Here is a 72,089-nt window from a genome sequence, read left to right on the forward strand (position 1 = left end):
TGTCTTGATTCAGCACTTAGGTGTATTGGCAAGGGTCTTCAGGAGAAAGTACACTTTAACACATGGTATTGCTACCAAAACCCTCATGGTTGTGGGTGTCTCAGACTGTAACACTAATGTGGGTGTCTTAGTCTGTGCCACTGATGACAGTGCAACAATGCCCTACAACACCTGCAAGGATCCCCCCAGCCTGCTGGGGACCTCCAGGGCACCTCCCATGCAAAAGCAGGGACTAGCTCCTGAGCCTTATCCCTTCTCTCCTGATTACTTGGGAGGTGACACCATGCTGCTTGCCTGGCGCTCTGACTTGCTGGTACCAAACACCTTTCCCCTCCTTAACTCTTGATCTTACTGCTCAGTTTTAATTAAATCTATCTGAATGTTTATAATTTTTGAAAATTGGTGATTTGCAATGAAAAAGAGAAACCTCAGGTGAATTTGAATCTTATTAATCTTGTGAGATGGCTGATCCATAAAAGGGATAGCAAACAGATGCCTACCATTAAAGATAATTATGCTTGAATTTTTCACATTTTATTTGTTACCTTAAGCAGGTAGTGTACAAATAGCCCATCACATCCTCTGGCCTTCCTTGCTAATTTTAACTCTGTAACTTACAGTATAAACAGTAAATCTAAGCTTTGAGGGAACTGAGTGCAAACAACAGTAATCAGTAAGAAAAGCAGAAGTGGGAAGGTTTTCCAGCTAAACCATCTTCAGAGAGACTTGAAGGGAACTGATTGCGGATAGAAATTGTGCAGCTTCTTGAAGCTTAAGAAGCACCAGGGCAATATATAGGAAGTTCGGAGAGAGAGATGAAAAAAAGGTGAATTTAAAAGATTAGGAAAGCCAACTGAATTTATGAGGAATTTACAGCAAATAAAGCTGGAGATTGAAGCAGAAATGTGACTGTATGGAACAACCAAGGTAAAAACAAAGAAGAGATTAAATAGTATACGTAGCTTCAATATTGTATAAGCCACAACAGTGAGAACTAAAAGCCAGAATATGATGTAAGAAGATATTCATATAATCAATGTGATGTTTCTAAATGGAATCAAAGACCCTGAACAAGAATATTATTTACAGGTAGCTGTGGATTAGATTATTCTGTGTGTGTAAATTATCAGTATGATAGTAATTAGTATTACTGGCCATAGCTGAGCATAAGGAACCCTTATACTGACAAAGAGAGAAAATCCTTATTTGGGAAGACTAGGTGAAAACAAGCCAGGGAGTGATTTAATGTAAGTGTTGGAAAGAGAAAGATTACAATTAACTCAAGTAGGAGATACCACAGCAAAACAGGAGGGATTTCGGTGTCACCAGAAGAGGAGGTGGGCAGGGAGTTGGCTGTTGCTGTGTTTCTATAGAGGATCTGGGCCCAGGGATGACCTCTCCATCTGGGAGCCCTCACAGGCAGCAGTGAAAGCTGGCACTGTCTTTCAAGTCAAACTTTGACTCTTGGCAGGAAAACTGTTATGAATGTACACTAAAGAATGCATCTGTCAGTAGGCATGGACCAAATGCTTTTGTTCTGTTATTTCATCAGGCAATCAGGGCATATGTGTGAATAATCACATATGAGAAATAGGAAAAATAATGCTTATATTCACTTTTCAGACCTCAAAGACAGCTCAAAAGACCAGTGCTTACTAATATTGTCACTTTAGGATAAATAGAGACTTCCTGCTCTGAGAGTCTGGTGTGCAGCCTATCTGGAGAACACCACATATACTGAATTTCTGCTACAAACAAATGTCACTCCTCTACTTAAAATTAGGTAATTTATGGGAGCTTATTTCCTCTTTCCAAGAAAGAAAGAGGTCAGGAAGTGCACCTAACCTTTCATAGTTCTACACATCAATCACTACTGGGACTGTAATATGATTCTCACACCGTGCAGTTTGGTGCTGCCTAAAAATTAATCTTATGTAGAGCTGATGCAAGGCAACTCTACGAGGTAATTTGCTTCCAGTGGAATTTTTGAATATGCTTTAAAGTACTTTAGTGTAAAGCTTTGTAAAATGAATAATCCATCACAAATAATTAGAGCTACCCTTGGAGGACTTGGCTAGTTAGTCAGAAACAGATGTGTCATGCATTTAACTTACTAGTTAGACGTGGCCTGAACAGTCAGCTTTCCTAATAGCCTCTGACTTGCATGGTAGTTAGCAACTCCAGAGGGTGTCAATGGACAGTTTGTTCATGTGAAAAAAGGCCACAAAGAATGGTAAGAATGGAAAACTAAGTAGCAAGTACTTTTCCAGTGGTTAAAGAGAGATGTGACAAGTTATTTACTTTTTTTTTTCCATGTGGCATTCACTATCCAACTGGCAATTGCTAGTTTTCTGACACACGATACCTTTTCTCTGACTATGTTCTGCACTCAGTTTTGTAATTAACTAGAACATCTTGCTCAGCTGCATAGTTGCAATTCCTTCCTGCTGTTAAACTAATTATTTACTTTTTAGTCCAATGGTAAATAATTTCTTTTCCCCTTCACTACTTTTAAGCAAGGTGCTACTTCTCATACATACTGAATATGCCCCTGTCTCACCCTACTGTGATGTGTTTGGCCACACAGTTCATGTTTGGCAATGGAGCCTGGAAGGATTTGAGTTTGACTTTCTTTATGGTATGCTTCTTTCTCACTTACATCTTCAAAAAGTCTCATATTTATTCAGCAGTAACCCTCAAGGATGCTGTGCACCCGTACAGGATGAAACACATGGAATTTAAAGATATGCAGAGAAATTGCAACCAGTAATGAGATCTGACAAAATTAAAAAGAATTATATGAGCAAGGGGGATCAGAACACTGAAGTGAACAGGATTCTTTTTGTAGAAGTTTTGTGCATATCTACCCTCAAGTTTCAAGAGTGTTTCTAGTTCAAGCTATATCAACACAAAGTAGCTAATTCTTCTGCAACAACATAGATGCATGTCATCAATCTCTGGATCACATAACTCTGCTAGGGAGACCTGTTGCTGAAAAAGCTGGGAGAAAATTATACTTGTGATATGGTGAAGTGAGATAGATGATGGCTTTGTCTGTCAGAAACACAAGTAAAAATTGTCTTCAGGTTATGTCATGTCAGTTTTATGATCAGGTTGCTCTATCTAGCAGTATATTTAAAAAACTCCAAAATGTCACTGGGTCAGCAAATATTTAGCTGAAAGAGTACTAATGAACCACCAGTAGAGAAAGCCTGTGGTACAGAAAAATCATAACAAACATGCAAGGCAGAAGCTTTGGATTTTTTTGTTTGTTTGTTTGTTTGTTTGTTTGTTTGTTTGTTTTCTGAAGCATAGTCAAACAAGATCTGCAAAAAGGAGACTGCAAATATAAATTTCCCACTAACGGACTAGTTGTGTGAACATAGGATCTGCTGGCGGAAGGAGAAGTCATTTATTATACTGGTTGTTCAAATCCTCTCACACCCTGTTAAATCCTTTGCCTTAACAAACTGTACTTTTTTGTCCCTTGGACCTTGAAGATATATACGCCAAATTCCTTAGTGAGGAGTGGGAGGTTGCAACTCTTTGTACTAAACTGTGCTTAGAACACATATTTTTTATTCTTAGGCATAATTCTAGGCTCTCTGTCTTGCAAGATGAGTTTAACTGTTTCCCAGACAAAGCAAACAGCGCAGGGGATGGGTGAAATGATCCTGTTGGGATGACACAGGGTGCAAGCATCTCCACTGAGTTAATTTCACCTGGAAGAACTGGTCTGGGTAACACTACTGTGATGCTGGGGGCAACCTAGCCCCAAATTGTGCTCTAGGGCAAGCCCTCTCCTAAAGTGATCAGGATGATAGCAGCTTTAGTTGTGTTAATAGCGGTATGTTGAGAGTGCCGTTTAGCCACTGTTGACCTCTTCATCTCCTCAGCTGCTGCAAAGGCTTGAACTTCTAAATATCCATTAAAAATTCAAAAGAGCATTTTAAATAGTGCCTCTCCCTCCCCAGGAGGCAACAGTTCCAAAAGAATGCTCTGGAATTCAAACCGAGTGCATATGTTGTCCTTGACTGGTGTAATATTTCAGAATGCAGGAAAGTATTTTCTCTTCTGAAGCACATTTTACTTCAACTTCTGTTTCTGGTCAATAAATGTAAAATGCACAAATAAGGAAAATACTAAAGGGTGCTTAAGCACATTTAAGTATTCCAATGAACTAACTTTATTATATTCAAAGGGGAGGATTCTTTCTGTTTTAAAAAAGGCTTTTGCTATTTCTTTTAAATTGCATTCAGCACTCAAGAGATGACTTTTAATAAAATCATGCTGCATGATCCCATTGCATCAAGCCGAGAAATGCTATATCATCTCTAATATACCTAGGGAACCAGCACGAAGAAGAGATTTAGCACAGTAACTTAAGAGTTAGACAACCTCACTTGTCTTCAAGACTTTATCATCCGTACTGGTCTCATTTCTGACAATTTGTTATCACTGTAGACTTACAGAATATTTATTCAACACCACAGTATGTGCTGGGCCAGCTTCCAAGTCATCCATCCCACCAAAATTTATGTATATAATTAAAGTAAGATTGTGTAGTGGGAGTGTATGAGTAGTGTATTTGACATTCCCTTAGAAAAAGTATCAGTATCACCCAAGCAAAAAAGCTAATCCCAAATCCAATCCATACCAATAGACCAACAAAGAAGACAAAGATAATGGGTAAGAAATTTGCCCTAATAGAGCTTGTATAAGTATAGTACTTCAGCCCGATAAAGTCCAAATTGTTTCTTTACTTCCTCTTGAAAATACACACACAGTTCATGCCCTTGGATAGGCCTTGTTATCTGTACTAGATAAAAGGTACTTCTAGTACTAGTAAACTAAATTAAAGGTACTCAGGCTAGAATGCATCCCAATCCTCTTCCTCCTGCCATATTTCTTGTGTTATTAAGTAGGCTCTGGTGCCAGAGGTGCAGTATATTAGGACACAATACTTAGCTTTGTTATTCTGAAAAAATAAGCCTGCTGAACTGACAGTGTGACTTGGTGATGGATTAAAAAAAAAGGAAAGATAGGACCGTTTGTTCATAGATAAGACAATCTTACAGAGACTTCAAGGTTAAATCTCTCACCAGTGCTGCTTTTCAAATCTGGGTGACTTGGACTGCAGGTAAATTTACAGTTCTGTGTAAAATTGTTTAACCTCACTGTGATGGTGCCAGCTCTATAAACTGTACTGGTTGCAGATTTTTACAGCAGTGAATCCTTGTTGCTTGCATGATGAGTGTCTCCACAGGGAACCACACTAGGCATTGTATATTCACAGTTTCTAAATTACCTTGGATATATATATCATAAGAATGAGTGATTTATCATTAAATATAAGGAATGTAAGCTCAGTTTTTTGTGACTTCCTCTTCATTCCCCAGCCAGTGAGGATTCCTACCCGCTGGTTTAAGCTCCTACTTATCAACATCCTCTTGCAGTTCCAGGCTCCAGAATGCAATAATCACACAGAAGAATAAGTTTTATATTATAGGTATAACTTTTTCTTGTAGACAGACATATAAATACTTTCAGAACTTTTGCTCAGGTTCTTCAGATTTCTGATACATGGCTGTCCTCTTTTTGGTACTTTTCAAATACTTTATCATAAGGAAAACATTTATTTGTGCTACTAAAGCTTGAAGATCTGTACTGTACGTGAACCTGTATTGCACTGACAGGACATCTATTTACTTAGACAAAAAGCATTTCAAGACGTAGGTAAGTATGATTGTAACAGGAACAAACAAATATACAAAACCCACTGAGATACTCAAAACTTGTCAGATTATCACTTCTCTTCCAACCAAGTAGAAATAATTTAGATTTTTTTATACCAGAAGATTTTGTTTCAGGAAGAAGACTCTCTGATCTTTACAAACATTCACAGACAGCATGCTAGTTACAAAAATAATTTCTTATGACCTTTTGCATTGATGGAGTAATGGGGAACTAAATCTCTCAAACGGGGCTCTCAGTTACTACACAGATGATGTAGGACTCTTCATTGCAAGCACTGCAATGGTATCTTCACTGGCTCAGATCAGACTCCCAAACTGCAGTTGAGATGAACTCTTACAGCTCTAGTGACTATTAAGTGTCCTGCTCTAGTCCTATTAGCAGGACAACTACTCCAATAATTGCATGTGCTAATTTAAAGTACCTGCAAAACATATTCTATCTTAGCTGTATACAAAAGACCTTACCGTTACAGGAAGAGTTTCTACTGATTAGTCAAAATTCAATTATTCAGATTCTCTTATCTATGCATATTTTGGTCATCTTCTTTCCCTGCAACAGGACCTGCCTTGCCCGAGGAGCCTCCAGAATTACTCCATTTCCCCACCCAGGGTGTCAGCTGACACATCCCAAAGTGCATGTAGCACCTAACTACTGGTCTCAGCCCTGAAGGAGGTGCCAGGGAAAGCCCTGGCATCGCTGGGAATCCAGCACTTGGGGAGATCAAGTGTCAGTCAGGCAGCTACTTTGAGACAAAGCAAGCTAGAAATTCAGTGAAATAATCTGTCACAAATGAGACCGCTCTCTCATCTGTACAGAGAAAAGCTGGGAAGTGTCTGTGAAGCACTCCCAGTATACCCACAGGCATACACAGCCCCTGAATATGCCAGCCACACTCAAATAGAACTACAGAAAGACCTTGAGTTTCCCCCTGATATCATAATTATAGATTAATTTCCACGAGGTTTCTCACACCTTCCTTTGCATGTATGCATTATTTACTTTTAATTCACTTTCTATTTCAGAAGTCCAATTTTCACAGGAGCAGTGATTGTCTATCTCATTGACTCTGTTCCATTTCATCTCACTGAATTGAACTTTTACAGAAAGGCAAAATTATTACAAAGTAAAAATGAACTAATGAGACTACACACATACCCAAACCTAAACTGCATGCTGCATGAAGCATTTTGACACAAATTACACACCAAAATCAGTTGTCTTTACACAGTCTCTAGGGTCTATTCATGTGTCTAAGTGTCCTAGTTAGAACAGCTGGGCCCAGTTCATCACTGGATGGGTGTAGCCCAAAACTGTGTATTCTATGGCCCTCCATGCCATTTCCCAGAAACTGTTGTCGGCGGGGGAGGGGCTGGGGGGGGACGGGAAGGGGGGGTTGGGGGGCTTGCAAGGTGGGGGGGTGTTCCTGTCCCTCTCTGAGGGAAGAACTGAGCATCCTTTTATGGAATTCCTGCCTGAACTGGAGAATATATAAACCTGGAGTTTCAGAACCTTTCCACCACTCGTGGGATCCAGAGGAAGACTGCAGCTCACCACTCTCAACCAGACGGAGACCACCACCCTCAACTGGACTGTAGTCACCACTTTTGACCAGAATGCAACAGCTCTCCCACCAGCAGGTTTTCCCCCCCCCTCCCTTTACTTTGGACTCAGGGTTGGGGGCCCAAGGAACACCACTTTGTTCATGCCCCAGGGTGCTGGGTTATACATTTGGGTTTGTGGGTTAAGACCAATTGTTTGTCTGTATAATTGTACTTATTGTACTATTTTAATAAATTGTTATTCTGATTTATAATCTCTGTTTTAGTTAAGTTCATTTCCCCTGCTGGTTAACTCTTAAACCAGCACACTAAGCAATGATCAGAAATGGTGTGGAAAAGTTTTCCAGCATACAGAAGGTGTAATTTAGCAAGGACTAGTAAAAACAAACAAAACTGACAAACAAAACCACTCAAACTAATAACCAAACCAAACAAAGAACACAACCCAAACCCACTGCCTAAAAGAAACATTGTTTCAGCCCATGTCTGCATGTGATGATATTTGCAGATCGATGCCAGTTATATTTCTATGGATAAAAGTTTAGAAAAAACAGTACAAGTGAGAGAGAACAAATAGATATTTTTTTCTTCAGTTAGATGTTGCCGGTGTATTTTGGTGCTGAAAAAAATCTCCAGAGCAGTTAATTAGGGGTGAGATAAGAAAGGGTTTATTCTGCCAAGGCAAGATGTTCCAAGACGCGCACAGGCCGTGCCTGAGAGGTTACATTTTATAACACCATCCATCCAATCCCAGTTGTGCCTACCCTGTGTCCTTTCCTCTGGTCCGCCCCGGGTCCACCTCTTTGAAATGAGTCTGGGGTGTATTTTGGGACCCCCCCTTCATCATCATCATCATCATCAGAGCACAAAGGGTACATAATTACCTAATTCCTGACCTGTTCTGTGGTTTAGGCCCAGATATGCTGTTCTGTCAACTGTCTAGGCCTTGCCTTGACAAAAGACTAAACACTTCTGCTGTATTCAGAAGTAGGATTGATATGGGAAGTATAGAATGGGGTAAGAGGGTTAAGAAATGTATAAACAAGGGTACTAGAGAGAGGGAAAGGAACAAGGGACAAGGGGGGGGAGGAAGGTTGCTGCTTTTAAAACTTACTTATAAAACTTACAATTCTTACAAATATTAGAAAAATAAAAACCATTGGGGGCTTAAGGCATCAAGATTTAGATAATTATATCAAAAATTCATCTATTGATAAAGATATTTTAGATAAATAAGACAATTTTAGATGAATAAGACATTAAAAGACAACTTTGTAAACCTAATAGCATTTTTCTGTCTTTGAGCCCATGTTCACACACAAGCTTCCACCTGCAGGTGGCCAAACACTTTTGAAACAGTCGTTGAACCTAGTTAAGATTTCTACCTTATTAGGTAGTTTCCTTATTAGTATTCTTTAAAGTAAACCTTTCTATTACCTTTAAGTGTATAACTTTCTTCTTTTATATGCTTTTATTTGTTTGTTTGTTTTCATTCCATGTTCACATGAACGTGCTATGGAAGCATCTATGTAGTGTTATTTTCTTTTACTTAGCCCTTGTATCACACAATTAAGGTATGACATAAAATCCTTTTTCTATGTTTCTCAGAAAGCCTGCTCCCTCTGGGATGGTCACTTTGAACTCTTCCGAACTTACTGCTACTCTCTGAGAATCAATAGATATAAGATTCCTTTTGTTTAGCCTTACATGGGTATTTGTCACAAGGGAGAACACAATAGTTCTCAAAGGCCCTTGACTTTCCTCTAAGGTTTTTCTTCCTCCCTAGTTCATTACATTTGTCAAGCATGCACTTTTTTACAGCGTTTCCTTTCGTGAAGGGGAACCATAGGACAACTGGTAAGCATGAAACAGTTGCATTTCTACTGCCACAGAAAAACCAGGAAGTGAACAAGAGAAAATAAAGAAGGAAGATAACAAATCTACTCAAAATCGTACAGATTTGAAAAGATCCCAGGAGAGCTGGGAGCCAGAATAGGGGCTGGAGATTTACTGGGCAAGAGGCTGTGACTAGTGAGGACCAAAAACTGAACTCACGGCCCAGCCTGGGAGGAAAAAAGGTCACTCAGCCACCTCATTTACAGTCACTTTGTATACAAGAGCCCAGATTTCATCACACTTGACAGCATTCTGATTTTTTTATGGCTTTTTTCTTTATCTGGCAAAGAGCTTTTCACTGTTCCCTTTTCCCTAAGAATGTGGGACCGGGAAAACCTCCTGGAAAACCGGGAGGGGAAGTTTCCCTCTGCTAAAAATGAGTCCCAAAGTCATATTTTCCAAGAAAAGTATGTGTTGAGGGACAATTTTACACACATAATATATTTCTTTCCCCCCGAAACAGTATTTTCTTCCCTACGCCCTTCATTCTCATGATAATGTGGAGGTTTAGAGTTTATATTTTACATTAGTATCAAAATGAAAATATTTCTAAAAACTGAATAGACCATACTGCAAACACTTGAGATTGGGGATTATAGATGTTAACAAAATACGTTTTTTTTGGTCCGTGTCCTTTCAAATATGGAAGACATCTTTTTCACTCAAAGAAGTCAGTAGAGGGATAAGCAGGACTGGCTAAATAAAGGTTAGGATATATAGCAAAATGTAAAGGAACTAACCTTCTATTTGCCAACCGTTTGTCAGTGATAATCATGCTTTTCTTTCCTTGACCTTTCCACTGAGGAGCAGTTTACTCAGAGCATGTAAGAGAGACTAAGATTGGTTTATCTCAAAGCTTTTGAAAGTTTGAAATGAAATGTTCGAAACCACAGCTGAGTATTATTAGCACAACTATAGATAATTAATAGGATCAATTGAGTATGTAAAAAATTTGACTTTTGAGCAACTTTACATGTCCTAACTACAAAGTTGCTTCCCACAGTTCAACAATGAAAAAAGCCAGAATGACTCTACTCTTTTCTAGATACTTTACTTGTTCTTAATATTCCTGCTCATCTTTTCTACGCATATAGCAAATTAGCATGAATCACATTGCTAAGTATTTGCCTGATGTTTATACTGTAAGCAGTGCTGTTGATTAATATTTCTATACTACCCAAAAAAGCCTTTCTGGCCTAACCAAGCTACATGACATTTTTATAGTAGTTAGGGAGTTCACCCATGTGTTCATGTAAATATTTAAACTAACTAGAAACAGGAAGGGGTTTTGCTGTTAGTCAAACACTAAATATATTTCTGACCAATATTTTTTATACATATATATATATATATATATATATATATATATATATAATTCATATATATATATATAAATATATTCCTGTCAAAAAATATCAGTGAGTTTCCACCTTTTCTTTAACTGTATGGTCCTCTGTCCACAGAGAAATTGCATATTTCATTCTTTTTACAGTGATTTCAGGACTTGTCTTGGATGTGTGGATTTTGTTTTCAATATCCTCTGAGTTTTTTAACATAAAATATAATTCAGAGGAGAAAACTGCACTGAAATTATTGAATCAGTGTTATTCTGAGATTTTTCAATGAGAAAACAAGTTTTGAAAACTATAATGGGTTGTCAGAAGAAGAGGAACAATAACAGAAAATACTCATATCTTGTAATAGTTAGCAGGATAGACCTTTCTTCGAACCATGCAAGTGAAGATTACATATTTTAAAACTACATGGAGCAGATTTGAAAATAATTCATTGCCTTGTTTTCTCTGCCTTCTAATAGTAAAAGCATGTTCAAAATTGGAAGGAGGAGAGAAGGAAGAAAGGAAGAGAAAAACAGCTGAGGTATGCAGTAATTAGCAGGCACTTATACTCAAACTTGTTAAAGATATTTTCAGCTATTTCTTGCTGGAGAGTATTGTGCAGAGAATAAATTACTCAGAGAATTTCCTCTTTTCATAGGGAAAATACAAATAGCAACAAACATGCTGATTCCAAAACCTGGGGCACCAAAAATATTCTGAATACTGAAAACTGTAATAAATTATTTAAAGTCATGCACTTCTTACTGAAAAAAAACCCCAACTATCTCTCCCTCTTGAGCAATAGTTATGAGATTCATAAAATATATATTGCAACAGTATGATTTATAATATTAGTAAAATATAGTTGGAGGATTCCTCAGAAAGACACATCTTATTTTTCATGTAGTTGTTCTTTATTCCAAATAATATATTCAGTCCTGCTAATCCGTTCCATCTTTAAACGTAAAACAGGGCATAACATTTTGTTTTTCACAGGATGAGGCATAACTCATGACAGTTTCAATCTGTGTGTAGAAAGACATGAATGCAGGCACCTAATGAATACATGAATATACTTTGCTGTATTTCAAAGAAACAGAACACTATCATTTTCGTTGCTCTTAAAGGCAAAATTTATATTCACACGAATCCTATCTGACATTAGTATCTGTAATAGTGCTACTGTTTCAAGACTTAGAACAATTTGTATACACAAAGTCCATAGTCAACAACAAACATGGGGAAGAGACCCAGCTGATACTTCTAAGAATGCATATTTGCAATACTGCAAATAGCAAGCCTGAAAAGTGTTAGAAAAACTCTCTGGTTAAAGGTGAGTAATCTATGGACAGATAAACAAATGATTCCATACCATAAAATACAGGATGCCAACTGAAAATGCATTACCAGTATTTGTAAGTTTTGGGAGTTGTTCTCATTCTGATTTTTTCTCTTCCTGGGTAAACTCCTTAACTACTATAAAAGTAGAGCTGCAATAATTTCACAAAAATAGTTACTTGAGAATACCTGTAAAAAAGACTAAAACTGTGTTGACCTCTCAAAATCTGAGTGTGGAAGATTTTCCCTACACAAGTGAGGAAAGCCAGAAGTCACATTTGCCTTTGGACTCACCCAGAGATACACCCACTAAGACACATTTCTGGTGCCCCTAGGTATCCTCCCTTCTTGTCTCTGAAAACACTGAATGCCATTTTTAATGCTGGCCAGAAAGGCTGTACCAGGGGAGCGAGAAGGTGGAGCTAAGAGTGATCAAGAGTAATCTGAGAGAGCCTCCAGCTAACTAGGCTTCAAGTGATACTTGTTCCGTGGATGGATTAACCAGATTCTGGCTGCTGTTGTCCTGTGCTGCAAGTAGCTTTCAACACTCCCTCAAAACTCTCCTGCCCAGATTAGGCACATGGAGCTGATGGAGACCAACTGTGATCCCTCAGGAGTGCACAATTTGGCCTTCCAGGTAAGCATAGTTTCCTTTGTTTGTGGGGAAGAGAAAGGACTTAAAACCAATGAACAATGCTTAATTCAGTTCCTGAAAAAAGAAAAAGCAATTTCTACTCTCTACTTGCAGATATTTCACAACACTTTACATGATTTGCTCTGCTATCCTGCCAAAGTACACGACTCTTGTAAAAAAAGCTGGAGCACAATTGACACATTCAGGAGTATGCTCCGCTCACTGCCTTCATGTGCTGCCTGGCATGCAGCTATCTTTGAAAAGTCTCCTGACTCAGTAATATTTCATAGGCTGATGGATCTCACTAGCTTTTCCAACTGCTGTACCCTTTACTTGTTTTTCCTGAGGATAGGTGATTTACTGTTCTGTTGAAGAGAAGGGTCATCATTATGCAACAAGACATATAACTCATCAAAGCAATGTATATTAATAACACGAGAAAAATAATAATTTAATCAGTGGGGCATATCATTCTCCCAGGCATAAAATAAGTGCAATTGTCTTGTTCTGCTCCCAAGAGAGAAGGTAGAGAGCCAACCCAAAAGATTCTGCATTTTATGTGCATAAAGTAATATTAAAAGCCATTTGAAAAATGCAGATTTCAAAAGCAGAAACACACACACACACACACAAAAAAAACAACAAACAAAAACAAACAAAAAACAAACCCAAACCAAAAACCCAATCCCAAGAAAACTGAGTTAGTTATTGTTTCTCAGTGCCCAGCATCCGTGTGCTTTCACTGAAATTAGAGCAGGGAGAAACAAAAATTTACGAAGCCACAGCCAAGCTGTGTCACTGTACTTGTTGCCGAAGGTGCAATAGGTCGGGGGGACACAGTGGCTTTTAAGTATCCTGAAGGGTGCTGTGTTAGCAAAGCAACACCTTGCTCTCCTCTGCAGCCTTTCATCCCTACCCTGCCCCTGAGCTCAGCTAGTAGGAAGTGGGTAGTGGATTGGAATATCAGCCGACACTATTCGAATAACATAGAAAGGTCTTCGTAGAAGCTAGGCATGTGGAATATTGCATAACATCAGGGACATCCAGCCACTCTGTATATTTATTCACTTAGCTATAGAGACAGATAAGCAATAGACTGATGTGAGAGACTGCTGGTCAGGGAATATTTGCGGAATGTAGGCGTGTCAGGGTCAAGTCCTGCTTCAGTCAATAGCTAAGCGGGACAGGTCCAAGAGGAGATAGAGAGATAACTCCCTTAAAACATGATAGCCCACTGGTTAGGTCATTTTCCTGGGTAATCTGAGAAGGTGTCGTGTTTTCACACAAAATGTGTGCCTATGCTAGTGCCATCGGCTTCCAAAGTCTGTGCGTATAAACGCAAAAAGGAGAGGAGCCCTTTCCTAGCTGGAAGCTCGTTGAATGCTCTTGAATAACATAAGCTGAAAATCACCTTTTTCCTCAGCAGTCTCTGTGGAGCATAGTAGAGTGATCTGGGTTAACCTTCTGCCTTGCGCAGCCTAGCTCACCTGGGCCTGGGCCGTGTGCAGGGAATCCAGGTTTTTCCTTTCCTGTCTGTTGTAGAGTTTTGCAAGAGCCTGCAAATCCTCTCTGATTTAAATAATTCAAATGCCAAATCGCTGAGCTATCCAACAATAAAACTTGGTCTGACCCAGGTGTTTTGGTTTTGGTTTTCTGGTTGGTTTAGTTGGTTTGGGTTTTTTTCCTGAAACATCAGAAGGTACTCACAGTTACATTTACACTGTCTATCTCTGACTCAATATGTAAGCTATTCCTTAGAGAAAATAAGACACAGAAGGAAATAAGTAAACTTCTACAAATAGACAAATAAATCACTTCATAGTAGAAGTCAGTGAGAAGTAATCAATCTCATAATTTTTTCCTATTTCTTGTATTTAAATTTTTCTTGCACAAAAAGTGAACACTTGAATTCCTTCAAGATAACAGGGTCTTACAGTATTAAGCAATGAATATCTTACCTAAATCACATCCTCCTTCAAAAGTTGGGGATGATGGCAGGGAAGGGCAATGAATGTGGTCATGCAAAAAGACTTGGTAAATGAACAGCTCAACATGAGGGAACTAAACAACCTTTGAAAGAGTGTTTCACTTACACGGCAATGCTCTTGCTCTTTAATATTTTGCAAGAGGGGAGTTCCAGTCAGGAAAAGTAAAGCAGCATATGAAAGCAGAAGCACTTACTTCATACCAATTTTCATCTTGTAAACATTTAAAATAGATGGATCAATTCCGTAATTCTTCAGTTGTGACCTAAAATATTAATGAAACTGTTATGTAACTATTGCAGCTGAATAGTGCGTTGGACAAAGTGACTTCTAGAGATTTATCCAAATGCAAATTATTCCCTACTTCTGTAGTTCATAGACAGCAACTCCCATGCTTATTGTTTTTCACATGTTCACTGACAAAAGTCCCAAGAAATCTCTACTTTTTCTTGCTCAGCAAGAATTGTAGAAATCTTCAGAGACTATTCCCAGACGCACGTGTGTCAGTTACACAGAACCATACCCCTTTGACTTCACTATGCTGTCCTGTAGTATTTTTAATATATTATTTCTCAATGCTACAGTTAATCACTGCTTTATTTTTTTTTCCCCTTGTATGCAGTGTTCAGTAGACGCTTTTGTTGTCAACTGCAGGGGCAGCTACAGAAAACTCCTGTGACAGCACGGTTAGAAGGCAAACAACAAAAAAAGAAATACCTCCCTCTTAAGGGAATGAAAAGATACTCTTCTCTTAGAAGGAAGAGAACTAATGTATCAAGGCCACAACATACGAATAAACAGCTAATTGTGACTCCTCTCTCCCTCAGACACTCAGGGTTACAGAACCACTTTTACTGAAACAGGGGTTTTTTTATCAGGTTTATAGTCAAAGTGACTTTAAGGAAAATTTGTTACTGAACAGTGTTCCAGTTGTTTCTAAGATCATGTGTCTGCTAAAAGGGAAAATTCAGTTTATTTTTAGTAGTACTACTTATTCCTGCCTATATCATAATTTACTATAATTATGCTTATTTTGTGTTGTTCATTTGGAAGTGATTGTTTTATTATAAGGCTAAATGCAAATAATGAGATAGTTAATGCAATAAAACCCAGTGACATGGCTGTACTGTAACTGCTGCCATAAGAAATCACTGAAATATAAAACAATTCATAACCTGATATTTTGTTTAAGCAGCTTTCTTACAAAACCAAAATAAGAACTAGACATTTAAGGACCATTAAACAGAGATAATGGATCCTCCATAACATTAAGAAACAAGAAAACTCAGCTTCAGAATTTATTTAAAAAAAAAAATTAGAAATAGTGGAACTGGTTATGGCTGTCTCAGTATACTCTGATAAAAGCTATACCTCAGAGGATTAATGCAGTAAAGCTAACTCCTCTCTTTAAAGACACCCTGAGCGTTTTATTCCAAGAGCAATAGAAGTACATATTTTTTAAAAAATACACATGTACTGCATGTGCATAAGGAGTATATATACCGGAGCAAAGGTACTAACAACCAGGAAAGGCCCAAATAGTCCATTTTGCCCTTGGTGAGGAGGAAGGCAGGATCTTTGTTAACTTGTTGAACCAGTTCTGAGACAAAGGGTAGCAGCCTGAGGACATGTGAGTTTAGTCAAGAAAATAGCAGATACCCATTAACTGAGCACCATCCATGGCTGATGCAGCTTTGTGCAACAGTGCAGGGACTGGAAGAGTCAAGCTCTGTACACCGAGTTTTGGACTCCCTGTACTAGTAAAGAAATACACAGAATTGTAGAATCATTTAGATTGTAAAAGACCACTGAGATTATCAAGTCCAACCATTAATCTAGCTCCACCCTTTTCACCACTTAACCACGACCCCAAAGTGCCACATCTACAGGTTTTTGGAACACTTCAGGCCTGGTCATTCCACCACTTCCCTGGGCAACCTGTTCCAGTGCCCAATCACCCTCTCAGCGAAGAAATATTTCCCAGTATTTAATCTAAACCTCTGCTGCTGCAACTTGAGGCCATTTACTGTCATCTATTCACTTGTTCATTTGGAAGTACAGGCATCAGAGCATACATCATTTCTTACCACATATAGAAAGTCTTTCAGCTTCTGATTTGAGCCAACACAATTTCTGGTCTTGTCATGTTCTAGAATGACAGTGAAAGTGTGGATGCTACAAATCTGAAAGGCCTCGGAGACAGTTCACAGAAAATCAAGAATTCACAAAAAAAGAGAACAGGACACACTAATCAGGTATGGTTTTTTCTTTCTTTTTTTTTTTTTTTTTCCAAATAATGTTATGTAAGTTCTCAGACCTAAAATTCAATGTCAGTAATTGGCTGTGATAACACAACCAAGACAAATATTTTAACAAAATTTGAATTTCATTTGAAGTGTATAAACTGACAGAGAAGTGAGTTCTGTTCTCAAAAATACATCTAGGTAAAAACATGTTAAAATATCAGGGTGTATAGGGTTCAGAAAAAATTTATTCTTTTGTTATAATGGCTTCATACAAGATACAAAAGAGGCATGAGAAATGGCAGTCAGAGGGAATACTGTGGACATGGAGTTGACATAGAACCATTTTCTCATGAGAAGGTAGAAAAGGAGAATCTTTAAACAATGGGTTTAGTGATACAATCTTTCAGTCTGACAGAGAATACATATTATTAAATATTTAATAATAAATTCACTAATATTAAATGAACATCCAAAATAGGGGAAATTGCAGACAAACATAAACTTGGGACAATAGCTCCAGTATAAAACTGACCAGAGAAGGAAGAAATAAACACATTACAGATTACTTTAATAATAAAATTCATTTTGGCTTCTTTTAACTGTTTAAACCAAGACAGTGAGTAGCTCACTATGAAAACATGAGAGTCAGGTTAAAAAAACTAGAGTCTAGTATTAACATTTTCACATCCAGTTCAGAAATAAACTTCTATTCTAAATGTTCCATTATGTTGTAATCATATCTACTTGCCAATTTTGGTGATGGTACTTGAATGAGCACATAAGAAATACCTGATGCAGTGGTAGTAATTTCTATCCTCCATTGTTTTTTCTGGCTATAATCAGAGGCAGCAAAAGCATGCTGCCAAAGTAATGCCCGTGATTTCAAAGTTAAAGTAATTCCAGATATACAGTAGTAGAAAGGATCACATGGAGTGTTCTGATATGCAGTCCTGGGAACTAGACTGGGATCTGAGATCTTAGGAGAGAAAGGTTGTAGACGATACCTATAATTTTCTCTTCAAAAAAAAAAAACCAGAAAAAAGGAAATTTTTAAAACAAAAAGAAAAAAAAAGGACTTTCAGAATTGATTGAAACTGTAGAAAACTGGAGAAAATAGTGGCAGTCAATGAAACTTGATTTTTATCAGAAAAACCAATTTCCAACTGAAAGACTCCATCTGAAAGCATTCAGCCTCTACTTGGTGAAAGTTTAGCAGAGATGAGTATACCCACATTGACACTTTCCCAGGCATACTGTGACTGATGCCTAAAAATTTATTTTGAGGGTCTGCAGCGTATGGATTTTGCTCGAGCCTAGCTGGCAGCAGTCTATAAGCTCCACACAGCCCTTGGGTTACCCTCAGTAAGGGCAAACACTCACCAAGAGCCAGATCTGATATTATGTTTGTCCACTAGAAAAAAACAGAAGAAGAAAAGGGATTTGGATCCGTTCTCCATTTTCCTTGTGTATCTGCCTAGTTTCTCACAAAGTCGTCTTTTATTTCAGATTTTCTGAACACCTTTTAATGTCAATGTAGGAAAGTATTTGTGACAGTAAAATAGTGACATAATAATATTCTGAGCATATTTAAATACATTGTAAAAAATGTGAAAATATTTGGATTGATTTTTTTTAATTCAAATACTTGAAAGGAAAAAGAGGTTATATTCTCAAGACAAACCGTATATTTCACAAAGTCAAAGAGCCAGAGCCCAGGTTGTGGGTGATCCAAGTGTAGGGAGTATGCAGTGGTATGGGGGAAAGTGATGGGGGAGCACGGTCTGGCCTTGTCAGCACGTGAAGTAGGGGCACTGGGAATGCTGGTGGGGATGAAGGAAATACCTGGAGGACATGAGCTTCAGGCTGTGACTGGGAGAGTGGACATAGTGCCAAAGAGAGTATAGATGGCTGTAAATGTGAAAGCATGGCTCTTCACCACAGAGGGATGGGACTCTCCTGGTTTATAATGTAGGTTCAAAAGTCTGTGAGAAACACTTCTATGCAACAAACCCCAAACTTAAGCCCAGGAATAAATGATATTTACATACTATCAGCACTCTTTGTCCCTCAGGTGACAAGCCTAACTCCTGCAACCACTGAGAAGAGTTACTGCCAGTTGCTAAAAATAGTAGCAACTTAGTAGGCATTTTTCAGGTTTGCTTTATCTCACAGTCAAGACGAAAGAGAGAAACAGATTGAGTTTAGCAAAAATCAACCATAAGTATCAGTGCAGCTTCACAGAGCTACACAACTCTTCCACACGCACCCCTCCAAAAACTGCAGTCAAGAGGAGCAAGAGACTCCTCTTCGTGTCAGGCTCAGCTTTCCCTAGGGGAATGAACTTCCACATATATACCTCTCCACTCTCTTCAAGTTTCAGATCATTCAAAGTCTGAAGGCATTTGACAGGCTGACAGTGATGAAGTTGTTCAGTTGGGAGAAGAGAAGGCATTGGGAAGATCCCACTGCGGCCTTTCTGCACTTAAACCAGGCTTCTAAAAAAATGAGGGAAAACAACTGTTCATAAGGGTAATGATAGGACAGTGAAGAAGGGTGGGTTTAGATGAGGTATCAGGAAGAAATTATTTACTGTGAGGGTGGTGAGGCACTGGAACAGTTTGCCCAGAGAAGTTGTGGATGCCCCATCCCCAGAGGTGTTCAAGGCCAAGCCGATTGAAACTTTGAGCAATCTGATCTAGTGGAAGGTGCCCTTCCCCATGGCAGGGAGGTTGGAACTAGATGATCTTGTGGTCCCTTCTAACATAGGCTGTTCTAAGACTGTGGTTCAAATCTTTTCCTAGCAACTATCTGAGGGACTTCCGGCAGCCCCTGCAGCAGGAAATCCAGACAGAATGCAGGGGCCAGGGCAAGGTCTGTGGTGGGCCTTGCTTTCCACAGCAGATTGGGGGATGGAATTAGAAACAACAGTGACAGAAAAAGAAAAGGTAAACCTACTTGCAGATTGCCACTGTTCCAAAAGTGGCTGGGGGTACTGTGGGCCACTCCTCTCAAGAGGGTAGAACACGTCCACTCGATCAGGCACCCTGGTGCTGGCCGGGCACTGCGGGGCAAGCAGCTGGTCATGCTGCCCTGCCACAGCATTCAAAGGGGGAGGGACGAGCGTGGCACCCAGGGCCCAGCTGGGTACACTGCTGTCTGAATGCAATGGTCGCCTACCCTGGGCCATCAGCCCCTCCATAGGCCCCACCATGAGCATGGAGGGCTGTAGCTGTAGGACAGGGGCTTTCCCTGTGCTCTGCTGGACAGTGATGGGGGAAGTAACGTAGTGTGGGCTTGGCAGCCCCCATGGGTGTGCCAAGGAGCTTGGGGGTGTTGTGCTGCTCCTGGCCACCTCAAGACAGTCTTCAAACAGGGTGGATGTCAGCCTGTAGTTGCTCAAAAGCTATAATGTGGCCAGGCTTACGTGGATTCAGATAGCAAAAATCTGTTTTCCAGATGAAAGTGCACTATCTGGCCAAATTTTGTGTTTCTGCTACAAAGTCTGTGGATGATAGCTCTCTTTAAAAGATTGTTAGTTATTATCCTTTCAGAGCAGCTTTTCTTAAGAGTAAATCTCTTCGCTTAGTTAAATTTTTTAAACAGTAAGCTTCTCTCAATTTAACCATTATCTCTACACAAAAGTTCCATCCATATTGAAGTTTGGAATGTCTACATGAGGTGCTGGGCAAGCTGGCTAAATAGCAGCTCTGCTGTCCCTACCTCTTGCTGTGCAGCTCTTGCTTTTTGCCTCTCTGCAGTGGTACTCTGTATGAGACCCCACCCTCTTCAGCTCTGAGTAACACTGGTATGTCTTCTCCCTTTTATTTCCCTTTTGAAAATGGTGTGAATGGCTTGAGAACAGTTCACAGCTAAACACTAGGTTTGCCTGATACTGGTCACAGAGTTGGTGGCAGACAAGAGAGCTGGAGCCATGCACACATTGCAGACTAGAAATTTGAAACTGCTTCAGCAGTGTGCCAGTTGAGATGTTTTTTATACCTTGTTTAACAAGCATGCACCCCTCTCGCAACCTCAGCATGGATCTGTTTTCCAGGGGGATGAATGCATCAATATTGAGAATGATCTACTTGAAAACAAATGTGCCTCAGTAGATGATGAGCAACCACGCTTGAAAGGGTATGCATTACAAATGAGTAAGTTTTGCACTCACTTCATCCTGGCCTAAGCAAAAAGCTGCTAGTGTTTCTGCTTCTGGAGTGACAGCTCTAAATTTCACTGCCATACCCCTATGCTGCATAGATGTTTGTATCACCTAGCAATTTGTGTAATACAGGAACACAGCATGTTTAAAATTATTGTACCTTACAACTGACGTGGGTGATTGTGGAATTATCCTTTTAAAGCTTTGCAAATTAAAGGAGCAGTATTTTTAATTTTTGTACAATAACTACTTTTCCAGCATTTCCATAACAGTTTTTTAAAGTAAGGTCTCTTTAAGCCTCTTTCAGAAAGTTAAAGATTCACTATTGTCTTTCAGTTTGCATAGTCATTTACCCTCATGCAAAATAAGAACAGAATAGCTGTGGGAAAAGCCATTTTGATGGAGCAAAATTATTACACTTCCTTTGCACTGTTTCCAAGTGACCACAGAGCAAAAACATACATCTACATTTTACTTGAGGATTAGGTTTTTCGATTTTTTGCCTTTTTTTTTTTTTGAGAAAACAAGAAACCCTCTATAGAAGATACAATGCTTAAAATTATATTTTGATGTAGTTTTCTTGTATTTTTTTTCTGCCATGCTGAATCTTCATTTGTGTTATTATCTTCTTTCAATGACAGATAGTACTGAATAGCCTGTGGTCTGAGACAGCCCCTTTGAAAGATCAGTCTATTGATAACGATTCACTACAAGTGCAAGGTGTTAACATTCACTTCTGGAGTACATGTGCAATAGAAAATAGATTTCTGAGTTGCAAAATGCAAACAAGAATAGTTTGGGCATAAACAAATATTTCATACTAATGTGCTTAAGTGAGATCTGTTTTTTCAACATCTTCGGTTAAGTAAAAGCCATCAGCAATGTGCTGCATTTCAAGACTCTAGTATCAGCTTTTGGGAAATAATATTTCCTTAGTAAATTAACCAGATTTCATAAGGAAGATTCTTTTTCTGTCTTCTTTCAGAAGGGAGCTGCATATTTATGACATATGTCTGGATATTTAAGATCTTTTGGTGCCAAAAGACCACCAAAGTGATAATAGCCTAAATTAATAAAACAAAAAGTAGATATATTAAAGCAAATAAGAGATTACAAGAAATTCTAGTCTGAAAGTAAAGGACTCATAAGTAGCAGTAACAGACAGTAGATATTATTTTTTTTCTCTTGGTTGATAAATGAGCCATAAATTTCATAAAGTAATTGGCTTAGTCATGCATCTATCTCTCATTTCTCCTTTTTTTCTTTTTCTGTTGTGTCTAACCTCTCTGCTGAGATTGGATAGATAACCTAATGTTCTTATAAGTTAAAAAAAAAAGATGCTGTGATTTGTAAAGCAACAGGAATTCTCAGAACTAAACTTGAAACATCAAAAGCAATCACAATTTCTGAGAGATTGTATAACACTTTTACTGCTGAAGGCAAGTGTTCCTGCTCTATTTTTTTGCTGGTATGAATTAAATTAATATTACTTATTTCACCCGAAATTAATTTAAATTTAATCAAATTTTTTTTAAGTGCAGAAAAGAAGGGTATTTTTGAATTTCGGTATGCATCTAACTCCAGCTGCATCTAGTTTCCAAACAAGTAGAGTCTGGATAATTAGTATTTCTAAATATAATGTTGTTTTTATAGAATGAGGGTGTGAGACACTGCTTCAGAGATGACGTTCTAAAGCAGTGCCTCTGAGATGACAAAGGTACAGCTGTGATTTCTTTTTCAGCTTGCACAATATGAGGATGTTTATGTAGCTACAGCTTTCGTAACTGTAATACATCTGTATCATCAGCATACTTATAATTGGAAATCTGTGTTGAATTAACTCCATTAACTGCTATTTCTCTAAATTTCAACCTCCTTCATGAAATCACTCTGTGTTACCTTTATTGAGTTGAGGAAATAAAGAAAGTGAAACACATAATAGTTGGAAGAACTGATACTACAGCAGGATGTTCAAATATAACATAATTTTAACTTCCATGAGCTGATGAGGTGAAAAGTTAATGTAATTCACAACCAAATTTTCAAAAATCCAGAAACATCTATGCCCACTGTAATAAGGTTTTAGGTGGATATTGGTTATTTTACACAAAAAATGCAGCCTTAGGCCTTCACAGTTGTGGCAACCCTACTGCTCCACATAGTAGTGCTGGTCCAGTTGTACTAACAGACTTCATGGGTCTATTAATGGGCCCAGAATCTGTACCTACCTTAACAGACCTCTTCACAGAACTGCTGCACATCAGGGGCTAGTGGAACTGGCCTGCTGACTTTGGTCTATTGTAATTAACGGATTGTCCAGTTAGATTTCTGCCATATTTTCTTTTTTACTTGTCCAACATCAATCCAAAGAAATCTCGCTCAAAGGGCACAATTTTATTTGGCACCTGGGGAGCCAAATTTAACCATTAACAAGTTCCAACTGCAGTAGAGAAATTTTGACCAACTTAACCCAATTTTCTTCTGCAAAAGCTTACATTTTCTGTTCTTCATTATTTTTTCCTATTTTTCTAGGCAATTAGAAAAGAACTATGATAAAATCTGTGAATTTTACAAGAAACATAAAATCAGAATTCGCTATGTGATCTATGGAATTTTAATGACAGGTAGAGTATATATTACACTCAGGGTTGCTGAAGTTTTATTTAAATGCCTGCATGAGATTATAGGCTGTGCTTGTCTTCTATCTGACACAAAAAACTCTTGTCTGTCTTTCAAAACGCATTTCAAAGGAATTAAAAGTGAATTTAGTACCAGAAAAAAACTACAGATCACAAAACTTTCTCTCATTTCGAAACAAAACCCACAAATCTTGCTAAACTGCTCCTTTGGCATGTTTCCACTCTGACTAACAATTATGTTCATGATAGCAGGATAGTTAAGTCTTTATGTCTACTCCACTGCCAGCTGCCTCCAAAATTACAGTTTCAGGAACTTGCCCAAAACTATGAAATCTCATTAAAGAAAAGAGTCAGGCACCAAACAGGACTAAAGTCAGTAGGAGTTTTCTTTTCTGACCCATATCACTCAATATCCACAAAAAAATGTTTTTTCAGAGGAAATGTGTTTATGACAGCATGCACTGAAGAATCATTCAGATATTCTTCTTTCTCTCTTTCCTAATTAGCCAGTAGGTTGGTTTGTTTCACCAAGTTTGTTTTTGTGATTTTCTTACTACTACCACTGAGAACATATAGAACTGAAACACATTGGTGAGGTAAGCACCAGTATACCAGAAAATGGTTATAAAAGCGCTGTTTGCATGCTGTCTTCATAACATCAGCTTTTCTTGCTTTGTCATAGTAGAGGCATATTATGGCTCAAGAGAACAAGTGGTTGCTAAGGATATGTCAGGGTTACATATAGTAATTACACAAAAAAACAACTTACCTTACAAAAATAAGTAGTCTTTCTTCCTTATTTACCATAGACAAAATCAAATTATTATTTACAAAAACTGAATATTTCTTTGGCCAGCATATATCAGCAATGAGACTGCCAAATGACAAATAATTTCACAGCTTTTTTTTAAGAAGTAAGCTTCTCTTTTAAGCTTCACTTTTAAGCCTTAATTCAGGGGGCCATCAAATCAGTCAATTTACATATTTCCAGGGTTTTTTTTCTAGTTTTATGGGATACACTCATTCTCTTATGAAAGAAGGAATGAGACTCATGCTCTTAATTCACAGTTTTTACACAGGAAAAAGAGGTTCCGTGTTTTTCTTTTTATTTAATTTTCTCAAGTGGTTAACATGTTTGATATGAACTTGGCCAAAGCATATAACCTTCTCTAACAGAATGAAAGCCATCTTTCATATCCTGACCATACTACATCACCATTTACAAAAGCAAAATTTGGTAAAGAGTCATAAAAGCACTGAAAAGGTCAACACGGGCCTGACTTTAATCACATCCTATAAATTTAAGATTTGATCCTTATGATTTGTTTTTAAAAAGACCAACCTAACGGATATGTATATTCTTGTTTCTGTGACAGCATACTTGGCAATACTTATTGCAGCCTGCAGCTTGAAATTTCAGAGAGCCTTGCCACTCTTTATCATCACTGTTGTGGTCACATTCTTCATCTGCTGGGATTTTTTAATAGCTAAGTATGAAGACAAAATTACTGTATTCTTTTCCCCTGGAGAAAGATATCTGAAAAAACAGTGGTTTTGGCTGAAATGGTAAATATTAATTACTTTCTATTTTTGTAGAAAAACAATGAATTAGTCAAGTTACTCCTATAGTTCTATTTCAACTTACACCCACAGGGAGATGGGTCAATTATACAAATTTCAATAAGATCACAGAATAATTCATATTTTCCAGTATATAGATATCAGACACACCTTTAAGTTTGAAATGCAGTAGCTAGGTATCGAAAATCTTGACATAAAGTGTACAAAAATACCAAAGATTGAGATAAGACAAGTTGGTAGTTGGAAGAGAATACATTCACAGAAGTTCAGGTATGTTACATTCACTCTGCAGGCCAGAAAGTGCCTCACTGTCATTTGTTCAGAGAACTGTTAGGTTCGCAAAAACCTTAACTCTAACATATGCAGACTGCTAATGACTGGAGTGTGTTGCCTAGTCACTGTTTTTCCATGTATCCCCATAACAATTTTTACTTGGCCTTCAGGAATCAAAACATGCCAGCCACAATCAGTGTCATAATAAGGTCATATAACCTTAATTTGGGATGGTAGACATTCATCTGGCAGATAAATGGTAGATAATTAAATCTGGCAGATGCTTATTTCAAGTATTCCTGAGCACGTATCAGGAATGTTGAAGTTATCCCTGGGAAAATGAGGAGCCAAAGGAGCCTTGTAGACTGAAGAAAAGACCACATGAAATATCATTAAAAAGGAAAAGCAAACTGGCCAGCTGCATTCTATTTCAGCTAAGTTACTTTCTACCTGAGAGAGAAAGAACTCTAAGGTGGAGTCATTCTCAGTTCAGGAAAATGTCCGATCTTATTCTTAAGATTTGGAAGTGGTTTTGCTCAGAAAGGTGCTATAAAGATTGTGATCCTTCTGCTCCGGAGTCACATTAGAGATCCGTCACAGAGACACATGTCCATTAGGCAATCTGGCAGCCTCTTTGGGGGAAGGAGCAAAAGGAACAGGAGAGCCCCAGGTAGCAGATGGAACAAACTGGGGGCAGTAAGTGCTGTATTACCTGGGCTGCAATCCATATCACAGATTAAGTGCTTAACCATATTCCTCCAAGAGACAGAAAATCTCTCAGGTGTAGAAAGTAATATTCAGCTTTGCAATGGCCAAGCTATTTTGTGGAGTTAGCCTGCAACGTTTTTTAATCCAGGTCTAAAAATGGATTTTGGGTGTCCATTTCTGAAATCCGTGGAAGCTAACTGTTAGACACAAGTAGCATTAAAAACTTTGGACTGTGTTTATTTTCCCTCTATATATGGGATGATGTATTTTGCTGCCTTTCAGGCTGTCGTTGTGGTAATTACCTTCAATAAATAAGTTGAACATGGTTTTGTGATAGTAGGGACCATAGAAACACTGAAACACAGATGTACACATTGTTTCTGATACAGCTTTACAGACTACATCTCGTTACAGAGAAATAAACCATTTATAACCTACTCCTCGATAGAGTGTTCTTCATAGACTTGCCAGTTAAATGGTACAGTGCAATTTGTCAAAACCACAGCCTGTCTTGCCCAGAGCTAAGGAAAGATTCAACAAAGGAAAGGAAGGAAGGGAAAAAAGAGGAGGATGGAGGGAGAGAGGAAGATAGCACACTTCGTTTAATAGAAATAACACCCAGACAAGAGTTACTCATGCTTTACTGGATTTTCCTCTGGGTTTTTACTCTGGCTTGAGGAACCCTATTGGAGGACGCTTCTTTGGGATGCTACCAAGTGATGTTGTTGTTAGAGGTGCATCAGCAAAGGCATATTCCTGCTTGTGTAGAGCCATATGTTTCAGTCTACAACATTGCACAGAGAGTTCATTCACAAACAGAAATGTAAGTGTTGTGGGTAGGGGAAGGGAAAGGAATATCTGGTCTTTTTCAGGATGTCATGATGCTTTTTTCCCCCAGGGTGTTGCGTGCAGCTCTTATTATAACTGTCATCTGCTGGCTCATCTTTGACACAATGGAACAGGGATCCCGCCAGCTAATCTCCTTTGGTGGGCTTGTGATGTATGTTCTCCTGATGCTTATCTTTTCCAAATATCCAACCAGAGTGAGTATTTAGTCCATGCTGGCTCTTCTGGGATTTTTTATTCAATGTCTCAAAACCTGTTCCCCTACCTGAGCACCAAGTTTAGTAAGAGTAACAGATGCTTACTAAAATTTAAGTAAAAATTTAGGCTTACCCCCTACCGAGTGATGTATTTAATTTCTGAGGCAAGTAATTTTGCTCTTGGTGAGTATGTGTGGGGCTGTACCAGCATCCACCTCTCATTGTTTTGGGAAGCTGCTGCCCATCTTTTATTCCAGCTCTGTTTCGGGTTGGAACACATTTGCTGCTGGAGAGGTAGGCCTTCTCCACATTTTCACCCACAGGAGCCTCACCACAGTCCTCTGGACATGACAGGTACTTATTTGAGGACACTAATTAACACAAATTGCATGGAACTGAAGATACGATTGCCTTGTATAGCTCTTAATCCCTCACAAGTTTGCTTCCCACTGCAAACTCAAAAACTGAGGCCAAGTGGAGGTCTTCACTTCTCACTCACCTGTTACCATAGGCTGATCAATGCCATTTGTTTTAATCTTCTGTCAGAGATGACCACTCTGTTCTGCTGTGGTATCACAAAGGGCTTAGTTCAGCCACCACAACTCCCACCTCAGCTTGTACTCCTGTGTACATGCCTCACATACCAGTTCATGCTTTTGTTAGTCATATATCCACTGTCCAGGTCATGAAGTTTCACTGACACTTTCCACCCTTCTTGCATCAATGCTGAGACTTCCTTAAAGGGTGAAGTCCTCTCAGCAAGGACTAATGAAACTGTCCTATTCTCTGCAACTGCTGCTATCTCCAGCTGAGGTGCAAACTACTCCAAATGCATTGTGCTCTCCCATGAGTTCTCATTGCACCTAACTGATTTGTATTATTAAAATACAATCTGAGTAAATTAGAATGCCATTTCAACTCCTAGTCTTATAAATAATTTGACCGAATTTTCACAAACCAAAGATGTTTTCTGAGGCAGCAGAGCAGGAATCTTCAGTGTAGTGAACTTAAGGAAGGAACTGTAGAGGAACTCATCACAGGCAGCCACAGTTTTTCTTACAACTGCCTGTATATGATGAATCACAATATAAGACTGAGTAGTTCTCAAGTATCAAAAGTCTTTTAAGCTGGGGAACAGAAACAGAGTTGAAATTACCCAAGGACAAACCCTGCAACAAAATCTCCTTATTCTCTGTCCAGGTATGTGAAGATCCAAGTCCATTACAGCCTGGTTTAGCAGCTGCTCCTATCCTGCAGTATAGTCAGACAATCCCCTTGCCTTATTTTAATAAATGTCTGAAGTAAATTATTATTTATTTAAATAACAAACAGTTTTTTTATTTTTCTGTCTATCTAGGTTGCTTGGAGACCAGTACTTTCAGGAATAGGAATGCAGTTTATTCTTGGGCTTCTTATTCTGAGGACCAAAGTGGGTTTTGATGTATTTAACTGGCTAGGCATTCAGATCCAGGTAAGCTATTGGGCAAAATCCTTACTTTTTTTACTATAGTTTTCTGTCTTGAGACTCTTACATAACAGTCAGTCTGTTCAAGGATCTGTTCCCTCCTGAATATTTTCTCCTCTTAAGAAAGATTAGGTTCTTAGAATGGTAATTGACTACTTGAATTCAACTTTCTCTTTTTTTTTGTCCAGTTAATACAAGACTGTGGGGGACAGGCTGATGAGTAATGGCCAGAATGACCCTATTTCTTAATGAATTTATCATCCTTGAAGTTAAAACTTGCATCCTTGAAACATAAAACCACTATTGTGCCAGGGCACTCATAGAAACTCTTTAGATGTGGCCCAACTCCAAAGCACCCTTGCAAATAAATGTGACATGCTGAAAAGCCTTGAAGTTTAAGGCAGAACCACTGTTGTCTTCAGAGTAGCAGCAGTCCTGGCATGAGGGACATTTCATAGTCCTCATGATATACAGGAAAATTAATTTAACTACGTACAGGTGGCAAAATCCACATCTGCAAGCAGAAAAATATCTCTAGAGAGTGGATGGGATCTGTCTGTAGGTATCCCTGCAGGCATAAAGTTTTTTTTAAAAAGCCTATTACTGTAAAGTAATGAATAAGCAATACCCAAAACGTAGATCAGAGAGTACCCACTGAAGGACATTCAGACTTTTCACCCCAGGGATACTATTCTCACAGCTGCTCTTCTCAGGTAATTAAGCACATGTAAAACAAGACAGTGCAGAATGTACTGTCTCTCTGTGGAAGCAAAGGCACAGGTCTGACGTCTGTCTAATCTGCAAGCAGTGGGAGTCATCTGGGTTTTGTCACCAGGTTCTCAGTCTCTAACTGAAGCAGTTCTGGTGCTCCCTTTCATTAACGTCATATGGCTTACAGTTGCTCCTGTCAGAACTCATTACTATAGCTGTTATAAACTGTACTTTAACTTCAGTTTAAACTGTATCATTAATGCATATGTTGGCATCAGGAGTATAAAAACATAACACTGGATCTAAATTAAAAAGTAGATTTCTTTAGTTTAGCTTTTAGGTACTCCTTCCAGAACTCATTACTTCAGCCATCAAATCTCTATTTTAAGCTGTATCATTTTTGCACTTACTTGCATGATGGAGCATAAAAATGCACCACAGTGTTGGGATGAAAAAATAAGTGTTTCTTTTAGTTTACCTTATGGCCTCTATTGTGTTGGGTACTCAAGGAATTTGTGCCCTACACCCTTGCCATTTGCCTATATACCCTAAAGGAGACTGCACTCTTAGAGAGTAGGGCAGAGGCCCTCAATTCAGCCAGACACAGTCAATGAGGCCTGGATTCATATAGAGCACATGCTCCTTGGACTTCACCAGATCTCTGCAAGACAGCTAGCAATATCTCCTTAGTTTTTGGCAGGTTCCAAGAGCTTATGGTTAATTTCCTTTGCTTTCTGTCCCTAGACTTTTCTGGAGTACTCTGACACAGGTGCCAAGTTTGTGTTTGGTGAAAAATATAAGGATCATTTCTTCGCTTTTAAGGTGAGACAGTTTTTATACACGCTGCATGTGGCAGATAGACAACAGAAAAAAGGAACAGTGTAGCTGGGAAATAAATTTATTATATGTCTTGTGGTACCTGCGTAGTCACCAGAAGAATCAGCTAAGAGGAAAATTGTTCCTTACTATGTGACATTCTGAATAGAAAATTTGGGAAGCCCACAGGAAGCCTTTCATTTACTGCTATACACTGAGTTAGATAGCACTTATCTAGTCCAATTATAACAACATATATTGCATGTAGACAGAATCTTGGGGTATCTTTCTACAAGGAATAGCTTAAAAGGCTTTACCTGGCCACTGACAGAAATATTATCTCCGGCCTATCTTTCCCATCTCTCCATGAGTAAAAGTGCTATACCATGCTGTGTTGTCATTCTTAAATGCTGTGTAGAACAATGCCTTACAGACATTGCCCCCGCAACAGTGGAAAGCCTTGATATATATTTATATATACCTGGTAAAAGAGATAGAAGCTGCTCTTGCATAACCAGGAAGAATTACATTACATTGTGCTATTATTACATTAGTAAGATCCCAGGGAGATTTCCCAGTTCTCTCCCTTAGAAGACCTTGCTGGGAAACTGCTGGAATACAGTTTGTATGCTCTGTGCTCTCTAATCTGCACCAGTATCCTTCCTGGTTTTGCTTCAAGAAGTAGCCCATTCCATAATACCTGCTTAGGCTGGAATCAAAAACATATAAAGCAAAAAAACCTCAAACAAACCCCAATTAAAAAAAAAAAACAAACAAAAAAACCTCCCAAACAAACACGAGAAATTAATCAATACTTACTCAGAGATCATTCTTTTGATGTTTCAGAGACCTGACCATGGGCTTACATGCCTTTCATCTTTTTTTCTTGAAGTGATATTCCAAACTAGATAATCTTCAAATTTAGTTCTTTCACTACTTGAGAATGAAGGTGCTATCTGTAGGTGCTATCTGTAGAAACACTAAAGAAGGTGCTATCAGTAAAATAGGTTGCTACTAAGAATAGTTGGAACATCTTAGTGGTGAAAAAGAAATGAAGAATTTCATCAATAAATATAAATTGTGTTTGAAGTTCAATATTTTTTGAAATACTAAAGTGAAACCTTTCATTTCACTTTCTAGGCTTGTCTCACTTTTACTCTATTGAGCACTCAAATAACAATTTGTATTCCCAATTACATATTTTAGGGGTGAAATTATTTAATTCCCACCTCCCATGTTATTTTTCCTGTGGTTTTCGACAATGCCTTATAAATATGATTATATCAAGGTGATTTTTAGTGCCTCAGTGGTGATGTAAAATACTTTGCTGACTAAAGTCATAACTAGGGACCAGACAGCCAAAAGTTTGCTTCTGTGTATGCAAATATCCACCAGTCTTATTCTATGGTTCAAGCCAACAAAAGATGTGGAATATCTAGAAGAGGATAACAGGAACAAGCAGGTTATTTTCACACTGAAAAACACCAAGAAAACAAAACTCATGAGTTGATTTTCAGAGCTGCATATGTCTAGGAATATATATATATGGTAAACAGAGTGGCAGACAAGTGCACAGCAGTACCAAAACATCCTCCATCTGCTCCTTCTGTAGAAAGGGAATTCTCTCTTCCAGTGACAGTGAGCAACAGCCAGCCTATTCGCTCTTGAAACACTTTTCATTTATTTACACATTAACATGGTCCAAAGTGCTTTTTTTGTGTCTTTCAGATATTTTGTGAGGTTTGCATGTTACTCTTGAGCTCTCCAAATCTTGCCACAAGATATTTCAAAGCATCCTTCAAAAAAGAAATGTCTCAGTATTGGCTTAGCTCTTGAGAGAGTAGACAAGGGATAGGGCATGTCTTTGCAGAAAACCGTCCGAGTCCAATTGTATCCATACTGCATCCTTAACAGTATGCAGGGACATATCAGTTTTTGCTAACTTAGGTGGACATTGTTACCAGAGCAGACACAGCCCATATGTGCATATGCACACCAGTATGGGTGTTCAGGCCAGCACCACTAGAACCTTTGAGTACCTGGTTCTGGAAGCACTAATTAGTCAGAAATGCATGTATTCACATGTATAAACTGGGTTATTTTAAATGGATATTTGTGAATGCAGACATAGAGTTTCAGAGTTCTGAAAAAAAACCACACTTGCCCACATAACCAAGCACACCAAGTACTTAAGCAGTTGGAAAAAACCCTCTTAGTATTAAGTCATCTATCCTGTTGACTATGAAAGGTAAAGTTTGCTTCGAGCAAGCAGGAAATAAACTTCCTTTCTGCACCAGGAGGATTATGGCTCCCTGAGAAAGGCTTTGCTTTGAAGGTCAAGTTTTAGGAGTGTATGAAAGCAGGATATTCCTTAACACTAGTAACTTCTTCTTTTAAGGAAAATAAGAAAAAAGACAAACATCAAGCCACAAATGGGAGGGAGATTTGAAAGCAGCCACCAGTTTTAACTCACTGGTCTCCATGTAACATTCATTGTAATGATGATCTGGAAAGTAGTTCTTTAGTAAGGTCAAATCTTATTTCAGAATTGACAATAAACTGGAAATAATCCAATTCATGAAACATACCGATTAAAGAATTTATTTTCTTAGAGGTTGTATTTTGGGAAGCATAAACTGCAACATTTGTAGGTCACATAAATGTAATTCTAAAGAGCTCTTTGATTACCATTCTCCATTGAAAGGCTGTGCGATTTTTCAGAGTGCTCATTAAATGTATTCATCCATTAAAACTTGACTATTTAAAGGTATGTAGTACGTATCAGGAGCTGAAGACTAAACTTCTACTTGAGTTTGTTCACAGAGAAAAATGCAATTGTAACATTTTAAGCATGCGGTTATAACTAAACTACAGGACCCATACAGAAATGTGCTGGACCTTTTGGAGGAGTCGGCTTCTGCTACAATCTGACTTCCTGGTCATATTTTCTTTTTGCAGTTCTCTCCTCATTTTCTCTCAAAGTTGACAGCTGTCTCCACCTGCAGGTTGTAATGGCGTATGTAGATGCAAATTAAATGTGAATTTTTTCATGGCAGAAGCAAGTGGAAGACAACCCCTTGTTCAGAGTACTCATAACTTTGAGGTAGACTTCATGTTTTATAAAGACAAGTGCTTTATCCAGGAATGACTCCAACAACAAAACTGGAAAAGCGTGTTCTAATGTTATTTAAAATATTTTCAGAGGAATGTGGAGAAGGCCCAAGGGTGCCAGCTGTCACCCAGTGTTGGCAGAACAGTGTTGGCAGTGTTCTCTCCCCTTCCGCTGAAACAAAACCACAGCTCTCAAACTTGAGAGCTTTTGCTGTCCATTTAGCTTGAAAGATGGGAGGTCACTCACAATTTTTGCCATCAATCAACTAGAGAGAGTTGACCTTTGCCTATCTGCCCGCTGTTTCTCCAGACCCATTTCAATACACACATTGCATCAGGATACACACGTTGTGCCAGGATATGGATCTGGCTGGGAGTGAGATGCCTCTTTGGCTAGCACAGGCCTAGAAACAGTGAAGGGAAATGGCAGAAGAGAAAAGGCAAGGGAGAAAGATTTTACTTTTACTACACTAAACTTTCTGCTATTGCTGCATGACAAACGATCCTGAGAGGATCGCAAAAAGGATCAGAGAATCAAACTAGAGAAAGGAGTCTTTATTAACTTATTGAACAGCGCAGTGATAGCAGTTAATTGCACTCCATCCTTTCAATGAAAGGTTCTGATCATCTAAATCGAGTTTCCAAAAATTTGTCAAGACTGTTGATAGTACCAACTCTCCTCTAGAAAGGCACAGCTTCTATTTACTGTGAAGTTCTGAAATAACAAAATGATTTGCTCTTTTTCGTTCTATTACTTGATTTTACGTTAAATGCATTATGTCATTAGTGAACAAAAATGAAAGCTTCTTAGTCCTAGTGGTACTGTTCTAACTGTAACTAATCTGTTTTACTAATTTTGGATCTTTTGGGGGGATTTTTCTTCCTGCTGTATAGCAGCATAGCAGTGGAGAGGTCCTGTAATATGAGTTTTATTCAGAATGAAAACCCAATACATTTAATAACCCATCAGACAGTGGGTTAGGCCTTCATATGATTCTTCTAAATTATATGTTGAAGGGAAACATTTTCCCTTCAGTCTCCAATGAAAGAGATTTATATTCACTTTTTGTATTTAGGAAGTATGTACCTTTAAGCAGATTCTGTCTCTGTGTACAGTTAGAGAGTTATTGAATATTCCACATTGGCATTATAACGAATAGTGTAAATACCACAGAATAAAAGAGGATTTTTCTATAATCTTTTATTGAAAGGCATCTACACAGGCTAAGAAAGCTGCCTTTGATTCTATGAAATCAAGTCAATTACAATTCCAATTGAAATCTCTTCAACTTTTGCTTACACAGCAATCTAAACTGTGTTTTTTAAAACACAGATATAGAGATGATGGTTGGGGTGGGGTGGGGTGATGGTTGATGAAAAACTCAGCATGACCTGGCAATGTGCACTCACACCCCAGAAGGCCAACTGAACCCTTGGCTTCATCAAAAGGAGCATGGCCAGTGTGTGGAGGTAGGTGATTCTCCCCATCTACTCTACTCTTGTGAGACCTCACTTGGAGTACTGCATTCATTTCTGGTGTCCCCAGTATAAGAAGGACATGGAACTGTTGGAGCCAGTGGAGACGAAAGTCATGAAGTTGATAAAAGGACTGGAGCACCTCCCCTACAAAGACAGGCTGAGGAAGTTGGGGCTGTTCTGCCTGGAGAAGAGAAGGTTACATGCAGATCTCATGACAACATTCTGGTGTCTGAAGGGGAAAAACGAGGAAGTTGAAGAGAGACTCTTTGTCAGGAACTGTAGTGATAGGACAAAGAGTAATGGGTACAATTTGAAAGAGGGGAAATTTAGGTTAGATAATATTAGGAAGAAATTTGTTACTGTGAGGGTAGTGAGATACTGTAACAGGTTACTCAGGTAGGTTGCAAATGTTTCAACCCTGGCAGTGCTCAAAGCCAGGTTAGATAAGGCCTTGAGCAACCTGGTCTGGTGGGAGGTGTCCCTGCCCATGGGAGGGATGGTTGGGACTAGATGATCTTTAAGTTACCTTCCAACTCTTAACATTCTACAATGCTATGAGAAGTAGAGCTCTGAATTCTACAGCACAGTACCACTGTACAAATTTCTGTTAATGGTTTTCAAAATCGAATTTTTATATATCAAAGTCTTTGTAAAATGCTATTGCCAAGTAATGCTTGGACTGACCTAAACATGGCTATAAACTAATGTATATCATGTTAAACCAGTTTCAAAACTATTGCAGCACTGTTAAAAAACTATGTAGATAAATGAAAATTAGTTAATTCCAGCACAAACAACAAGTCTAGAAGGTTAACAATTTTATGGCATATGTGTAAGCTAAATGACAAGTTTTCCGTAACTGTAAGAACATTTTGAAAACATGACACACTTTTTCAAAAATCAAATGGCCCACAGAATCAAGGAAAGGAAACCACTTTAAATGTGTTAATGATTTTGTGTCTCCAAATCAGGTACTGCCCATTGTGGTTTTCTTCAGCACAGTAATGTCTCTTCTTTACCACATTGGATTCATGCAGTGGCTCATTGGAAAGGTATGAATTTTTGCCAGTAGGTACTCATTTGGCTACTGTGGGACACTTTTTGAACACATGCAGAGGAACTGTAGCATTGACCCTGGCCAAGCTGCTCAGGGGTAGACATGAAAAACAGTTGTTATCTTTAACCTGGAAATATCATAACAGGTCTCAGAAGTCTTAGATTGATATGATTAAATCTAGAAGTGCATGGAATAGGCAGATTAAATTTTTATTTCTTTTTTTCAATCATTTTAGGTTGGTTGGATTATGCATGTTTTCATGGGGACAACACCTGTTGAGTCTCTGGTAGCTGCGGGTAACATATTTGTGGGACAGGTGAGTTGGAGTACAGAAAAAACATGATAACACAATATTATTGAAGGTAGTGAAATAGTGCTGCTCACTGAGCATCTGTGTATTAAAAAAAATTTCCTTTGACTCCTCTACAGCAGTACTGATGGTTGATTACAAAATTCCAGTGTGTTAGTATGTTGGCAGTAGTGCAAAATGGAGTGGAATTTGGAAACCATATGTTTTCCCAACAGAAAGTCAAGCATAAATGTAGGTTATAGATGTCCATTAAAATGACTATCAAGCTACGAAGGCTACGATAGCTCCAAGGCTATGAAGAAATAACAATTTCGGGTGTTTTTTTTTTAATTCGGAAGGCAAGTGGGATGAAAAGAAGGCATGCAAGGCAGGCAAGGACAGGAGAGAAAGACGATGCAGAAAACTAGGATTCGGTGCTAGCAGTACAAGGCCTTAGCCATAAAAGCAGGAGGCAGCACCTAATAGACCACTTAAATAGGAAATCCATTAAACCCACTGTCTGTCCCAGGGTTCAAAGTGAAGTAGAAAGATCACCAAGTAGAATCCAAGCCCAAAAGCAATATTAGCATGATATTTAGCAGTGGTTCGTCACTGCTCATTTTTCTGCACTGATAATAAAATAAATTTATGGGCTTTTATTGGGAATTTCTGAATTTGATGCTTGTTTTTCACTTCCAGACAGAGTCTCCTCTTCTAGTGCGGCCCTACTTACCATACATCACCAAATCTGAACTCCATGCAGTCATGACAGCAGGATTCTCAACTATTGCTGGAAGCGTCTTAGGAGCATATATTTCTTTCGGGGTAAGACAGAGGAAAAGAACTGGAAAATGTATGATTTGCCTGAAATCTTCTAAGTATAGAAGTCCAGCTAAAATGCTTTGAAAGTATCCCTGCGTCATTCCCACTGGGCTTTTTGTCCCTCTCTGAAGAAATTAATCACAAAAATCCTGTCTTCTTTTCCTTATGAGCAATGTGAACTTTTTAATGAACCCTTGTAGAAAAATCATCTGAATGTCTGAAAATTTTAATTACTTTCCTTCATGTTTACATTCATGTGGTTATCACAGAGTATTTTCTGTCACCTGGAATTCTAGGTTTCCTCCTCCCACCTACTGACTGCTTCTGTCATGTCAGCACCAGCATCATTAGCTACCTCCAAATTATTCTGGCCTGAAATTGAAAAGCCTCTGGTAACTCTGAGAAGTGGCCTACAAATGGTAAAAGGGTAAGCTGATCTAGGCTCTAGTTAATCCTAATATTAGTGCAAAAATGAGATTTGGAAAAATCACTGTTCACACATAAGCATTAGGGGGACTACATGGTAGGTCTGCAAGCAATAAATTAATTACACACTAATATACTGCAAATGGTTGATTTGTGAATTCAGGTGTAGTGTGCCCAATGACAATGTAACATATGCAACATATGCAGGTGTCACATTCCATCTGGACAGACAGTAAACTCTCCAAAGAAAGAGGGAAATGCCTACCTGAGGTGACCCACCAAGAGGTTTTCCCACTTGTGACATTGCTATCTTTCTTTTGTAATGAATCTGTTAGTGCAAACATGCAAAAGCAAAGGTGGAGCAATCATTTCTGCAACATCAGCGAACTTGTTGCCGATCTGCAGGGAGACTTAACTGTCTTAAGAATGACAGGCAAAGCAAAAAGGCTTGTAGGAAGCTGTTCCTGAACAGCCCAGGCACCTCTGCAAGGGGTGCATGTAAGAAGAGCAGTGACCACTCCCTCATCCTAGCAGTGCCACAGTATTAAGACCTGGTCCATATCTTGCCCAACCCCAACCATGTCAGAGAATTCATCCTCAAGGTACCACAAACACATGCTTCAAGTGTCTGCCATGAAGATTGACAGCAAAAGCCTACTCCATCTCATCACTGTTTTCCCTATGAGTGAACAGATAACTTTGGTACTAGACTTCTAACCAAGTGCACATACCCTTTAGTTCTATTATTTATTCTTGAATTGAAAAATGTTCATACTCTTGTTTTCTCTTCATTGGCAAAGTGACTCAAAGAATCTGCTGGAAGCAGCCAGTCAGGGTGCCTCTACCTCCATCACACTGGTAGCAAACATGGCCGTGAATCTGATCGCCTTCCTTGCCTTGCTGACATTTCTTGACTCAACCCTTTCTTGGCTGGGCAGCTTGTTTGACTATCCACAGCTGAACTTTGAGGTATGGTCTCCAGGTTCTTCATGCAGCTCACATACACGTATAATTTATCCTACTCAAATAGCCTGTGTAGTTTTGTGATGGTTATTTTTCATTGTTGTATTGCTCTTTAATATGATCCAAACCCATATTTTATTTGTACGTACTGAAAGATGTCTTAACAGTCAAAGTAAAATTATTGCCATGTAAGTATTTCTGTAGCTATTACTCTATGTATAGTTTCCCTCTTTGGTGTTCTTGCTAACCCTCATGGTATGTTTACACAGAGTATGCTAACACCTACCTCCTCTGACTTGACAACGCAGCAAATCTGTCAGGTACACACTGGACAAGCCATTAACATCTTCAGCTAAACATTAAAGTAACTTTAATGTTCAGAATCCCATCAAACCCTTAATGTTCATCAGGTTCACTTAGATGGGGACACTGGGACAAGGTTGGACTTGTCTGAACCCACATTTACTCAACACCACTTAGTTTTCAACACAATCTAAAACTGTATCCAAGTTGCTCAGCTGAGCAAGCAGTTTTCAAATAGGACTTCTGTTTTAACCTAGGTCAATATGTCATTTTTAACTCAATGCAACCATCTTGTTCCAATGGTTTTGGGCATTTTGTTTTGCAAGACTCTAATAGAAGCCCTGCGTTAAACATGGATATAACTTGTGATAAAGGTGCTGCAGAAGTGAATAGGCACTCATAACAAATGTGGCTTCATTAATATTAAGATAGTACCTGCAGAGCTTTCACAGATATCTCACTGCACAGACACTTACAGTCAAGGAAAGGCTCTAGTATGCATGCCTCAGCACTCGTGAAAGGGCTGGTATTTCATTAACTGTTGGATAGTGTAAGATTTGGACAGGTAGACAGTCCACGAGGATCTGAGTTGCACAGACATGATGCATTCAGCCATCCTTCCCTTTTGAGAGACATTAACCTGTAATCCTTTGAGGGCAGAGAAACCAGCCAGGAATAGGAACTGCTTAAAGACCTCTTTTACATTTGCTAAGGACTGTCTGACCAAACCCTTTCACAGCTGGAGCTATTTTTGCTTAGTATAAAAATAAGCTGTACTGCAAGATGGGATTTCTTTTTAAATTTGCATAATACTTTTAATGCCAGGAAAAAAATGGTACAGCTTTAACTGTGTCAGATGCACAGCTTTTATGCAGAGACAACTCTACTGTTTACACCAGTTGGAGTTCAACCACCTGGTAATTAAGCACATTCATTAACACTTTTGATTTAATCAGGAGAAGAATTAGACTTCTCAGTTTCCTTATCAGCTCCTTTAACTCAATATTTCTTCTTTGCTTCAAACACCATGCCCAATTTAAAGCCATTATTGGGGAAAAAAAGGCACAGAAACGTTTGTTTTACTTTACATGTAAAATTAGGGACATACCTAATAACTTTTTTATATCTAGATTTTGGGTTAGTCTTTTAAAAATTAGTCAGGCGTACCTTACTATGAAAAAATCTTCCAGAGGTGTTCGCAGCAAGAATTCAAAGCCAATTCTTCTCCACTGAAATAAAACCATCCTCACTGGATGTTTAGAGAAGTTATTGCATGCCATTGTTCTTTGACCAGCCGTATCTTTTGACATGGTTTGTTTTATATATTCCACAGACCATTTGTGCTTATGTCTTCATGCCATTCTCTTTCATGATGGGAGTAGACTGGGAAGATAGTTTTATTGTCGGTGGTCTACTAGGTTACAAAACTTTCTTCAATGAATTTTTGGCTTATGAGCGTCTTTCAAAACTGATTCACAACCGAGAAAAGGGTGGAAGCATGTACATTAATGGAGTGAAACAGTATATGACAGTAAGTAACATTTTCTGTTCTACAGATTTATTGGATCTAATACTTCAATGTTGAAACTCAACTTATTTTTTAATATAGGCATAAAATGGTCGCATATTACTCTAAAGCGTGTCCTTAAGTGACAGAGTTCAATTATGAAAGTGAACTATTGCTTTGTGAGGCTGCTAGGACTGTCATCACACTAGCTGTCTCAAAACAACATAGAAACAGAAGGGTACAGTTTTGGCAAACATGCCATGTCCCACAGATAGAGGCTGTCTTCAAGGTAAGCTTCTTACCTGGTTCTTAGCTAGCACTTTCCTGTGAGCTACTGTCCTAAGAAGAACTTGGGCAAGAACTGGAGGATCCTCCTGCCCTCAGAGGTTTGCCCAAGCATTAAACTTGAAGAGAGACATCCAGCAAGCTTTAGCAGATGTCATTACTGGCACACCTTTGCTGGAGGCAATTGTCCCCTGTGCAGAGGGCAGTAATAAAAGATATGTATTACATGGCATACACTTCACTTGCCACACTGACTCCAACCAGTCTGTTTCAATTACCACTGAAAGTTAGTTTACATAAAGACTTCCAGCCAAAGCCTTGTCCCACCTCTCATTGGCAGTCCACCCAACAGATACATGACCACAGTGCACTTAGGAAGGCTGTGCTAAGGGAATCCAAAGTGTGTGCACAGGGCCAAAGGTCAAGCAGTGATCAAAGCTGATCAAATCTTTGCAGCCATGACTGCTCCCCCATCTGGCACCCACATGCACAGCCTGTGCTGAATTTGTCCTAAGCACAGGTAACAAAAACCATGATATCCAACTTTACACCTGCATTGGCCTTCGTTCCTGAAATCAAGACAGATTATCACTGCAGAAGAACCCTTAATTATAAAGGATTTTATACAACTTTTAATCTTCTTTTAATCTGGTGTGATGCTGTGAATACCTCTCATATTAAAAACAAAAACCATGTCCTTGACCACTTGCATTCCTGATTACCAGGACATATTTCACATGTGGAAGTAGAAAGATAGAAGAATAGATGGTCTGATCAAATATTCACACCCTTGCCTGACCATCCATTATCAGTGTTCCTGAAATTCCTGCCAATAGAATCCTGGGCTGGAAGGATCTTTGTTGTGCCCTGCTACAGTTGTGCTTCATTCTGCTTGGGGAATATGGCTCTGAACTTCTGTATATGTGAATAAGGGGTTTTTTGGTCTGGAAGTCAGCCTTAGAATGCAGATCCTATGAATTCTATTTCACTTTTTTTTTTTCTTTTTCTTTTTTTTTTCTTTTCAGTAGGATGTCATACAGAACTTCCACATTCACTTTTTATACCTGTAGAGTTGTATTAGCTTCCATGGTAAAAAGGTCTGATATATAAAAATAATTTTGATTTATAATGCTGGTAAAAATTGCCCAGTAACCATTATAATTACAGCACAATAGTTCAGGTGAGAGTGTGCTTGACTTTCATCAGAGCTCTCTAATACATCCTCACACAGATAATCACTCAGAGTGAACAAACAAGTGTCCTCACCTGAGTCAGTAATTATGTGGCTTCCTGTTTTCAGAGAAAATAAAGTGTAAATGAAAGCATGGAAATCACAGCACACAAAGCTTTTTCTAGGAAAACCTGGTAGAGTGGGTACTTGAGAAGCATTTTTCTGCATTTGTGCAGATTGATTGAAAGTATCTACAAACTGATGTTCATAAAAGACAAATTAAAACAGAGAAACTTCGAATAAACAGGAAACCTACTAGAATACTCACACATTTTCAGCTTTAGCCTAAAACCCTATTCCTATATAGCTTAAACAGGAATTCAGAACTGCCAAGGGAACAAAACATTTGCTGAGATACATTGCCCACTTTCCCAAAATGTTTGGACTATATTTATCTGAAGTTTTGCAAGGTTCGTAGCCTGATTTCACCTGAAGTCATTCTGTGTCATGTCAGGGGTCCCTCCATGGAAGCAAAGGCCATCCTAACCTCGTCTGTCGTTTGAGGTCCAGGTTGAACTGGTGTTACTCAAGGGGAGAAAGATGGTGGAAGTCAGTAAGGAAATAAGCTGCTGAGGGGGATTCCAAAATCTTAATGTCCCTCTCTGCCTGTTAACACATCAAAGTATCACTCTCTAGGAGACCAATTTCCCTTCTGTGCCCAGGGTGGAACATGCACAGAGCAGCTTTGTACATAGAGTCCTCTGCTTGTTCAGGGACAAAGTAGTCAGGGATGCATACCAAAACTTGAGGTTTCAACAGACTATCATGGAGGCATCCAGCTATGAAGGAGCAGCTGAGTTATAGCTCTCTGACTCATACTTTCAGAAAGCAGCAGTTAAATTTCCACTAGTAAGATAAGATTTTTTTTTTGTCTTTAATTGCTATTACTAAATTCAACAAGACACAACAATACACATGAAAAATAAAAACATGACATGATTTGTGAGTTCTCACATGGGCAGTGGGTATAAAAGCCATCAACTTCCAGCAAGAGAATGAGCCTACCTTTCTGAAAGCCATTACTTGGGGCAGCAACCAAGTGAAATTGAGGAATTTTAGTACTCGGAGCCCTGAGCCACAATGCCATATTTTCAGACCCTTGAATCAGCACAAGCTGTTTCAAACAACTGAGAGGGTATGTGTTTGTTTTCCAGGTTCGCTCTGAAGTCATTGCCACCTATGCTCTTTGTGGGTTTGCCAACTTCGGCTCTCTGGGACTGGTAATAGGAGGCCTGAGTAAGAACCTCTCTAAAAGACAATTTGTTTGGCAAGCAAATCCCAAGGAAAACACCAGAAGGAATAGGCTGTGGGTGAAGCTTAGTAACATTAGGAGCTGAGGTGCTGCTCTGCTAGCACCTAACTGTGCATGGAAGGGGTCCCAGAGGGGTATAGGCTTTGGGGTGGAGGTACTGGGAGAGGTGCTGAGGGCAAGGGGAGGGGACTAAGCCTTGCTAACAATCCTCCCTCTTTAGCCTTCAACCACGAGCCTGAGCTACTACAGCTCCCTTGAGCTTCAGAAGGAGCAAACTGTGTCAGTAGTATGCTGGTTTGAAAGATGAAGTTGGCTGTTTCCTGTAAAAATGTTGCATATATGGAAAAAGAAAAATTAAAAAAAAAATTTGAGTTCCTCACGAGGCAGCTGGAATTACTGGCAGCCTTCTTTTGCCCTGAAGCCCAGTGGGCTCCACGGTGCCAGCAGTGGGAGAGCATGGAGGAGCAAGACCCAGCCACAGGACCAGACCCTTCAGAAGGGTACCATCAGCAGCACAGATGTACAAGCTCCCAAAGCAAACAGAAGTCACCATTTTATATACAAGCCGCCTTCTTAACAGAAGAGCCAACACTGGCACTTGGCCTTCAAATAACCCACTAAAAAATGTCACACTTTTCCTCCTTTTTTTCCCTAGTTCAAACTGCAGGGTTAGAAATTCCTCTTGTAGTGAAAAAGCTGACAGCTTAATCTTCCTTACATATATTTCTGTTTGACACACACTTTATTTTTCTTCCTAGCGAGTATTGCTCCCTCAAAAAAGAAGGAAATAGTTGATGGTGCTTTCAGAGCAATGATTGCTGGAACTGTCGCCTGTTTCATGACAGCCTGTGTTGCAGGTAGAGTACCCAGGTTTGGTGTCCCCTACAATCAGTGACCACCATGTGGCAGTGCATTGGTACCAGACTACACACAGCTGGGCAGCCCTTGTCACTCAAACACAGGTGGTTTTGGGCTTGGCAGGGTTAAAAGTCAATATGAGATGGAAGGTTCCTGAAAACTAGAACAGGAAAAGATTTTAGTTCTTCCATTATGTCTTTTTGCCTTTTTTTTTTTTTTTTGGTTAGTTTGTGCATAACACGACTCATGTGCAAAGCTACAGAAATAGAGAAGTAATTCTGGAGCAGAAACAGAAGAATTAGAATGAAGGAAGAGTGTAAAAGAGAAAGAGTAAGAGGGAAACTGAACAACTCTTTGTCTCAACATTAAATTGATATTTAGGTTGATATTATTTCCACAGAAAACCTAAGTTAATGAAACAGAAATGGGACTCAACAGCAGATCCTTAATTTTTGAAGTCTCACCTTCAAGCTGAGGGAAGAGTCACAATGCAACAACCATTTTAGGGGTAAATTATAAAGAACATAATGATTACAAAGATTTAATTAATTGATCAGATATGATTCAATAGATAAAATTTATCTCCATCATTTAACAATCACTTTTCCAGCTCTCTTCCCTGAGTATGTGATATACAAAATGTAGCTGAAAACACCATGGCTGTGTCTGCCACAAATTCCCTATCCCTTTTTGATCACCGTATCAACAGAAACATGCACATTTTAAGGATAAGCCCACACTATTTTCTGAAGCTTACAGAACTAGTACACTTGAAATGTCTTTAGTCTCACAGCCATCCATAGTATTTTAACACATGACACTGCTCTGCATATCTGAGGAATCAGGAAGACCTACTAAAACGTGTCATTTCATGATACTGATCTTAAGAATAATATTGTGAACAACCACTGGGAAAATCTTTCCAAAATAATAAAATCTACTTTAGAAAAAAAATTGCATTCCACCCACTCCTGCCATGGCAAATGCTTTCCTTATACCTAGGAGAAGGTAGGAGAGCCAAGCAACTTCTATTACCCCAGTTCTGATAAGAACATACTAAAAATGCGTCCGAGTTGCACAACACTACATGAGTTGTCACTTTCATATCCCGTGTCTCCATTACTGCAGTGAGTGCTGATATTACTGTTTGCAGAAAAATTTCAGGAATATCTATGAAAGCAAACTATCTCAATTTAAAACAAAATAAAAGGTTCTGTATTTACTTGCACTGCTAAAAATGCAACATAGCTCCATTTTAGTTAATGAAAGAACACTGATGCAGCAATGAGAAAGCCATTACCATAACTTTTAGTGTTATTAAAAGGGGTAAAAAGCTAAAATGGTTGAAGTGTAACAAGTTACTGTAGTTTCATTTCTACATATAAAAAGTGACTATATTTTTGGGTTTGCTCCTTAATCCAGTTCTTTAAAATTATTCAGATTTTTTCAAAATCCCACAATTAGAGGTTTTTAATCTTACACCTTTACAGAACCATCTCAAATGGTGACTTTTTATCAAACAAAATTGTTCATTTGATCATGTCCCCATGACTCACATCCCTGTGTCTTATCTTCCTCTTCATTACTCACAAAGAAAATTGCTACTTACTTCACAGGAATGCTGACTGTCTCCGATCTGGAAGTTCCTTGCCACATCTTATTAGGAAATGCCTCCAACTTCACAGATTTCCCTGTCAAGAGCATAAAGCTAGTGGAATGTTGCCACCGTCTCTTCACCAGGTATTAAGGAACTCTTTATCCTCTGTCAGCATAATTTAGGGAGCTCATACATTCTCTGAAAACCTTTTTTTTTATATTTTTGGTATTTTGCTTTTTTCCTTGGACACCTGTTTTCCATGAACTCGCATATTTTAAACAAATGAGTATTTTAATGCTGCTGAATTGTTTACCTTTTCTTGGGGAACTTTTCTGTTACAAGACAAGCACAGACGGAACCAATACACAACTCAAAATATCTTTGTTCAAACCTGAGCTATCCAAAAGACTAAAGATAGCTTATCATACAAAGATTCAGTGGCCTAGTTCTGGTTCATCTCAAGTATTGACAAAAAGATAAATATTTGTACTAGCATAATGTTTTAACTAGACACATCACCCTGACTGCCTGTTTGCCACAAGAGTTTTCTGTGGAAAGAGGTACCTTGTTTCATTTACTTGGTACCAAGATTAGTAGAAACTTGAAATTCCTTACACTGTTTAACTCCTTTTGTTAGGAACCAAAATTCCAATTCTAATTTCAGGGGTTTTTTTTCTCTATTATTCTTTTGACAGGTATATTTTTTCCTTCTGTGTCTTGACATAATATGTATCTTTGAGCATGGGTATATGCAATGTGTAAAGTCTCATCCTTACGGTAAAATTTTTAGATTTCAACTATTCACAAAAATGTAGTTTAAAAAAATTACTCATGGTAGTATCAAGGCCACCAGCTTCTGCCTGAACATCAGTGCTTGAATATCACTTCAAAGAATTTCTGTTCTTGCAACCTGATGTTCCAAAGGAGTTTATCATGACACTGAACCATTGTAAAAAATGATTACATAGTAAAAATCATCTGTAGGCACATTCCATCATTTTTATTTCTTCATTACTCCAACTTTTGTGCATCACACTGATTTTAAGTCTAACAGGTGGCTACAAAAACAGGAACCTGCTCTATTTTCAGCAGAATCAATACTGAGCAGATGCAAAAACATTTAATGGAGGAGTGACACCCTCAATCATTTCAGTTATCTAGGAAGATATAGCAGAGACATGAAGACTTTGTACAGAAAACCATGCATTATCTTCATAAAAAAGAGAGAATATCTGGTCATGGTACTTGGCTGGTGCTTGGAAAGTCTTCTCTATTTCATTTCTCATGAAAATTTTAACACATTTAAAGTGCTTTGGAGAAAGTGTGTCTGCCTGTGTGTATGTGCATGTGTGTGTATGCATATACTGCAGAGAAGAAGAGACAAAAATTCCCACTAGAATATTCTGTGATTCTGTGAAAAGGAGTTTATCTGATTTCTGCTTTTATCTCCTTCCCCAGTGCAGAGCATTCGGAGAAGATCTTTCCTGAGGGAAACTACAGTTTGAGTTCCTGGAAAGTATGTTGCCAGATACTGGGTCAATCTGCTTCTAATTGTACTTAGATTAAGTTCCAATTTTTTGCCAAGGATAGATTATAAATAAGAGTTGTGTTCCTTAGAAGAAAGGAAATAAAAACTTTCCTTTGCAACAATAAGTGTGAATTTCCCCCATGCGATCTTTATTTTCCATCTCTTACCAGCCCAGTTCCTCTGACTTGCTTGGTATTACTCATGAATTAAACTGGGATAAATGCAAGACATGTCTTGCTGCAGATCTCTTCTTCTTACAAATTAGAATAGAAGAACATTTCTAAGCCTGATTCTCCTGATTTCATTTCTACCCTGAAACTGATCAATCTATTAGATTGAACTGCTGTAGGTATGAAGAAAATCAGATTCAGAGGATTTGGTAGCCACTTACAGAAAGCTGTGAACTAGAAATAATATTCAGAACTGCCATCCATTCTAATAGTATTTCCGCTCTTTTTGATAGCATAGAAGTGTTTACTGTATGAAAATAAATGACTCCGTTCTCAAAAATCTCTGCACATTCTGCAAAGATAACTATGGTTACATATATATATATAACTGCCTGCTATGAGTAGGTAACTATGACTGCATGTGAATTGAGCTGCTAACATGTGGTATGCCTCACCACCTTGGCCACTGAAGCACCGAACTGGGGAGTAGCCACTCTATACCCTAGTCCCCCTTCTTTTGTCCACAAGAGAGTGCAGGAGGTTAGTCTACGTTTAGAGTCAACTACATGAATGAAATGTCCAAACTCCAAGTAAAGTTTCCTGTATTGATTCTTCTAAATCTTTATTTTTAACCATTGTGGAAATTGACCCTGGAGTCACGAACCAGGAACTTTTACCCAGATTTGAACATTATCAAATGTGGGTAAACTTGGGTCATAACATGACTATTCTCTGTGAAAACAACATTAATGTAGAAATCTTCTAAAGAATCCTTTTGAGGAGGAAATTGTTATGGTTTTAAGCTTCAGACTTTTCATAGACTCCAAAACTGAGAAGTTCTTTGCAGATTGAGATGGAGTGAGAGATATTCCTATCCTATGACATTGTAAATGCTAAATACTTGGGAAGAAAGCAAAGATCTAAAGTAAAGAAACATCAGAAAATCCTGACATACCCTCCTAATAAAAATTGTGCAGAAGGTCTATTCTGACAAAACAATTACTAACTTTTCAATCTTTCCTTAGTTACTGCAGAGTCTATTCCAAGAAATCCAGATTCGTAACCTTAGACAGTTGCCAGAACAGCTATTTACAGAGGGGATAGATTTAAACTTACTTTAAAAGACGGTGGTTTCCTGTAAAACTCAGTTTATTAACATTTTCTCTGAAAAAATTGTCAGTATTATTACTACTTTCAATTATTATCACTGGTTTCATATTGTTAGGTGTTTTTCTTTGGCCTCATCCATGTAGGTGTAGCAGACTGCATGTCAGTCTCAGTTTTCAGGGTTTTAAAAGAGTGCTGACAGTCCTGATTATGGCATATATATGCTCATATATACTTCATGCAAACCCATCCTAAAGAAATTGCATGGGTTTGATCCACAATTTTTCTCCAGCTTGCTGTTTATAGCAGGATTTATCTTTCAAATAAGTTTTGAGTCTGAAATAAAGAAATACATTATTTCAAGGAAAATTAATTGGAAACATTAGCTCTCACTGTCAAGCAGAACAGCGCTCTGTTTACAAACCATCACTAGTACTCTCCCTCTTTGCTACTCCCTACTATCCTCTATTTAATATCAACCTTTTGAAATGACCACTCTTTCCATTCCCACTATTGTATGCTGGTTAAAAGGACTACTCAGCCTAGTAGATACAACCATTCATGAACTTCTAGAAAATCCTCTCATATAGTTTAAGGTAACAGTCTTCCTCCCACAGAAGAGATGTGGTGTATTTCTTTTCCTTTTTAGGACTCCTCTATAGAAGGATTAGATGGAAGGCAATTTTTGCAGAGTATACATGACATTTCCCTATCTATACCTGGTCAAAGAGATTACCCACCTAGTTTGTAATGGTTTAGTCAAAAGACAATATACATGGGACATTGCATCCTAAATGTAGCAAAAAAAGCCATGAAAGCAGGAGGGGATTGCTAAGAAGTACCATCATGCGTTCAGGTAACTGTTTTCCTTCTGTCCTTATGATGGTGGTAGGAGCCCAGTGCAGAGCTCTTTGTGTTTGTTTTGACACAAAAAGGGAACAGTACATTTCACCACCCTGGAGTTAACCTGGCATCCTGGGCCCTGAACTCTCAGCACCCAGGAACACAATTCCGACAACTCTGGAGACAATGAACCTGCATCACAGACCTGAAAAGAAACATATTATTTAATCAATTGCTCGCTACACATGTGGTGGGTTGACATGGGTGAACACCAGGTGCTCACCAAAGCTGTTCTATCCCTCTCCTCCTCTGCTGAACAGGTGAGAGAAAACCCAGCAAAAGGTTCATGGCCTGAGATAAGGACAGGGAGAGATCACTCACCAAGCACTGTCATAGTCAAAAAGTGACTCAACTTGGGAAAAAATCAATATAATTTGTTGCTGATCAAGTCAGAATAGGATAAGGGGAAATAAAACCAAATCTTATAAATACTTTCCCCACACGTCTCCCTATGCCCTGGGATCAGTTTTACTCCTGATTTTCTCTACCTCCACCCCCTCAACAATGCAAGATGATGGGGAATTGGAGCTGTGGTCAGTTCATCACACGTTGTCCCTGCCGCTTCTTTGTCATCAGGGGGAGGACTCCTCACTCTCTTTCCCTGCTCCAGCATGGGGCCTCTCCCACAACAGTCAGTCTTCCACAAACTTATACAATATGAGTCCTTCCATGGGTTGCATTTCTTCGTGAACTGTTCCAGCACTGGTCTCTTCCCAAGGGTGCAGTCCTTCAGGAACAGATTGCTCCAGCATGGCTCACCCACAGGGTCACAAGCTCTGCCAGCAGTACTTCAGTGCAGGCTTCCCATGGGGTTATAGCCTTCTTCAAGAAACCACCTACTCCAGTCTGGGTCCTCTAGGGGCTGCAGGTGGATCTCTGCTCCACCATGGCTCTCCATGGGCTACAGGGGAATAGCCTATTTCATCATGGTCTGCAGGGGAATCTTTGCTCTGGTACCTGGAGCACCTCCTCCCCCTCTTTCTCCACTGACCTTGGTTCTGCAAGGCTATTTCTCTCACATATTCTCACTCCTCTCTTTTGTCTCCTTCTTTTGCAGCAGGTTTTTCCCCCCTTCTTAAATAGTTATCACAGAGGCACTACCACTGTCACTGACAGGCTCAGCCTTGGCCAGTAGTGACACTGCCTTGGACCTAGCTGGAACTGGTTCTGTTGGACATGTGGGAAGCTTCCGACAGCTTATCAGAAAAGCCACACCTCTATCACCCCTCCTGCTACCAAATCCCATCCATGTAAACCAAATACACTATACACATGTAGATTCAAAGATCTAAATTAACACTTTGTAAATGATTCAAAAACAGATGAAGACTGTGTGGAGGCATCCCTGGTTCAAAGGTCTTGTAAAAAAGAGAGAATTTAACCAACTTCGTTGTTATTGGCATGGTAGTGCGCAATAGCTTGTAACTAATGCAGATGAAAAGTGAATGAAGCATTAGTGGCACGACTCAATTTTTCACCCACTGGATGTCAGTACATATCTAATTTCTTTGTACTGTAGCTTTCACAGGATGTCAGTCATTAGAAGTCACTGGTAATAATTCCAGGAAAACTTTTACACAGTTCTGTGTTCAACAGTTCCAGGAAATATACTGTGCAGCCTTTATCTCGCTCAGAACATGTACCATCAACGAAAACTATCCTTAATTTAAGACAAAGTTCTCTCTGGCCCCAGTTCAGAAAAGTACTGAAATACGTAAATGAGGCAAGCCTAGTAGGTAACAGGAACATTTCTGTTTTAATTGGCTGAGAGGCAGATGGAAATAACAAGGACATTTTTGAAGGAAACTTCTAATTCTACATATCCACAGCATCACTTGAAACCTGTATACCTTTGTGAATGTGGGAGTCATTCACTACGTGTTGTGATTTAACCTGGCACGTAGCTAAACACCATCCGGTCGCTTACTCACTCCCTGCCACTACTAATGGGATGGGGAAGAGAATTGGAAGAAAAAAAAAAGGTAAAATTTGTGAGTTGAGGTAAAGATAGTTTATTAGAACAGAAAATGAGGGAATAATAATAATTAATAATAGAATATACAAAAGAAGTTATATACAAGGCAATTGCTCACCATCCACTGATTGTTGCCCACCCAGCCCCCAAAACTGTGACCCCCAGCCAACCTTTCCCCCAGTTCATATAGCAAGCATGGTACCATATGATGTAAAATATCCTTTTAGACTGCTTGTGTTTTCTTCCAGCTTCTTGTGCTCCCCTTCTCCAGCCAATTCACTTGTGGGCTGGTATGAGAAGCTAAAATATCCTTGACTTAAGGTAAGCACTAAATAATGAAAAACCATTGTGTTATCAACATGGTTTTCATCCAAACCACAGCACTATACCAGCTACTAGGAAGACAAGTAACTCTATCCCAGCCAAAACAAGAACAGAGAGGCAGGTTGTATACAGCAAGTTATGGAGCCAAGTCAGTGTTCTCCAAAGCAGGTATCAGCTTGTTCTCACAAAAGACATGAATAGAGAGGGGCAAGATGTCAATGATACAGTACATTAATACCAATTCTTTTCTTCTGCAGACTGAAACTGTTTTTGCTATGCAGTGGTTAGACTGATTCTCACTATGTAGTGCCATAAATCCATTGTTTCCAGAAGTTGTAAGTCTGTGGATGACTAACAGACTTCCAAATTCAACTAGATACAGGTAGCATTAAAGCCCCTTGAGCAAGCTGCTCAGCAGTAACATATAGGTAGGTAGGTGTCTCTGAACCTCAGGCCTACCAGCCGTGGTAGAAGACTGTGTCAAGGGCATTGAGGAGTGCATGGGAAGCTCTTGGTCCTTGTGATGTACATGGCATTGGAAGCACAGCCCTGTTTGGCAGCCATCAGCACAGCTGGATATGCCCTGAGAGCAGCTGGTGTGAAGCCTCAAGTTTGAATTCTGTGGGCACAGTTCATCCATGTGGCACCATCCCAATTCTGTGAGCAGGCCTGCAGAATAAGTGGGCCTGCTGCAATCCTAAACTGTTATCTGATATCAAGTATAAAAACAAGTGTCAGGTCACAAAACTTTGAGAGGCTGAATCAAAGTCTCTCATTTGCATCAGTTTAAACTTGGTGGATTTCCACTGAAGCTGGAGTTATCATGCACTTATATCAATGTAGATTACACATTAATTGTTTCCTTGGATTTTATTCTAATTTCAAGCTGGTTTTATAGTCTTATAGGTGCACAGAAGCCAATGAAAGTACTTAACTTGTTCCACTATCGTGTATTGGTCGGTACACATGCTTCTGTTTTGCCTTATGGAGCTCTGAATCTGAAACATGAGAATATTAACCTGGAAAACAGACTGGGAAAAACAATTTCCTCTTTAGATCATGATGGTTTTATAAAGGGGAAAAACCAAAGCATTTCTTGTTGCTATGGCATTGTGCAGCATGGGGATTCACTATAGCAACTAGTGCATTACCTCAAAAAACATTGATCAGAATGCGTGTGTTGCCATGGTTGCCACAATGAATATTTTATTTTTGCTATATTGATTCATGTCTTTGATGTCAGGTGGCTAGAAATGTGAGAGAGATGAGAACACCCCACATGGCATTGGTGTTTGTTCCCTGGTGGTAAATATAGATGGAAGTTTAGGACCACGATTTTCTAGATGAAATAAGAAAAATTTTGAATTTTTACATGCAAAATCTTGCATATTACCAGAATTAAATATAGTAAGAAACATCATATTTGGATCTTCTTGCTTACTTGTTTTTTATGTGCTAGGGGAGTGTTCCTACCTCAGCAGAAAGTGCATTGCAACAATTCTGTGACTTCCCACAGAATATTTTGAGTTGGAAGGGACCCACAAAGATCATTAAGTCCAACTCTTAATTGAATGGCCTGTATAGGGATCAAACTCACAACACTGCTGTTATTAGGACTGTGCTTGTCCCCATATTAGGGAGAATGGCCCCATTCATAGGATAACAAACCCGGATTTGTGTCCACTTTTGAGTTTTGTAACAGGCCCTGTTTTCACTTGGGAAATTTTCTCAGCTCTGCTTCTGATCAGTGTGTGTTGTTAGAAGTTGTGTTGCAGCAAAATTTTTTAGACAGCGAAAATGGGACAGTGGGACTTTCACAGTTGTAGGATTATACACCCAAGAAGTCTCTTCATCTGATTCTTTGCTGGAAAGTAAAGAGAAACTATACATTACATGCCTAGTTTCTGTCAGAGGCTCTTACACATGGATCAAAACAGATATAACTCCACCAACCCGGTACTTTGCCTAAACTAGCAGCTCTGGTTCAACTAAAGAAAGAAGACTGGACAGGTTCATAACAGTGTTATTTCCCCTCTCTAAAGAAAAACTATTACACTGCTGTAGCATCTTAAACAACAGCAGGAACACAAAAATTTGGTGTCTATACCAAATGACTACTTTTACATCTCACAAACCCACTTACCTTCCATAGTTACATATCTTTATAACCCCAGATAATCCAAGCATCATTAACTGCTGACTGAACTTGTGCCACAAAACTCTCACTTAACTGTAGTTGGCTATTTGGTCATATTACAATAATTATTACATAGGGAAACACTCTGAAGTCTCTCACCATTTTATCTTGAATAATTTTTGTGTGACAGGTATTTCCCCAAGAAGCCACAGAAAAAAAAGCCTTTATCTTTTTCAGTTCAGAATACCGTGTAAAGGACATCCACTCCCAAATTTTTTTGAATAATCATGTCCAGGCATTTCAAAATAGAAATTGATCCTTGCAGCTACATGCTGTTTTTGCAGACAGCTCAGCTGAAGTCAGTTGATGTATCTTGTGAACTATACACATTTACCTTACTTAAGTGATTGGGGTATCTGGCTTCACTTGAAACCACATAGGAGAATCTGCAGATCTCCCCTAGAACTCTCAATTCTCTCCTTGTGCTACCTGATTACCATATTAAAACCACAGCAGAGCCCAGACCGAGGTTTCAGGTTAGGCTTCATTTAGTGTTGAATCCCCAAACCTCTTGCTTTCTTCCTTTCATCCTTTCTTCTGACCATTCCACGACTTCACAGGAGCACTGTTCACATCTTGCTTTCTTTATCTGCTAGTTTTGATCACCTTTGTTTTGATTTCATGCATCACCACAAGGTGCTGGAATTTTTCCTTTCTTTGATCACTAGGTGGCAGAACACAATCAGTAAAAGCTCTTCGCAAGAAAATACATAGGGATACAAGTATCTAGTCTCTTTACTTATATATGTGTGGCCCGCCTGGGGTTTCTCTTGCTCGACATTTCGTGTTATATACTTTGATTACCGCATTTTCAGGTAATGTAAAAACATCATATACTTTGGCCAAGGTGGTTTGCTTTTAAGGGATCACTGTGGGCACTTTTTATAGCTCCACTTTTCAGAGTGCCACACAACTTGTCTGTGCCCTGAAGATCATCTTTTCTAAAATTACGTCAGCTGATTCTCACAGATTTCTTATCACCTTTGTACGTTGTATGCTGCAAAAACTTGCAGTAGATGGAGGCATGGAGAGGGTAGTTGTGCATACTGCTATGATATTCTCATTCTACTTAGCTCCAGATAATATGTGGCTAAAGATTTCTAAAACACGTGAATGGCCCACAACATTTTAGGCCACAACAATAATAGTACCAAAGCCTGTTCTACTGTAATCTCCACCACCAGTCCAGCTCTCAGCATGCTCTCTACCTTGGGGCTTCCAGAACATAGCAAGGCTTTTCACCAGCTGATATAGATTTTCTTAGTTTCCTTGTAGATGTAAGGGGAAGCAGGAGGAATCAGCTCACTGTGGGAGAAAGGGTTAAGAAAAAACGTATTAATAATGACATAACCATGTCCTAGAAAACAGTACCCTTGGAAAGGAAAGGGAAAAGTATTGTGCAGAAAACAAAGACAAGGGATCCTTATGAGAATTGATTGTTGCAGTCTGGCAAACTATTCACAGGAAAAAGGGAAGCACAAAGAGCCTCCCTTGCTTTCCCGAGATACTAGAACCACTACTCAAGGGCTTAAAGGCTTACTTCTAAATATGGCAAAGTAATCCACTTCACAGAACAGCAACCTGCTCACAGTGAGTTGCAAGACCTTCAACAGAATTTGAAAGGCTCTTTAAAAGAGATTGGATTGGTATAGTATTCTCAACACCTAAATAAGGAGGTCTCTCCTTTACATTCACTCCAATTGAGAAGTGTTTCATCTAACAATATGAGACTGCAGCTACCTAATTTGGGCTGCTCTTCATCTCTTAGATCTATGATTGTGTTAATGGGAACTTCAGGAAAGCCATACACGAGATGTGAGCACCCATCCTTCAGAAATCTGTATTGGAACCATCCACAGAATACTCTTGAAAAACTTGAAGGGCTCAAAACCAGAGACAGTGTGCTGTTGAGACAGGCTTAGATTTGGCATTCTTGCATCAGCTTTTCTTCATATTTCCTTATGTCAGTCTATAAAGCCTGCCGTGTATGCTCGTCAATAGAATAAACTAAAACCCTTGTGTCGCTGGGTATCTGTCGAAGGGTCCTGGTCCAAGGGGGGAAGAAGACACACAACACACACAAGGATGATGAGACAAAGAGATGTCTGCCTGCTCAGAGCAGCAGGTAGCCTTTTATTAGGTTCTCCTACTTCTACTTTCTCACACACATAGCACAAATATCTTTCTACAAAAATACTGAGGAATGCGCACCTGCACTTCAGCCACACAGCTCAAGGCTGTGTCCATGGGAACTATCTGGTTAGCTTCACTGCTCCCATGGAAAACGGCCCAACACCCCGCAACGCTCCAAACTCTTCAAACTTCAGTTGTGGGGCTGTGACTTCACCCCACACCCTTGTGAGCAATAGTGGGGTGGGTGGTGGTTGCTCTTACCAGCAATATCCAGCTTTGAAAAGGCTCCCTCTTCTGGGGCATTGTTCGTAAAAACATTTTCACTTGGACATGAAAGGGAGCATATTCTCCAAAGATACTTGCAGCTAGTTTCAAAAGGTATGTTTCCATCCTGCAGACTTCAACCTGGTTGTTTCCAATGAAAAATTTGCCAAATAATGGCCAACAGCAAAAACCTAAAATGTTGGTTTAATTCACCATAGCATTTTCTCTGTATTCTTCTTTACAGAGAAATGCAAGACTTTAAATAGTGACTGCTTTATTTTCTATAAAGTTTGCTGCCTAAAGTTCCTTCAAAATATTAGTGCCAAATGTAAGAGTTTTCAAAAGACAAAAAATCTTCCATTTGCAGATTGTCCTTGCAAATACAGACATTGCAAAGAGATAAGGTTGAATCCCGAGGTATTGGTAGAAATGACCCTGTTCTTTCTGTAAAAGTGATCTCATTTAGAATTCTCAAAAGACCATCCTATACTTACATGCCCAAGAAAAACTCAAACAAAACCAAAAACCAAAACACCTGGTACTAAATGTCATTTTCCTGATTGTGACAAAAAAAGACTATGTTGATGAAACCTGTTTTGTGTGATGGCACTGCTTGTGGCAAACTATGTTCTAAAACAGAGTAGGTATAATTCCCAGTGAATTACATTCACAGGGACCATGAGCAGACACTAACCTCCTTTTCACTCCGCATTATGCAAGCAAATAGACCAAGCATCAGAGAACTTTTGATTTAATTTTTACGGCATAAGCAGAAAAAGCATGTGTAGAGATCAAGGCAAAAACAGACTTGGGCGCATACAATGGTAATCACAGTAGTGTTATCATAGATTAATAAAAGGCAGTAAAAATTAAACAGCCATTAATGATACAGTATAGAGCACAATACTGTGATCAAGTCTTGTTTCCTAAGCAAGACTATGAATGTCTTACAGTTGTATTCTATTTGTGTAGTATAGTCCTTAACTGCTGATAAAGCAAGACCTGTTAATCTTTTCCTTTCGACCACATTTAATGGTCCATTGCTAGGTCCACACTGATTGGTTCCATTGCTGGCCCAAGTTCTTATCAGAGATGGGCCTGTAGGTCTTTGTTTACACTACAGATAAAACACTGCCTCTGGGTGGGTTGGTACTTGAGTTTTATATACATGTGTCTTCTGTATTGTTCTAACATCAGTGACATAATTCAGGGTGAGTATTTTGTTTTAAGTGTTTGCCCTGGTCTCTTCATCACAGGTCTAGATAGACCAGGAGTGAACATGTATGCTCCATCTGATGCTGCTACAGGTAGCATCTGTGGAGCTGAAAAAGGGTCAACAAGGACAGACTTCACAAAAGTGTTTGTGAAGGGAGGGGGTGGGAGGCAATTGTTTTATTTGGAGTTTTTGTTTGCTTAGTTTATAAATAGTCAGCTTGATAATGATTAAAAGTTAAAGAATATATTGGTTTTGCAGTATCTTAGCTCTCTGCTCTACATTGAGTCTAGAACTGGCCTATGAGGCTCTGGTAGGTGAGTGGTGGCTCTGTGCTGGATCTCCACTGTAAAGCAATGTAGATGATTCCATTAAACTTTTCTGAAATCAGTGGCAGAACTGATTATGGAACTGCAGTTGCTGAAGCACTTCAGCACACAAGTACACCAAACAGAGTCTGTTATCATGAAGTAGTGTACTGGTTTTATGTGGCAAAGTTTTGGTGGTGGGGAGCTGCAGGACTGACCTCTTTAAGAAGAAACAAGGGCTGTCTCCATGTCAGACACAGCAAGTTCCATCCAGCTCCAAAACGGAACCACCACTGAAGTCCCCATGTTATGTGTATAGAAATACCTCCTGGACTGTCTATGTGCAGCTATGGAAAAGGTTTGGGTTATGAAATTGTCCAGATGCCCCAACAGACTGGACATAAAAAAGAAAACAGTAAACAAATTCCAAGTTCTGTCTATTAAAAAAGAGTGACACTAATGGAAATATTACACCTTCTTCTAGTCCCATCTAATTAGAAATACAGAACTCTCCTATTGAACAATATTTTTAACAAAAAATGGACTATATGAAACAGTCTGAGCTTTTTAGTTAACTGTAAGTCATACTATTTTTCTCATACAAACTCTAAGATTATTTAAGGATGAAGTTCATTATTTTTCATTTTAGCTGCTTCAGTTGCAATGTGTTCTTGAGTAGTTAAAACCTACCTCAGAAAGTCTAAAGAAGAAAAAAGCTATCTGCAGTGGCAAGCTTTTTTTTCCCATTCCTCTACTCATCAAAATGATTCAGAATCACAGAATAACTATGGTTGGGAGGGACCCCTGGAGATCATCTGGTCCAACCACCCCTGCAAAGGCAGCTCAGCCATGTAGGTACCACATCCTTCAGGCATATACAGAAGTATCTAAAATTTCCCACCAGCCCAAAGGTAAAAGATGAAAACAATTAAGAAAACCTGGAAAGTGGAGCTGAAAAAGAAACTGCAAAACAGTGGGAAATTAAAACCTCTGGGTGCTGCTTTTATATTTTCAATGGCTGGGAATGTTTTTCAGTGATGGAATTTATTCTTCCTCTGTCAACTTTTTTGCTTCATGAATGAGTGTTTGGGTTTGGGTTTTGGGGGTTTGTTGGTTTTTTGGTTTTGGTGGTTTTTTGGTTTAGTTGGTTGGTTTTGTCTTTGTGGTGGAGGTGTCTGCTACATCTCCTCATGTAGCTAGAGGTTACTTACTCTGATGAGAGACACCCTAGAAAGGCTTGACAGTGGGTTGTGTCTGTAGGCCACTCACTTTGTGGGAATGACTGAACTCTCTTTGCAAGGAACTGATGCAATGTTATTTCATTGTCAGTTTTCCAAGCTCAGGTTTGCAATGCATCAGAGAAGTGACAAACACAACATTTGAGAGAAGATAATAGAATATTAAGTGCGCTGATTTTTCATCAAGTAAGTTTTCTGCAGCAATCATTCTGAACCCAAAGAGGCCTATTACTTAAAACATCCATCTCTGGAAAACTCTAAGCTTCAATGTGACAACGAGAAAGTCATTCCAACTTTTGTGCAGACTTTTGCAGAGGCGTGCTTGCTCTATTATCACCTTGTCATCTCTGGCTGATTGAAAAGTCATGTCTATACTCTTCATTCTCTGAGAATGATGGGAAATTCATCTACTTTAGAAACTCTTGCTACCTTCTAAAATTTCCTTTTTTTTTAACTATTGCCTCCTTGATCCTCTTCCCTGGTTTTAAGCTGGTTTTGTTCTACTCATGTCCTACTGACTCAGCTGTGTGCTGTTTCTGTGGTTTTTCATTTTCAAAAATATTTTTCTGAGCTCATAATCTACATTGCTTACTATATTCTAGTCCCTTCTCACAAACCTGTTTGGCAGTTCAGCACATGTTATGGTCATCCAGCCACATTCATTCCTTGATTCTGGGCTTTCCTCACTCATGACTGAATTTCATTATTCTCCTGTTTTTCTGGTCTTAAACCCAGAGCACCTTTGAATAGGGAGCACCTGTAAATATATATAATTAGATGTCTATTTAACTAATATCTGCTGATAAGAGGGAGACCAGATCATGTCGAGTATTAGAAAGTTTGGCAGTCTACTGTTCTGTGAGAGAGTCACAGAACGTAGGTCCTGTTTCAAATGCAAATAGAGTCAGGAGAAGTCACTCTGATTTAGAACTTTTAAGTTTGACAGTACCTGAGGTATGATGTATTATTGTAAGATGATAAAGTAATAGATTTGTGTATGTAAAATGTTGATTAAGTTACCTGTTATTTTAAAACTCTGTAAGCACATGAATGGAAAAACAATGTATGCGCATTCTTGAGATGTCAGTGTTGGGAAAAAATGGCAAGAAGAGGTTTACATGTAGCAGGTACAATGCAAACTTAGATCTTTGCAAGGTCACTCTGAAGTGGGATTTGAAATATCCACAGTAAACATGCATTTACACAGAACTAAGCAACTAACATATTCTTTTATCTAGATCAAATCAACGAATAAAAGCTTTGGTTTTTTTCCTCTTTTTTTTTTTTTTTCCTGGAGAAACTCAGAGAATTACATCAAGACCTGAAAAACAAAGATTTCAAAGGTTAAGGAGACCCCTCTCTTAGGATTTTTAAATGGAGCTTTTCAGAGTATAAATTATATTTTATTGAAAGAGAAAAGTCATTACTGGGAGCTGTAGCCATATGAAATTATAATGAAGAGTTGATGACCTGGTAACCAGAAGAGTGGCTCTCAAGTGGCTTACCAGACTGAGAGGCTGAATGGATGTTGCTATTCACAATGGCAGTACAGTTCATGGACTGGTGGGGTTTGTCATCCTTTAAGAAGAGATACTTGTCCCTCTTCCTTCTAATGTGACCTGTAGATATAATTTCCACAGGCCAATTCAGTTGTGTTACTGTAATTTTCTTTAGCTTTTATTTTTAATTCTGCTTGCCAAGAAAACCAAAGGACCTGCTCTCATTTGGGGAGGAAAGGAAGGGAAGGAAGGGAGGAAGAGAGGAAGGGAGGGAGGAAGAGAGGAAGGGAGGGAGGAAGAGAGGAAGGAAGGAAGGAAGGAAGGAAGGAAGGAAGAGAGGAAGGAATGTGCATAGAGTGACAGAAAGGTTGAAGAATTGAGTAGGAACATTAAATTTATATGACCGGGATGATGAGGCGGAAATAAAAATCAGAGAAGAAACTATTAGGACCTGAAATAATTTTAAACCCCAGGAAAAAAAATGCAAGCTCCAGTTACAGAAATGGATTTTTCTCCTATGCATTCAACCCTTTCTGAGGTTATTTTTCCCTTTAGGAAAAAAAATTACAAAAGGATAGCAGACACTCCAGAATAAGAAAATCTCGGGCCAATCCTGCCCTACACAAAGTGGGAGGAAAACCTTCATTCTCTTGCTATGATCAATTCATAGCTCTGATTCTCAGTCATAGTAAGAAGTTCAGAAGGAGCTGTTTGTCTCAAAGTAGCAGGAGTATCTTTCTACACTGGTAACTGGGAAATACAGTGAAAGGATTCAGTACGGATGACCTGCCCTTCAACTGGGTGAGATTAAAGTCAATTAAAGCATTTCTTTGCCATACTTCCACCAATCTCTTAAAACTGCCATTATAACTACTTGGTACTGTGCACGTTAGTGAAAAAAGACTCAATTTTGCATTTTGAACAGACTATTTTTATAATTCTCAAATTTTTCAAAACCTTTTTCAAGCCCAACACTTTGTTGAAATGAATGTTTCCCCCAAAACAATTTTTGGTTTGAAAAATTAGCATTTTATGGGAGATAAAGGATGCTTTGACCAATTCCAGGTGCTCTGGAGGAGAGAACAATATCTCAGGAACCTTATTTCCTTTTAAAAATCCAGTGTGATTTGTTGATATAGATGTAGAAGCCTGTTACCACTGTTTAAAAGCTAAGGCTTTGAAACCAGAACATTTTTGTACTTCATGAGTTACTTCTTTGTTACTTATTCTAATTAGTACAAGAAAGTCATAAATATGTTTATTATTAAATGAATTGTCTCTATGAAAAAAGTTTATCTAGTTGTGGTTTTCAGTAATGGGAAATATAGATTCAAGTCCTTTGTAAAGTCCTTTGCAGGTAGGTGAAAGGATACCGGATATGTGCTATCTCAACCAGAATATCTTGGCTTGTCGCCATGTTCAAAACCATACTGAATAGGAAATGAATGTCCAAGTTTCTCTAAAGACTTTATGTTTTAAGTTATATGGGAAACCACCCAAGGATGTTCCATTATTTGCTGAATTGATGGTCTTCTCAACAATTGCTTTTTCTAAGACATCCCTTTGTGTATGAAGGCATGTGAGGCATTTAGAGGCTGTTAAGGAGTCCATTAATTTTCTTATGTGCATCAGAATAGTAATTTTTTTTCAAGTATATATCACCCAGACTTGCCTTGAGGCTTTATATTTCTGTTTGGTTAAAGTTCTTTCACTTTATCTTGGATTTAAATGAACTTTGCTTTATTGTTGTTGCTTCATTTTCCAAGCGTATATTCTGGATATTTTTAGTTGTGTGTTGTCCGTTTTCCTGTACTGCTCCCTTAAATGCCAATGTACCGCATATTATTCATTAGGGATGGAGAAAACTTTTATCGGTAAAAGCTGTAAAATGAAAGATTCATCCCTCCACCACAATAATGTCTCCTGATTTCATTATTTGAGATGGATCAATAATGCTTGGCATTTCTATAACAGCCTGTATTTCAGGAACTAAAAGCACTTAAAAAAATTGCCTGAGTTCTGAGAATGTTCTGAAAATTTTAGTAATACTGTGGCGTGTTATTTCTCCTACACGTTGGACTACTCAAACATGACACTTTTGAACAGAAAGTGGCAGCAGCAACTCTCCATACTTTGGCTGCAGTACTAAGACTGAAGCAGAAAATGCAGATGTGGTTGTCAGTAGTCCATGTCCAGCACCTAAGAAGGAGACTGAAGAGGTTCATTGGTGGGATTTCTGGGGAGAAGGGTTTTGCCACAACCAGATGTGGAACTGAGGGGTTTGGACCAGGTTTATTACACAATAGTAGCAGAGTTAGGAAAAGAAGTTGTATAAAAAAAGAGATCTAGCTTTAGGTTACTTGACTGTCTTGGTTTAAAGACAAATATTGGGAGTCAGGAACTCCAATAAGAGGAATCATCCTCCCCTTTTATAAACACACAAAAAACCTGAGGAGGTTATAAGTGAAAAAAATAACAATTTACTAGAAAGAAAATAGCAATAACTACAAAAATACAGAGGAAAACACAAAGAAGGGAATCATCACCCAAGTGGCCCCCAGGGGACAACGGGGAAACAAGCACCCCACAAGCACCTCCCTTCAGCTCTTAACTGCAGCAGTGCTACCAGTTTGAAGTCTCTTTGTTCCCCAGCTGGGGAGCTGCGACAAGGGCTATGGCACGGAGTGTGTTTCCATGTGGCGAGCAGGTGCCAGCTGCGGGCAGGGGTGATGGCAGCGGTAGTCGATCGAGAGCTGTGGTGCAGGCATTGGCAGCGGTGGTGGCAGCGGGTGGTGGTGGAGGCGCTCGGCAGCGGCGGCGGCGGCCGCGGGCAAAGCAGAGCGGCCGGAGGTGCTGCCATCCCGCGGTGCGCCAAACAGAACGGCACACGGCTGGCTCAGTCTATCTCACAGCTCTCCACTTCAGCACCACGCTTTAAAGCTGTGGCTCAAAGGAATGGAAAAGGGACCAGTGGTGGCAGGGCGGGATTGGCTCTGCCACACTGATCCTGATGCCTTCTCCTTGAAGATGGAGCCTTTCCGGTTACCAGAGTGGCTTTTTCCCTTTGTCCTGGCTAGGCAGGCAAAGCCACTCCTTTCCTTCCAACTCCCCGCAAGGGGAGGGCAGATCAGCCCCCTTCAGATGACATAATGGTATGAATATTCATCTCTGTACCTCTGTTTTCCCTGATTTGTAACCATTATCCACTCTTTATTCTACACCATTCATGTCATGCCCAGATTTACGCTTTCCAACTACTTATATACATATATACTTACATTCCAACTATATACAGATAAACAGGCTCCCTAGGGAAGTGGTCACAGTACCAAGCCTTTCTGAGTTCAAAAAGTGTTTGGATAATACTCTCAGGTACATGGTGTGATTCTTGGGGTGTCCTATGCAGGTTCAGGAGTTGGACTCCTGATCCCTTCCAACTTGTGATTCTGTGATATATATATATATAATATATAGGTACAATGTTACAGATAACTTTACCCAAAAATCAGATCCCTTGCGCCTCCCCATCTTTCTGGGTTGTAACCATAACATTGATATTTCTAATCAGCTTCTCAAGTTCCGACGATTTCATTGGAAACTTTCAAATGAGAGCTGATCGACTGATTAAAAAAAGGTATGGGGGGGAAAAAAGAAGGAAAAGGGTAGAGGGAGGAAAAAAAAAATCCTGTTTTTTTTAGTTGCAATCTTTTTTTTGAAAACCACCTCTGAAAATAAGAGTAACTATGCCCAGAGACCCCCCAAAAAACCAAAAATCCTCTTTTTTTGCAGGGTTGAGAGACTTGGAAGATCCAGTTTAAATAATTTATTTTGTGGTTATATTTCTTTACCCCGAGTAATTTCACAGATCTGGAACAGAAAGCAGTGAAGAGCAATGTCTGCCCTATATATGGCATATGGAAGAAATGGCCCTGAGGATGTTTGCTAAGCTGATGTTGGTGAACTTGGTGATTAAGTTCAGGAAATCCACACTTTTGCATCCAAATATGTTTTCTTCACCCTAACACAAACTGTCTTTTAGCATCTGTATCTGAGGTTTCTAGGGCAATAGTTTCTGTAGCCCTTATGCTGAATTCACTTTTTTCCTGGTGAGTTTACTTGGCTTTGGTGCTTGTGCTCCTACAGCTTTGCTTCAGGATGCACATCACACAGAACAAAGAGCAAATTTCCAACTATTTCCTGAGGGTGCAGTGTTTATACACTCACTCATTTTCTGCTCTTTCAAATACTACTCTAAACAGCCTGCAGTATCAATTCACCATTGTTCGTTCCCTGTTATGAGAACTGTAAGACTGACAGCTTGTTTTTTGTGTATGTATTCATTTGTCAAACAGGGGGAGCATTCTGTCTCATTATAAGTATATTGAAGCAATCATAGTGCAGGTGCAGTTCCATATATTTAACTTGCAAACCAAGGAGGGACTGAGAAATAGAGGGATTATTAAACAAATAGCACCTAGGAAAAAAAAAAAAAGAGAGTGCTTTTAATCAGTCTTTGTCCACTGAAATCCATTTAATAGCAAGCTGAGCAAGAATTTCTTTGCATGTTGTGGCTGCCTATTCCAAATGGATGACTGCCAGCAGTTTTGCCGAGAGTGTGAGCCAGAGAAAGAGAGCAAACACATCAGCAGGACATAGGAGATCAGAGAACCAAGTGGCATTTAGAGAACAGCCTGTATTTTCTCTGCAGTTTAAAGTCAGCACAAGTTGAATAAAAGCATGATTTTTTTGGCACCCAGCTTTTGTCCAATGTCTCTTTTAAGCTCTAAAAGTGTAAAAGATGCACTTATTAGTTACAGCTTGTTAAACAAGAGCTTGAACAGCTCCAGTCTGAGTCAAACTGTCCTTCAACACAGAGCGAAAGAGGAAGACCTTACAGATCTTTTCGATGATGGGCTACAATATGCTGGAATACTTTGTGCTGTGTGTTTAGCTCCATGCTTGCACTTTTCCCAGAACCAGACTTCAACACAATGTGCTCACGATGCTTCACATTTTATGACCTAGATGTACTTTCCAAGTTCACTTATCTTTGCCTGAACAGTAATAAAACTTCTCACCAGGTAGTATACCTGCACATACATTTACTGTGGAGTTAAACTGGGCATTTACTACCACATGGTTGACAAAAATCTTCTTCCTGTTCACCAGCTAAAACCTTGCCCAACCTCACAGTGACTCCCAAGATGTGCTAGCTTACTATCTAGGCTAGGTGCTAACCTCTGAGCCAGGTTATGGGCTCTGTTTCCTTAGTCTTCCATGCTGCAGTGAAGTTGCAGCTGTGTCACTCAGTTGTGGGTAGATCTCCACTGCCTCTCATTTTATGCCCAAAGAAGCAGCGTGCTCTTTTATGAGTCAGCACGGAGGAATCACAGAACATCTGAGTTTATTAAGGCATCAGGACTTGTCTGCCTCTACATCTGGTTAACAAACCCCAGCGATCACAATGCCAGCAAGGGCTTGCTGCTCACAGACACAAGGATGACCTGCATGGTCAACTGTATTAGAAAATACTCTGATTTGACTCTGCAATGAGGACACTCCACTTAACATTAAAGTCTATCAGGTTAGGGCCCTCTACACAGCTCTGTGCAATGGTAGTGAGCTCTCAGTCTTTTCCATTGCCAGAAGGGGAAGGGGAAAAATACTTTGGCTCCTCTGCAATCATCACTTGAAAATTAGTGTAATTAAAATTATTAAAGTCACATTAAAGTACACTCACATTGCAAGTATTTGTGAGAAAAATGTGATCATCATGGCTGGGCTTTGTGAATGAAGATTCAGGAAAGGTCTCTACCCACGTTTGTCAAAAGTGCGCTGGTGGCTAAAAAGGCCAATACGAGACAGGCATGTCTGATTGCAAAAGGCACAGCAGAAAGACTCCTCAGGTGGTAAATTCTGCAAGGCATGATTCTTTCTGCATTGCCTTTTCTCCTCAAGGGTGATCCTGCGTGAGTTCTCAAAGGAAACGGCAGCGTTGTAGATGGTGTGTCTCCAGACCTCCAGGTTGGAGGCCAGAGTAGACCAGTTCTGTTGATCAATATGGCCAAGGCTGAGATGTTGTTTCAGAGAGTCCTTGTGTCTCCTTTTTGGGGCTCCTCTCTTGTGGTAGCTGGTGGCAAGTTCACCATAAAGCAGGATCTTAGGGAGGCGGTGGTCCTTCATCCTGGAGACGTGCCCTGCCCAGCGCAGCTGTGTTCTCAGTAACATGGCCTCAATACTCGTAACTGCTGCCTTTTCAAGAACAGATGTATTGGTCACAAAATCTGACCAGTGGATGTTTAGGATTGAACGGAGGCAGCATTGATGGAAGCGTTCTAGGAGTCGCAGGTGTTGGCGGTAGATGACCCATGATTCAGATCCATATAAGAGAGCAGACAGCACAATGGCTCTGTAAACACTGATCTTTGTACTTTTCTTCAAGTGTTTATTTCGCCATACTCTTTTATGAAGCTTTCCGAAGGCACTATTTGCCTTTGCTAACTTATTGTCTATCTCTCCATCAATCTTACCGTCCGAGGAGATGAGGCTGCCTAGGTAATTAAACTGCTGGACTGATTTGAGCTCTGATTCGCCACTGGTGATATGGGGATGATGGAAGACTTCCTGAGGTGCAGGTTGATAGAGAACTTCTGTCTTCTTTTAACTGACTTCCAGCCCAAAGAGCTCAGCAGCATCTGCAAAGCAGGATGTTAAACGCTGCAGAGCTGCTTCTGTGTGGGCCACAAGGGCAGCGTCATCAGCATAGAGCACCTCCTGGACAAGATGGTTTAAGGTCTTAATGTGGATTTCTATATAATTAACAGAAAAAGCAGAATGTAAATACAGTTACTCAATGTGCGTAGGGTTGGTTTAAAGTGTATACTTCTCATAACTCATGCTGTTAGTATACACTCTGCTCAGTAATAATAGAAATTTCAGCCCTTTAATCAAACATTAATGTGTTTCACTTTACTGCTACCATATGAGTTAACCCCAGTAGGTAGTTAAGTACCACGCTTGCTTGCCCTTTCCTCTCTCCTCCAGTAGGATGGGGGAGGAGCAAAGGAGGTGTAATAGCAAAAAACCTCTGGAATCCAGCTAAACATTGTTTAATAAGTGAAGGAGAAATGAAAGAAGAAAGAAATAGATTGAAACAAAACAAGTGGTGCAAAACCACTCGCAACCTCTCACACGTAGACTGATGCACAGTCAGTTCTGAGGAAAACATGGCTTAACTCCATAAAACTCCTCCTATTTGTTTTATTGCTGAGTGTGGCATGATGTGATGTGGAATATCTCCTTGGTTAATTCGGCTCATTTGCCTTGTTGTGCTCCCTCTCAACCTCTTGCCCATCCCCAGCTACCCCACTGGGGTGGCAGAGAAGGAAACAGAGAAACCCTGGATGCTGGAAAAACACCATTCAGCAAGACAGTTGTGTTATCATTATTGTATTGGTCACAAACATAGGACACAATACTGTACAAGCTGCTATGAGAAAATGAACTCTATCCCAACCAGACTCAGTACTGTTGGTTTTGTTGATGATCTCCAGTGTAAAATTCCTTGACTGGGTTTCTACAGCTGAAGTCATGGTCCGTATTTGAAAGGTAGACACCATCATCTCTTCTGTGACTAAGGGAAACAGATTACTGTCCAAATGTGCTTTGGTCCCTCCAGGATTAATGACACAAGTCCTTCAGTGGTCACAGGACCAAGCCCTTGCTAACAGTACCACAGGGGCTGAGGGTTTGGAGTGCAGTGCATGTACCCTCAGCTGATCCTGATCAGCACAAAAAAATTAAACTGAAACATGCTTTTTGCTGATAATAGTTCCTCCAGAGTCAGAAAGCACTATGTCATTCCCTGGAGGAAGTAGACTGACATAAGGCAGACATTGCTGAACAGTGTCTAATAGGCTGTAAATATATCAACTCTTTGTATAACCTAGTGTCTCTTCTGAGATGACCTCAAGCTGCCAATGTCAGCACGCTTTATCAATGTCATCTCCACAGATGTTTTTCAAGCAAGACAAAAAGCAGAAAAGATCACAGTTGCTGACTGGAGGTCCTGCACAGCCAGGGGTGGGAGTGTGTGCTGAAACATGGGAACTCTTTCCCATGGGACCAGTGGGTAAGTATGGTTGCAAGAAGGACCCTGATGACATAGACTCTTGATATGTTGTGGAAGGGTGTTCAAGGACAGAATTTCTTGTGTCAAGGTACTAACCTGTATCCTCACCGTATTGCTTGTCTAATTTTGTTTTCTTTTATATTTTTATATAAATTTGTGTTAATTTTAGTGGAGATATGATCATTTGGGGGGTTTTTGGAATGAAATCTGAGATTACAGGTAACGAGGTGGCACTAATGAATAAAAGCTGACTAGTCACTGATGCAATGCAATGCAGGAGAATTCTGACTCAAGAAATGTGTACTGAGGTAATAATAAAATTAATAATAATAAGAGTTCAAGAACCTTTTACAATTTATATCTTAAGTTTGATTTATGTGTCTGTGTGAGTTAATAGGACATAAATACATAAGAGGGTGCCACAATTTTCTATTCAAACTATTGGATTTGTGTACATGTGTTGAAAGAGACAGATGTCAACAAAGTTTAAAAAAATGGACCAGTTTAAATATCTATTTCAGATTCATTCAAATCACTCACAGGCATCAATTATTTTATATGACTGCCAGATAGGTGCTTATAGGCACTTTGGGGCTGATTTCTCTTCTTAATCATTGCAAAAGCATGTTAAAGGTAGAAGGGAGAGGATAATTTCAATGTTTCTACTGATCTAAAAAGCTAGTGCTGGATGACAACGGGAAAAAATGGGAGTCTGATTTCTAAAGTACATCTAAATGGGGCCATCAAATGCCTTATCTAGTGCCCACACTTTATCCTTATGAACATCATTGGTTGTTAGTATGATATAAGGCATGTTGTTTAAAATTAGGAATTAGGGTAATTATGACTGTTTAAGTTTGCAAAACAAATTGTTAACCTTAGCCATTCAAAATGTACAAGTGGTTTTAGGGTTTGGAAATTACATTGGGATATGAAACTTGAAAGCTACAGATAGATTTATCCACATAAATATACTAGTTTCAAACATGGCTGAAACAAACAAGGAGAGATGCCTTGGTTAACTTTGGAAAACTTTTTGTCTTTTTAAACAAAAGAGTAATACTAACTTGTATTTTATCTCAGCTTAGTTTTTCTTGCAGATGTTTCAAACTGGCAACGAAAGGCAATAGTGCCTAACATTCTATTTAATTACTTTGCTTCTCCCCAGTTGCCTATTCCAATTTATGTTAAAAAGCAGAATACTAATAATAGCTTTTTAAGCATTACTATATTCCTAAGAACCAAAGCAAGGTCTGTTTGAGTTTAGTTAATAAGACCCTTTTTATTCGGGAACACATGTACATGCTGCATAATTGTGAAACACAGCTACTGAAAGAAAAATCATCAACCAAACAAGTGAGGGGTTGAAGTGGTCTATAAACTCTGCTTTGTCCAAATTAGCAATGTGGTCAACAGTAGTGTGTTGTATTTTCATCTTCATTTGCATCTATTAACAGCTACACACGAAAAATAAATTCACCCTTGTGGAGAATGAATTATGTAAATGTAATTTATAGCTTTAAATTGGATTTGTAAATTTAATCCATTCAAATTTAAAAAGGTTTTCATGCACTGAATATTCCTGAGGTGGTTTAATATACTTAAAATAAATGTTGAGCAGACAACAGAAAAACATGTCCTCCATATTATAAAGGTTGTTTAAAAACAATAATTTAAGTGCCTAATTAATATTTACTACCTGGGTATTCTAAAATATTAATTGTGCAATCTATAAAGGTGACAGGCATTGATGAAAATAGGTTGCAAATGGGCAAGACAAAAGAACGTTATAAATGCTGCTGCATTAAAAAAAATTTACCATGAAATAAGAAAAACTGATACAAAAGAGAGTTTGTTTCAGGTCTTAGCTCCAAGGCTTCCCAAAGGCAAGGGTCACGTAATTTCTCCAAAGAACTTTTTTTTTAAAGGATTTATATTAGTAACACAATCAAATGCTTGTTCACCAAAAGACAAGCACAGCGACAAACACTACACTAAAGTTGCCACACTGTAGCTGTTGGGCTACCCTGTACTTGTCTTTCTTTTGACCACTAGCTGCTTCAGCTTCTGAACCAACCCATACCTCAGAACTTGTTAAACTCCGCCAGAGGAAACCAACTTGTCTTTCCTCTTGGTTCTAAAATTAAAAAAAGAAATCTGACTGGGTGAAATAAGGTAAACCTCTCAAATGACAATTATACCAATTTGTTTCTGTGATAAACAAGGCAAAGAGAAGAAAGAAAAACATCTCTATAATTGTTAGTTCACTGATTTCCTGAAGTGCCCTTTCAAGTATCTCAGGAGCTATATAAAATGCTCTTTTACAATCGGTCATCTTGATTTGCTTTAGTCAAATCCTCCTTATCCTCAGTAATGGATTAATTCACATTTGGACAACAATCGAAAACCTCTTGCTATTTTTCTGAGCACTATCCTTATTAAAAAATCGTATTTTGTGACTTCAGCTTAATGCAAAGCTAGTAGCCGAATAATGTTTAACCTTTACTATGTGCCCAGCCAACTCAAGGTAAGTACGAGGAAATCAAACCTCTGACCAGACATGAGTTTCAGGCTTGATGAAATTAAGCTAACCTGCTTGTGGTAGGACTTTTGTAACTTGGTGAGGATGCTTTTAACATTGAAAGTGTTGGGTCTGCTCATAAAGGAAATTAATTAATTTTAAATGAGAGTTCTGTCATGACCACTGTAAACACTGAAATACGAAGAGCTAAGGTACAGGGTAGAAGGTCTGCTGTGTGTTTGACAATTTGGCATTAGAGTATAATGATGTCAGGGCTTGAAAAGGACGAAACAATGCTTTGGAAACCCCCTCTGACCTGAAGGAATGGTACCCAGGGAAAGAGGTGTAGTAGCATCAGTGTGTCTGTATTTACGTACATATTTGGTTCTTCAAGCTGGGCTGTGTGACAGAGTGTAGCATACACTAGCGAAAAACAAGAGGGTTTTCACATTTTGAAGGCACTGATTAACAGCCTAACAGTCAATCACTATTTAGTCCATGAGTCTGTTGAAGGCAATCAGTAATTTTAAAGTAATTCTCTAAGTAGTTATATACTATATTTTTATACTACATTGTATATATACCTATTTACAATATGTTCTCCCAAATATGAACTAATTTAAATCTTATATTGCACATTATAAAAAAGGCAGGTGTGTGTGATTTGAAGGTGCAGTCAGTCACAGGCTCTTAATCTCTCTTATTTATAAAGAAAGACAGAAATTACCTGCAGATGGTCATTGTACAATGGCAGCATGTTCATATCATTTGCATGCACTGTTGCCAGGAGGCACAATATTACTGTTTCCATATTATGAAGTTTAGATGTAGACATAGAAGTTAAATAAGTAAACTGCAATGACAAACTACCTTGTTGTTGTTTAGCTTCTGGTACAAACAAATCCTATCCTGGAATCTATGTAATCTGTTAAAAAGAAAGAGAAGAAAAAGATTGTTTTTAGCACTAGGCTGTTCTGCATCACTCATTGAAATCCTTTAAGGCTTACCAAATTACTCTTCTTCTAAAATTAAAGCAGAACTTTATGATTTCCCAGATCATATTAGGAGTTTGAACAGGAGCTATAGCAAATTTTGGAAGAGCCTTTAAGTGCTCCACAAGATAATTAATTAATGAATTATTTTGGAATAGGGAATCTGCATCATGCCCCTGAGGTTTTTTCTGAATCATTATGAGCTGTCTTTTAAGTGAGATTCATACAACCTTGTTGTATAGGTCACAATATTTAA

At 39.0% G+C, this 72,089-nt stretch overlaps 1 protein-coding gene across 4 annotated transcripts; it reads left to right on the forward strand.

Moving 5' to 3' along the window:
• The first annotated feature begins 12,286 nt into the window (after nucleotides 1-12,286).
• On the forward strand, nucleotides 12,287-47,365 carry SLC28A3 (solute carrier family 28 member 3). Of its 4 annotated transcripts, none has more exons than XM_051801422.1 (18): nucleotides 12,287-12,524; nucleotides 16,660-16,761; nucleotides 20,807-20,889; nucleotides 23,447-23,538; nucleotides 24,930-25,119; nucleotides 27,014-27,158; nucleotides 28,516-28,629; nucleotides 30,079-30,156; nucleotides 35,712-35,792; nucleotides 36,033-36,113; nucleotides 36,786-36,911; nucleotides 37,205-37,335; nucleotides 38,135-38,303; nucleotides 39,934-40,131; nucleotides 42,778-42,859; nucleotides 43,634-43,732; nucleotides 45,350-45,473; nucleotides 46,794-47,365. In XM_051801422.1, exons 1-18 carry the CDS (start codon nucleotides 12,468-12,470, stop codon nucleotides 46,816-46,818), a joined length of 1,977 nt encoding a protein of 658 aa, XP_051657382.1. In that variant the 5' UTR covers nucleotides 12,287-12,467; the 3' UTR covers nucleotides 46,819-47,365. The 4 variants fall into 4 exon arrangements, with proteins under 4 accessions (XP_051657382.1, XP_051657379.1, XP_051657380.1 ...); XM_051801419.1 differs by having other exon boundaries at nucleotides 46,789-47,355; XM_051801420.1 differs by lacking the exons at nucleotides 12,287-12,524; nucleotides 16,660-16,761 and adding exons at nucleotides 18,440-19,281; nucleotides 19,554-19,697 and having other exon boundaries at nucleotides 46,789-47,351.
• Nucleotides 47,366-72,089: the final 24,724 nt, after the last annotated feature.

The sequence above is a fragment of the Manacus candei genome, unplaced genomic scaffold (genome assembly GCF_025592945.1).
Source record: "Manacus candei isolate 608988 ecotype Guabito, Panama unplaced genomic scaffold, ASM2559294v1 h1tg000051l, whole genome shotgun sequence".
NCBI classification, from domain to species: Eukaryota; Metazoa; Chordata; class Aves; order Passeriformes; family Pipridae; genus Manacus; species Manacus candei.

Excerpts from the sequence above, each read along its gene's own strand:
- SLC28A3 (XM_051801419.1), top strand. The coding sequence starts at position 12,468 with ATGGAGCTGATGGAGACCAACTGTGATCCCTCAGGAGTGCACAATTTG. Across the intron at positions 27,159-28,515 it reads TTTCCAAATATCCAACCAGA|GTTGCTTGGAGACCAGTACT; the intron begins GTGAGTATTTAG and ends CTGTCTATCTAG. Across the intron at positions 38,304-39,933 it reads ATCCACAGCTGAACTTTGAG|ACCATTTGTGCTTATGTCTT; the intron begins GTATGGTCTCCA and ends TATATTCCACAG.